Source organism: Phasianus colchicus, chromosome 4 (assembly GCF_987193195.1).
Source record: "Phasianus colchicus chromosome 4, bPhaCol1.hap1.1, whole genome shotgun sequence".
NCBI classification, from domain to species: Eukaryota; Metazoa; Chordata; class Aves; order Galliformes; family Phasianidae; genus Phasianus; species Phasianus colchicus.
Window position 1 is genome coordinate 950,186 of NC_143439.1, and position 72,089 is coordinate 1,022,274.

Genomic DNA, 72,089 nt, shown 5'->3' on the forward strand with positions numbered 1-72,089 from the left:
TTCTCCCAGAAGTGCCGCTACTCTGTGAAACACCTCCATTTCCTCCCAAATCTACTCCATGACACGCCTCAGGATGACACTTACTCCCCGATTTGGGGCATTTTCTCCCAGAAATACCACTTCTCTCCCAAAGGGATGGCCTTTTCCCTCTCTAGCATCTGTTTCCTCACCAATACCTGGCATTTTCTCCCAGAAACACCAGCTTTCTCACAGATACATCACCTTCCCCCCCCCACATCAGACCTCTTCTCCCAGAAATACCAGGACTCTGCTGAATATTTCCCATTTCCTCCGGAACATACAGCATTACACTCCGCAAGAGGACAGTTTCTTTCAGAAACGTGGCATTTTATCACAGATACACCATTTTTATGCCCAGTAGAGCTCCTTTTCTCCCAGAAATAGCACTGCTCTTAGGAAGAGCTCCCATTTTCTAACCAAAATGCTGCTTTACACTCCTCAAGATCACACTTACCCCCATCAAGATGGCAGTGTCACAGAAATACCAGCTTCTGCCCCCAAAATGGGACTTTGGCTCTCCAAAACAAGACATTTTCTCCCAGAAATACCAGGACTCTTAGAAATACCTCACGTTTCATCTCAAGAATACTGCTTTCCATTCCTCAAGATCACACTGACTCCCATCACAATGGCCTTTTCTCCCACATACACCAGCTTTCTCCCAAATACACGACATTTTTTCCCACATACACCCGTTTTCTCCCAAAGATGGGACATATTCTCCCAGAAATGCCAGCTTATTCTTTAAAAAACGGCCTTTTTTCCCCAAAATACCAGCTTTCTCACAAACACCTGTCATTTTCCAACCAAGTCTGCTACTATCTCCCAGAAACAGCCGGTTTCCGAGAAATACCTGACGTTTGCTCTCCCAAATACTACTTGACACTCCTCCAGAGGACATTGTCTCCCCTATTTACCACGTTGTCTCCCCAAGAGACCACTTGGCACACCAAAAAGACCACCGTTGCTCTCCAGTACAAGATCTTCTTTCCCACCGGTTCCCACTTTTCTCCCCCAGCTATGTCATTTCCTCCCAGAAATGCCACTTTTCCCTTGGAAATTTCACCTTCTCTTCCAAAAAGAGGAGATTTGCTCCCAGAAATACCCCTTCTCTTACAACTGCCACACGCTTTCTCCCCAAAAAGCCTCCATGACAATGCCAAATGGGACACTTGCAGCCAAGAAGAGGACACCTTCTCTCAGAAAGACCACTTTTCTCCCCAAGAGAGGAGATTTTCTCCCAATTGGATGACATTTGCTGTAAGAAAGACCTGTTTTCTTCCCTCAAGAGGACATTGTCTTTCCCACTGAGGACATTTTCTCCCAGAAGTGCCGCTACTCTGTGAAACACCTCCATTTCCTCCCAAATCTACTCCATGACACGCCTCAGGATGACACTTACTCCCCGATTTGGGGCATTTTCTCCCAGAAATACCACTTCTCTCCCAAAGGGATGGCCTTTTCCCTCTCTAGCATCTGTTTCCTCACCAATACCTGGCATTTTCTCCCAGAAACACCAGCTTTCTCACAGATACATCACCTTCCCCCCCCCACATCAGACCTCTTCTCCCAGAAATACCAGGACTCTGCTGAGTATTTCCCATTTCCTCCGGAACATACAGCATTACACTCCGCAAGAGGACAGTTTCTTTCAGAAATGTGGCATTTTATCACAGATACACCATTTTTATGCCCAGTAGAGCTCCTTTTCTCCCAGAAATAGCACTGCTCTTAGGAAGAGCTCCCATTTTCTAACCAAAATGCTGCTTTACACTCCTCAAGATCACACTTACCCCCATCAAGATGGCAGTGTCACAGAAATACCAGCTTCTGCCCCCAAAATGGGACTTTGGCTCTCCAAAACAAGACATTTTCTCCCAGAAATACCAGGACTCTTAGAAATACCTCACGTTTCATCTCAAGAATACTGCTTTCCACTCCTCAAGATCACACTGACTCCCATCACAATGGCCTTTTCTCCCACATACACCAGCTTTCTCCCAAATACACGACATTTTCTCCCACATACACCCGTTTTCTCCCAAAGATGGGACATATTCTCCCAGAAATGCCAGCTTATTCTTTAAAAAACGGCCTTTTTTCCCCAAAATACCAGCTTTCTCACAAGCACCTGTCATTTTCCAACCAAGTCTGCTACTATCTCCCAGAAACAGCCGGTTTCCGAGAAATACCTGACGTTTGCTCTCCCAAATACTACTTGACACTCCTCCAGAGGACATTGTCTCCCCTATTTACCACGTTGTCTCCCCAAGAGACCACTTGGCACACCAAAAAGACCACCGTTGCTCTCCAGTACAAGATCTTCTTTCCCACCGGTTCCCACTTTTCTCCCCCAGCTATGTCATTTCCTCCCAGAAATGCCACTTTTCCCTTGGAAATTTCACCTTCTCTTCCAAAAAGAGGAGATTTGCTCCCAGAAATACCCCTTCTCTTACAACTGCCACACGCTTTCTCCCCAAAAAGCCTCCATGACAATGCCAAATGGGACACTTGCAGCCAAGAAGAGGACACCTTCTCTCAGAAAGACCACTTTTCTCCCCAAGAGAGGAGATTTTCTCCCAATTGGATGACATTTGCTGTAAGAAAGACCCGTTTTCTTCCCTCAAGAGGACATTGTCTTTCCCACTGAGGACATTTTCTCCCAGAAGTGCCGCTACTCTGTGAAACACCTCCATTTCCTCCCAAATCTACTCCATGACACGCCTCAGGATGACACTTACTCCCCGATTTGGGGCATTTTCTCCCAGAAATACCACTTCTCTCCCAAAGGGATGGCCTTTTCCCTCTCTAGCATCTGTTTCCTCACCAATACCTGGCATTTTCTCCCAGAAACACCAGCTTTCTCACAGATACATCACCTTCCCCCCCCCACATCAGACCTCTTCTCCCAGAAATACCAGGACTCTGCTGAATATTTCCCATTTCCTCCGGAACATACAGCATTACACTCCGCAAGAGGACAGTTTCTTTCAGAAATGTGGCATTTTATCACAGATACACCATTTTTATGCCCAGTAGAGCTCCTTTTCTCCCAGAAATAGCACTGCTCTTAGGAAGAGCTCTCATTTTCTAACCAAAATGCTGCTTTACACTCCTCAAGATCACACTTACCCCCATCAAGATGGCAGTGTCACAGAAATACCAGCTTCTGCCCCCAAAATGGGACTTTGGCTCTCCAAAACAAGACATTTTCTCCCAGAAATACCAGGACTCTTAGAAATACCTCACGTTTCATCTCAAGAATACTGCTTTCCACTCCTCAAGATCACACTGACTCCCATCACAATGGCCTTTTCTCCCACATACACCAGCTTTCTCCCAAATACACGACATTTTCTCCCACATACACCCGTTTTCTCCCAAAGATGGGACATATTCTCCCAGAAATGCCAGCTTATTCTTTAAAAAACGGCCTTTTTTCCCCAAAATACCAGCTTTCTCACAAACACCTGTCATTTTCCAACCAAGTCTGCTACTATCTCCCAGAAACAGCCGGTTTCCGAGAAATACCTGACGTTTGCTCTCCCAAATACTACTTGACACTCCTCCAGAGGACATTGTCTCCCCTATTTACCACGTTGTCTCCCCAAGAGACCACTTGGCACACCAAAAAGACCACCGTTGCTCTCCAGTACAAGTTCTTCTTTCCCACCGGTTCCCACTTTTCTCCCCCAGCTATGTCATTTCCTCCCAGAAATGCCACTTTTCCGTTGGAAATTTCTCCTTCTCTTCCAAAAAGAGGAGATTTGCTCCCAGAAATACCCCTTCTCTTACAACTGCCACACGCTTTCTCCCCAAAAAGCCTCCATGACAATGCCAAATGGGACACTTGCAGCCAAGAAGAGGACACCTTCTCTCAGAAAGACCACTTTTCTCCCCAAGAGAGGAGATTTTCTCCCAATTGGATGACATTTGCTGTAAGAAAGACCTGTTTTCTTCCCTCAAGAGGACATTGTCTTTCCCACTGAGGACATTTTCTCCCAGAAGTGCCGCTACTCTGTGAAACACCTCCATTTCCTCCCAAATCTACTCCATGACACGCCTCAGGATGACACTTACTCCCCGATTTGGGGCATTTTCTCCCAGAAATACCACTTCTCTCCCAAAGGGATGGCCTTTTCCCTCTCTAGCATCTGTTTCCTCACCAATACCTGGCATTTTCTCCCAGAAACACCAGCTTTCTCACAGATACATCACCTTCCCCCCCCCACATCAGACCTCTTCTCCCAGAAATACCAGGACTCTGCTGAGTATTTCCCATTTCCTCCGGAACATACAGCATTACACTCCGCAAGAGGACAGTTTCTTTCAGAAATGTGGCATTTTATCACAGATACACCATTTTTATGCCCAGTAGAGCTCCTTTTCTCCCAGAAATAGCACTGCTCTTAGGAAGAGCTCCCATTTTCTAACCAAAATGCTGCTTTACACTCCTCAAGATCACACTTACCCCCATCAAGATGGCAGTGTCACAGAAATACCAGCTTCTGCCCCCAAAATGGGACTTTGGCTCTCCAAAACAAGACATTTTCTCCCAGAAATACCAGGACTCTTAGAAATACCTCACGTTTCATCTCAAGAATACTGCTTTCCACTCCTCAAGATCACACTGACTCCCATCACAATGGCCTTTTCTCCCACATACACCAGCTTTCTCCCAAATACACGACATTTTCTCCCACATACACCCGTTTTCTCCCAAAGATGGGACATATTCTCCCAGAAATGCCAGCTTATTCTTTAAAAAACGGCCTTTTTTCCCCAAAATACCAGCTTTCTCACAAACACCTGTCATTTTCCAACCAAGTCTGCTACTATCTCCCAGAAACAGCCGGTTTCCGAGAAATACCTGACGTTTGCTCTCCCAAATACTACTTGACACTCCTCCAGAGGACATTGTCTCCCCTATTTACCACGTTGTCTCCCCAAGAGACCACTTGGCACACCAAAAAGACCACCGTTGCTCTCCAGTACAAGATCTTCTTTCCCACCGGTTCCCACTTTTCTCCCCCAGCTATGTCATTTCCTCCCAGAAATGCCACTTTTCCCTTGGAAATTTCACCTTCTCTTCCAAAAAGAGGAGATTTGCTCCCAGAAATACCCCTTCTCTTACAACTGCCACACGCTTTCTCCCCAAAAAGCCTCCATGACAATGCCAAATGGGACACTTGCAGCCAAGAAGAGGACACCTTCTCTCAGAAAGACCACTTTTCTCCCCAAGAGAGGAGATTTTCTCCCAATTGGATGACATTTGCTGTAAGAAAGACCCGTTTTCTTCCCTCAAGAGGACATTGTCTTTCCCACTGAGGACATTTTCTCCCAGAAGTGCCGCTACTCTGTGAAACACCTCCATTTCCTCCCAAATCTACTCCATGACACGCCTCAGGATGACACTTACTCCCCGATTTGGGGCATTTTCTCCCAGAAATACCACTTCTCTCCCAAAGGGATGGCCTTTTCCCTCTCTAGCATCTGTTTCCTCACCAATACCTGGCATTTTCTCCCAGAAACACCAGCTTTCTCACAGATACATCACCTTCCCCCCCCCACATCAGACCTCTTCTCCCAGAAATACCAGGACTCTGCTGAGTATTTCCCATTTCCTCCGGAACATACAGCATTACACTCTGCAAGAGGACAGTTTCTTTCAGAAACGTGGCATTTTATCACAGATACACCATTTTTATGCCCAGTAGAGCTCCTTTTCTCCCAGAAATAGCACTGCTCTTAGGAAGAGCTCCCATTTTCTAACCAAAATGCTGCTTTACACTCCTCAAGATCACACTTACCCCCATCAAGATGGCAGTGTCACAGAAATACCAGCTTCTGCCCCCAAAATGGGACTTTGGCTCTCCAAAACAAGACATTTTCTCCCAGAAATACCAGGACTCTTAGAAATACCTCACGTTTCATCTCAAGAATACTGCTTTCCACTCCTCAAGATCACACTGACTCCCATCACAATGGCCTTTTCTCCCACATACACCAGCTTTCTCCCAAATACACGACATTTTCTCCCACATACACCCGTTTTCTCCCAAAGATGGGACATATTCTCTCAGAAATGCCAGCTTATTCTTTAAAAAACGGCCTTTTTTCCCCAAAATACCAGCTTTCTCACAAACACCTGTCATTTTCCAACCAAGTCTGCTACTATCTCCCAGAAACAGCCGGTTTCCGAGAAATACCTGACGTTTGCTCTCCCAAATACTACTTGACACTCCTCCAGAGGACATTGTCTCCCCTATTTACCACGTTGTCTCCCCAAGAGACCACTTGGCACACCAAAAAGACCACCGTTGCTCTCCAGTACAAGATCTTCTTTCCCACCGGTTCCCACTTTTCTCCCCCAGCTATGTCATTTCCTCCCAGAAATGCCACTTTTCCCTTGGAAATTTCACCTTCTCTTCCAAAAAGAGGAGATTTGCTCCCAGAAATACCCCTTCTCTTACAACTGCCACACGCTTTCTCCCCAAAAAGCCTCCATGACAATGCCAAATGGGACACTTGCAGCCAAGAAGAGGACACCTTCTCTCAGAAAGACCACTTTTCTCCCCAAGAGAGGAGATTTTCTCCCAATTGGATGACATTTGCTGTAAGAAAGACCCGTTTTCTTCCCTCAAGAGGACATTGTCTTTCCCACTGAGGACATTTTCTCCCAGAAGTGCCGCTACTCTGTGAAACACCTCCATTTCCTCCCAAATCTACTCCATGACACGCCTCAGGATGACACTTACTCCCCGATTTGGGGCATTTTCTCCCAGAAATACCACTTCTCTCCCAAAGGGATGGCCTTTTCCCTCTCTAGCATCTGTTTCCTCACCAATACCTGGCATTTTCTCCCAGAAACACCAGCTTTCTCACAGATACATCACCTTCCCCCCCACACATCAGACCTCTTCTCCCAGAAATACCAGGACTCTGCTGAATATTTCCCATTTCCTCCGGAACATACAGCATTACACTCCGCAAGAGGACAGTTTCTTTCAGAAATGTGGCATTTTATCACAGATACACCATTTTTATGCCCAGTAGAGCTCCTTTTCTCCCAGAAATAGCACTGCTCTTAGGAAGAGCTCCCATTTTCTAACCAAAATGCTGCTTTACACTCCTCAAGATCACACTTACCCCCATCAAGATGGCAGTGTCACAGAAATACCAGCTTCTGCCCCCAAAATGGGACTTTGGCTCTCCAAAACAAGACATTTTCTCCCAGAAATACCAGGACTCTTAGAAATACCTCACGTTTCATCTCAAGAATACTGCTTTCCACTCCTCAAGATCACACTGACTCCCATCACAATGGCCTTTTCTCCCACATACACCAGCTTTCTCCCAAATACACGACATTTTCTCCCACATACACCCGTTTTCTCCCAAAGATGGGACATATTCTCCCAGAAATGCCAGCTTATTCTTTAAAAAACGGCCTTTTTTCCCCAAAATACCAGCTTTCTCACAAACACCTGTCATTTTCCAACCAAGTCTGCTACTATCTCCCAGAAACAGCCGGTTTCCGAGAAATACCTGACGTTTGCTCTCCCAAATACTACTTGACACTCCTCCAGAGGACATTGTCTCCCCTATTTACCACGTTGTCTCCCCAAGAGACCACTTGGCACACCAAAAAGACCACCGTTGCTCTCCAGTACAAGATCTTCTTTCCCACCGGTTCCCACTTTTCTCCCCCAGCTATGTCATTTCCTCCCAGAAATGCCACTTTTCCCTTGGAAATTTCACCTTCTCTTCCAAAAAGAGGAGATTTGCTCCCAGAAATACCCCTTCTCTTACAACTGCCACACGCTTTCTCCCCAAAAAGCCTCCATGACAATGCCAAATGGGACACTTGCAGCCAAGAAGAGGACACCTTCTCTCAGAAAGACCACTTTTCTCCCCAAGAGAGGAGATTTTCTCCCAATTGGATGACATTTGCTGTAAGAAAGACCTGTTTTCTTCCCTCAAGAGGACATTGTCTTTCCCACTGAGGACATTTTCTCCCAGAAGTGCCGCTACTCTGTGAAACACCTCCATTTCCTCCCAAATCTACTCCATGACACGCCTCAGGATGACACTTACTCCCCGATTTGGGGCATTTTCTCCCAGAAATACCACTTCTCTCCCAAAGGGATGGCCTTTTCCCTCTCTAGCATCTGTTTCCTCACCAATACCTGGCATTTTCTCCCAGAAACACCAGCTTTCTCACAGATACATCACCTTCCCCCCCCCACATCAGACCTCTTCTCCCAGAAATACCAGGACTCTGCTGAGTATTTCCCATTTCCTCCGGAACATACAGCATTACACTCCGCAAGAGGACAGTTTCTTTCAGAAACGTGGCATTTTATCACAGATACACCATTTTTATGCCCAGTAGAGCTCCTTTTCTCCCAGAAATAGCACTGCTCTTAGGAAGAGCTCCCACTTTCTAACCAAAATGCTGCTTTACACTCCTCAAGATCACACTTACCCCCATCAAGATGGCAGTGTCACAGAAATACCAGCTTCTGCCCCCAAAATGGGACTTTGGCTCTCCAAAACAAGACATTTTCTCCCAGAAATACCAGGACTCTTAGAAATACCTCACGTTTCATCTCAAGAATACTGCTTTCCACTCCTCAAGATCACACTGACTCCCATCACAATGGCCTTTTCTCCCACATACACCAGCTTTCTCCCAAATACACGACATTTTCTCCCACATACACCCGTTTTCTCCCAAAGATGGGACATATTCTCCCAGAAATGCCAGCTTATTCTTTAAAAAACGGCCTTTTTTCCCCAAAATACCAGCTTTCTCACAAACACCTGTCATTTTCCAACCAAGTCTGCTACTATCTCCCAGAAACAGCCGGTTTCCGAGAAATACCTGACGTTTGCTCTCCCAAATACTACTTGACACTCCTCCAGAGGACATTGTCTCCCCTATTTACCACGTTGTCTCCCCAAGAGACCACTTGGCACACCAAAAAGACCACCGTTGCTCTCCAGTACAAGATCTTCTTTCCCACCGGTTCCCACTTTTCTCCCCCAGCTATGTCATTTCCTCCCAGAAATGCCACTTTTCCCTTGGAAATTTCACCTTCTCTTCCAAAAAGAGGAGATTTGCTCCCAGAAATACCCCTTCTCTTACAACTGCCACACGCTTTCTCCCCAAAAAGCCTCCATGACAATGCCAAATGGGACACTTGCAGCCAAGAAGAGGACACCTTCTCTCAGAAAGACCACTTTTCTCCCCAAGAGAGGAGATTTTCTCCCAATTGGATGACATTTGCTGTAAGAAAGACCCGTTTTCTTCCCTCAAGAGGACATTGTCTTTCCCACTGAGGACATTTTCTCCCAGAAGTGCCGCTACTCTGTGAAACACCTCCATTTCCTCCCAAATCTACTCCATGACACGCCTCAGGATGACACTTACTCCCCGATTTGGGGCATTTTCTCCCAGAAATACCACTTCTCTCCCAAAGGGATGGCCTTTTCCCTCTCTAGCATCTGTTTCCTCACCAATACCTGGCATTTTCTCCCAGAAACACCAGCTTTCTCACAGATACATCACCTTCCCCCCCCCACATCAGACCTCTTCTCCCAGAAATACCAGGACTCTGCTGAGTATTTCCCATTTCCTCCGGAACATACAGCATTACACTCCGCAAGAGGACAGTTTCTTTCAGAAACGTGGCATTTTATCACAGATACACCATTTTTATGCCCAGTAGAGCTCCTTTTCTCCCAGAAATAGCACTGCTCTTAGGAAGAGCTCCCATTTTCTAACCAAAATGCTGCTTTACACTCCTCAAGATCACACTTACCCCCATCAAGATGGCAGTGTCACAGAAATACCAGCTTCTGCCCCCAAAATGGGACTTTGGCTCTCCAAAACAAGACATTTTCTCCCAGAAATACCAGGACTCTTAGAAATACCTCACGTTTCATCTCAAGAATACTGCTTTCCACTCCTCAAGATCACACTGACTCCCATCACAATGGCCTTTTCTCCCACATACACCAGCTTTCTCCCAAATACACGACATTTTCTCCCACATACACCCGTTTTCTCCCAAAGATGGGACATATTCTCCCAGAAATGCCAGCTTATTCTTTAAAAAACGGCCTTTTTTCCCCAAAATACCAGCTTTCTCACAAACACCTGTCATTTTCCAACCAAGTCTGCTACTATCTCCCAGAAACAGCCGGTTTCCGAGAAATACCTGACGTTTGCTCTCCCAAATACTACTTGACACTCCTCCAGAGGACATTGTCTCCCCTATTTACCACGTTGTCTCCCCAAGAGACCACTTGGCACACCAAAAAGACCACCGTTGCTCTCCAGTACAAGATCTTCTTTCCCACCGGTTCCCACTTTTCTCCCCCAGCTATGTCATTTCCTCCCAGAAATGCCACTTTTCCCTTGGAAATTTCACCTTCTCTTCCAAAAAGAGGAGATTTGCTCCCAGAAATACCCCTTCTCTTACAACTGCCACACGCTTTCTCCCCAAAAAGCCTCCATGACAATGCCAAATGGGACACTTGCAGCCAAGAAGAGGACACCTTCTCTCAGAAAGACCACTTTTCTCCCCAAGAGAGGAGATTTTCTCCCAATTGGATGACATTTGCTGTAAGAAAGACCCGTTTTCTTCCCTCAAGAGGACATTGTCTTTCCCACTGAGGACATTTTCTCCCAGAAGTGCCGCTACTCTGTGAAACACCTCCATTTCCTCCCAAATCTACTCCATGACACGCCTCAGGATGACACTTACTCCCCGATTTGGGGCATTTTCTCCCAGAAATACCACTTCTCTCCCAAAGGGATGGCCTTTTCCCTCTCTAGCATCTGTTTCCTCACCAATACCTGGCATTTTCTCCCAGAAACACCAGCTTTCTCACAGATACATCACCTTCCCCCCCACACATCAGACCTCTTCTCCCAGAAATACCAGGACTCTGCTGAATATTTCCCATTTCCTCCGGAACATACAGCATTACACTCCGCAAGAGGACAGTTTCTTTCAGAAATGTGGCATTTTATCACAGATACACCATTTTTATGCCCAGTAGAGCTCCTTTTCTCCCAGAAATAGCACTGCTCTTAGGAAGAGCTCCCATTTTCTAACCAAAATGCTGCTTTACACTCCTCAAGATCACACTTACCCCCATCAAGATGGCAGTGTCACAGAAATACCAGCTTCTGCCCCCAAAATGGGACTTTGGCTCTCCAAAACAAGACATTTTCTCCCAGAAATACCAGGACTCTTAGAAATACCTCACGTTTCATCTCAAGAATACTGCTTTCCACTCCTCAAGATCACACTGACTCCCATCACAATGGCCTTTTCTCCCACATACACCAGCTTTCTCCCAAATACACGACATTTTCTCCCACATACACCCGTTTTCTCCCAAAGATGGGACATATTCTCCCAGAAATGCCAGCTTATTCTTTAAAAAACGGCCTTTTTTCCCCAAAATACCAGCTTTCTCACAAACACCTGTCATTTTCCAACCAAGTCTGCTACTATCTCCCAGAAACAGCCGGTTTCCGAGAAATACCTGACGTTTGCTCTCCCAAATACTACTTGACACTCCTCCAGAGGACATTGTCTCCCCTATTTACCACGTTGTCTCCCCAAGAGACCACTTGGCACACCAAAAAGACCACCGTTGCTCTCCAGTACAAGATCTTCTTTCCCACCGGTTCCCACTTTTCTCCCCCAGCTATGTCATTTCCTCCCAGAAATGCCACTTTTCCCTTGGAAATTTCACCTTCTCTTCCAAAAAGAGGAGATTTGCTCCCAGAAATACCCCTTCTCTTACAACTGCCACACGCTTTCTCCCCAAAAAGCCTCCATGACAATGCCAAATGGGACACTTGCAGCCAAGAAGAGGACACCTTCTCTCAGAAAGACCACTTTTCTCCCCAAGAGAGGAGATTTTCTCCCAATTGGATGACATTTGCTGTAAGAAAGACCCGTTTTCTTCCCTCAAGAGGACATTGTCTTTCCCACTGAGGACATTTTCTCCCAGAAGTGCCGCTACTCTGTGAAACACCTCCATTTCCTCCCAAATCTACTCCATGACACGCCTCAGGATGACACTTACTCCCCGATTTGGGGCATTTTCTCCCAGAAATACCACTTCTCTCCCAAAGGGATGGCCTTTTCCCTCTCTAGCATCTGTTTCCTCACCAATACCTGGCATTTTCTCCCAGAAACACCAGCTTTCTCACAGATACATCACCTTCCCCCCCCCACATCAGACCTCTTCTCCCAGAAATACCAGGACTCTGCTGAATATTTCCCATTTCCTCCGGAACATACAGCATTACACTCCGCAAGAGGACAGTTTCTTTCAGAAATGTGGCATTTTATCACAGATACACCATTTTTATGCCCAGTAGAGCTCCTTTTCTCCCAGAAATAGCACTGCTCTTAGGAAGAGCTCCCATTTTCTAACCAAAATGCTGCTTTACACTCCTCAAGATCACACTTACCCCCATCAAGATGGCAGTGTCACAGAAATACCAGCTTCTGCCCCCAAAATGGGACTTTGGCTCTCCAAAACAAGACATTTTCTCCCAGAAATACCAGGACTCTTAGAAATACCTCACGTTTCATCTCAAGAATACTGCTTTCCACTCCTCAAGATCACACTGACTCCCATCACAATGGCCTTTTCTCCCACATACACCAGCTTTCTCCCAAATACACGACATTTTCTCCCACATACACCCGTTTTCTCCCAAAGATGGGACATATTCTCCCAGAAATGCCAGCTTATTCTTTAAAAAACGGCCTTTTTTTCCCAAAATACCAGCTTTCTCACAAACACCTGTCATTTTCCAACCAAGTCTGCTACTATCTCCCAGAAACAGCCGGTTTCCGAGAAATACCTGACGTTTGCTCTCCCAAATACTACTTGACACTCCTCCAGAGGACATTGTCTCCCCTATTTACCACGTTGTCTCCCCAAGAGACCACTTGGCACACCAAAAAGACCACCGTTGCTCTCCAGTACAAGATCTTCTTTCCCACCGGTTCCCACTTTTCTCCCCCAGCTATGTCATTTCCTCCCAGAAATGCCACTTTTCCCTTGGAAATTTCACCTTCTCTTCCAAAAAGAGGAGATTTGCTCCCAGAAATACCCCTTCTCTTACAACTGCCACACGCTTTCTCCCCAAAAAGCCTCCATGACAATGCCAAATGGGACACTTGCAGCCAAGAAGAGGACACCTTCTCTCAGAAAGACCACTTTTCTCCCCAAGAGAGGAGATTTTCTCCCAATTGGATGACATTTGCTGTAAGAAAGACCCGTTTTCTTCCCTCAAGAGGACATTGTCTTTCCCACTGAGGACATTTTCTCCCAGAAGTGCCGCTACTCTGTGAAACACCTCCATTTCCTCCCAAATCTACTCCATGACACGCCTCAGGATGACACTTACTCCCCGATTTGGGGCATTTTCTCCCAGAAATACCACTTCTCTCCCAAAGGGATGGCCTTTTCCCTCTCTAGCATCTGTTTCCTCACCAATACCTGGCATTTTCTCCCAGAAACACCAGCTTTCTCACAGATACATCACCTTCCCCCCCCCACATCAGACCTCTTCTCCCAGAAATACCAGGACTCTGCTGAGTATTTCCCATTTCCTCCGGAACATACAGCATTACACTCCGCAAGAGGACAGTTTCTTTCAGAAATGTGGCATTTTATCACAGATACACCATTTTTATGCCCAGTAGAGCTCCTTTTCTCCCAGAAATAGCACTGCTCTTAGGAAGAGCTCCCATTTTCTAACCAAAATGCTGCTTTACACTCCTCAAGATCACACTTACCCCCATCAAGATGGCAGTGTCACAGAAATACCAGCTTCTGCCCCCAAAATGGGACTTTGGCTCTCCAAAACAAGACATTTTCTCCCAGAAATACCAGGACTCTTAGAAATACCTCACGTTTCATCTCAAGAATACTGCTTTCCACTCCTCAAGATCACACTGACTCCCATCACAATGGCCTTTTCTCCCACATACACCAGCTTTCTCCCAAATACACGACATTTTCTCCCACATACACCCGTTTTCTCCCAAAGATGGGACATATTCTCCCAGAAATGCCAGCTTATTCTTTAAAAAACGGCCTTTTTTCCCCAAAATACCAGCTTTCTCACAAACACCTGTCATTTTCCAACCAAGTCTGCTACTATCTCCCAGAAACAGCCGGTTTCCGAGAAATACCTGACGTTTGCTCTCCCAAATACTACTTGACACTCCTCCAGAGGACATTGTCTCCCCTATTTACCACGTTGTCTCCCCAAGAGACCACTTGGCACACCAAAAAGACCACCGTTGCTCTCCAGTACAAGATCTTCTTTCCCACCGGTTCCCACTTTTCTCCCCCAGCTATGTCATTTCCTCCCAGAAATGCCACTTTTCCCTTGGAAATTTCACCTTCTCTTCCAAAAAGAGGAGATTTGCTCCCAGAAATACCCCTTCTCTTACAACTGCCACACGCTTTCTCCCCAAAAAGCATCCATGACAATGCCAAATGGGACACTTGCAGCCAAGAAGAGGACACCTTCTCTCAGAAAGACCACTTTTCTCCCCAAGAGAGGAGATTTTCTCCCAATTGGATGACATTTGCTGTAAGAAAGACCCGTTTTCTTCCCTCAAGAGGACATTGTCTTTCCCACTGAGGACATTTTCTCCCAGAAGTGCCGCTACTCTGTGAAACACCTCCATTTCCTCCCAAATCTACTCCATGACACGCCTCAGGATGACACTTACTCCCCGATTTGGGGCATTTTCTCCCAGAAATACCACTTCTCTCCCAAAGGGATGGCCTTTTCCCTCTCTAGCATCTGTTTCCTCACCAATACCTGGCATTTTCTCCCAGAAACACCAGCTTTCTCACAGATACATCACCTTCCCCCCCCCACATCAGACCTCTTCTCCCAGAAATACCAGGACTCTGCTGAATATTTCCCATTTCCTCCGGAACATACAGCATTACACTCCGCAAGAGGACAGTTTCTTTCAGAAATGTGGCATTTTATCACAGATACACCATTTTTATGCCCAGTAGAGCTCCTTTTCTCCCAGAAATAGCACTGCTCTTAGGAAGAGCTCCCATTTTCTAACCAAAATGCTGCTTTACACTCCTCAAGATCACACTTACCCCCATCAAGATGGCAGTGTCACAGAAATACCAGCTTCTGCCCCCAAAATGGGACTTTGGCTCTCCAAAACAAGACATTTTCTCCCAGAAATACCAGGACTCTTAGAAATACCTCACGTTTCATCTCAAGAATACTGCTTTCCACTCCTCAAGATCACACTGACTCCCATCACAATGGCCTTTTCTCCCACATACACCAGCTTTCTCCCAAATACACGACATTTTCTCCCACATACACCCGTTTTCTCCCAAAGATGGGACATATTCTCCCAGAAATGCCAGCTTATTCTTTAAAAAACGGCCTTTTTTCCCCAAAATACCAGCTTTCGCACAAACACCTGTCATTTTCCAACCAAGTCTGCTACTATCTCCCAGAAACAGCCGGTTTCCGAGAAATACCTGACGTTTGCTCTCCCAAATACTACTTGACACTCCTCCAGAGGACATTGTCTCCCCTATTTACCACGTTGTCTCCCCAAGAGACCACTTGGCACACCAAAAAGACCACCGTTGCTCTCCAGTACAAGTTCTTCTTTCCCACCGGTTCCCACTTTTCTCCCCCAGCTATGTCATTTCCTCCCAGAAATGCCACTTTTCCCTTGGAAATTTCACCTTCTCTTCCAAAAAGAGGAGATTTGCTCCCAGAAATACCCCTTCTCTTACAACTGCCACACGCTTTCTCCCCAAAAAGCCTCCATGACAATGCCAAATGGGACACTTGCAGCCAAGAAGAGGACACCTTCTCTCAGAAAGACCACTTTTCTCCCCAAGAGAGGAGATTTTCTCCCAATTGGATGACATTTGCTGTAAGAAAGACCCGTTTTCTTCCCTCAAGAGGACATTGTCTTTCCCACTGAGGACATTTTCTCCCAGAAGTGCCGCTACTCTGTGAAACACCTCCATTTCCTCCCAAATCTACTCCATGACACGCCTCAGGATGACACTTACTCCCCGATTTGGGGCATTTTCTCCCAGAAATACCACTTCTCTCCCAAAGGGATGGCCTTTTCCCTCTCTAGCATCTGTTTCCTCACCAATACCTGGCATTTTCTCCCAGAAACACCAGCTTTCTCACAGATACATCACCTTCCCCCCCACACATCAGACCTCTTCTCCCAGAAATACCAGGACTCTGCTGAATATTTCCCATTTCCTCCGGAACATACAGCATTACACTCCGCAAGAGGACAGTTTCTTTCAGAAATGTGGCATTTTATCACAGATACACCATTTTTATGCCCAGTAGAGCTCCTTTTCTCCCAGAAATAGCACTGCTCTTAGGAAGAGCTCCCATTTTCTAACCAAAATGCTGCTTTACACTCCTCAAGATCACACTTACCCCCATCAAGATGGCAGTGTCACAGAAATACCAGCTTCTGCCCCCAAAATGGGACTTTGGCTCTCCAAAACAAGACATTTTCTCCCAGAAATACCAGGACTCTTAGAAATACCTCACGTTTCATCTCAAGAATACTGCTTTCCACTCCTCAAGATCACACTGACTCCCATCACAATGGCCTTTTCTCCCACATACACCAGCTTTCTCCCAAATACACGACATTTTCTCCCACATACACCCGTTTTCTCCCAAAGATGGGACATATTCTCCCAGAAATGCCAGCTTATTCTTTAAAAAACGGCTTTTTTCCCCAAAATACCAGCTTTCGCACAAACACCTGTCATTTTCCAACCAAGTCTGCTACTATCTCCCAGAAACAGCCGGTTTCCGAGAAATACCTGACGTTTGCTCTCCCAAATACTACTTGACACTCCTCCAGAGGACATTGTCTCCCCTATTTACCACGTTGTCTCCCCAAGAGACCACTTGGCACACCAAAAAGACCACCGTTGCTCTCCAGTACAAGTTCTTCTTTCCCACCGGTTCCCACTTTTCTCCCCCAGCTATGTCATTTCCTCCCAGAAATGCCACTTTTCCCTTGGAAATTTCACCTTCTCTTCCAAAAAGAGGAGATTTGCTCCCAGAAATACCCCTTCTCTTACAACTGCCACACGCTTTCTCCCCAAAAAGCCTCCATGACAATGCCAAATGGGACACTTGCAGCCAAGAAGAGGACACCTTCTCTCAGAAAGACCACTTTTCTCCCCAAGAGAGGAGATTTTCTCCCAATTGGATGACATTTGCTGTAAGAAAGACCTGTTTTCTTCCCTCAAGAGGACATTGTCTTTCCCACTGAGGACATTTTCTCCCAGAAGTGCCGCTACTCTGTGAAACACCTCCATTTCCTCCCAAATCTACTCCATGACACGCCTCAGGATGACACTTACTCCCCGATTTGGGGCATTTTCTCCCAGAAATACCACTTCTCTCCCAAAGGGATGGCCTTTTCCCTCTCTAGCATCTGTTTCCTCACCAATACCTGGCATTTTCTCCCAGAAACACCAGCTTTCTCACAGATACATCACCTTCCCCCCCACACATCAGACCTCTTCTCCCAGAAATACCAGGACTCTGCTGAATATTTCCCATTTCCTCCGGAACATACAGCATTACACTCCGCAAGAGGACAGTTTCTTTCAGAAATGTGGCATTTTATCACAGATACACCATTTTTATGCCCAGTAGAGCTCCTTTTCTCCCAGAAATAGCACTGCTCTTAGGAAGAGCTCCCATTTTCTAACCAAAATGCTGCTTTACACTCCTCAAGATCACACTTACCCCCATCAAGATGGCAGTGTCACAGAAATACCAGCTTCTGCCCCCAAAATGGGACTTTGGCTCTCCAAAACAAGACATTTTCTCCCAGAAATACCAGGACTCTTAGAAATACCTCACGTTTCATCTCAAGAATACTGCTTTCCACTCCTCAAGATCACACTGACTCCCATCACAATGGCCTTTTCTCCCACATACACCAGCTTTCTCCCAAATACACGACATTTTCTCCCACATACACCCGTTTTCTCCCAAAGATGGGACATATTCTCCCAGAAATGCCAGCTTATTCTTTAAAAAACGGCCTTTTTTTCCCAAAATACCAGCTTTCTCACAAACACCTGTCATTTTCCAACCAAGTCTGCTACTATCTCCCAGAAACAGCCGGTTTCCGAGAAATACCTGACGTTTGCTCTCCCAAATACTACTTGACACTCCTCCAGAGGACATTGTCTCCCCTATTTACCACGTTGTCTCCCCAAGAGACCACTTGGCACACCAAAAAGACCACCGTTGCTCTCCAGTACAAGATCTTCTTTCCCACCGGTTCCCACTTTTCTCCCCCAGCTATGTCATTTCCTCCCAGAAATGCCACTTTTCCCTTGGAAATTTCACCTTCTCTTCCAAAAAGAGGAGATTTGCTCCCAGAAATACCCCTTCTCTTACAACTGCCACACGCTTTCTCCCCAAAAAGCCTCCATGACAATGCCAAATGGGACACTTGCAGCCAAGAAGAGGACACCTTCTCTCAGAAAGACCACTTTTCTCCCCAAGAGAGGAGATTTTCTCCCAATTGGATGACATTTGCTGTAAGAAAGACCCGTTTTCTTCCCTCAAGAGGACATTGTCTTTCCCACTGAGGACATTTTCTCCCAGAAGTGCCGCTACTCTGTGAAACACCTCCATTTCCTCCCAAATCTACTCCATGACACGCCTCAGGATGACACTTACTCCCCGATTTGGGGCATTTTCTCCCAGAAATACCACTTCTCTCCCAAAGGGATGGCCTTTTCCCTCTCTAGCATCTGTTTCCTCACCAATACCTGGCATTTTCTCCCAGAAACACCAGCTTTCTCACAGATACATCACCTTCCCCCCCACACATCAGACCTCTTCTCCCAGAAATACCAGGACTCTGCTGAGTATTTCCCATTTCCTCCGGAACATACAGCATTACACTCCGCAAGAGGACAGTTTCTTTCAGAAATGTGGCATTTTATCACAGATACACCATTTTTATGCCCAGTAGAGCTCCTTTTCTCCCAGAAATAGCACTGCTCTTAGGAAGAGCTCCCATTTTCTAACCAAAATGCTGCTTTACACTCCTCAAGATCACACTTACCCCCATCAAGATGGCAGTGTCACAGAAATACCAGCTTCTGCCCCCAAAATGGGACTTTGGCTCTCCAAAACAAGACATTTTCTCCCAGAAATACCAGGACTCTTAGAAATACCTCACGTTTCATCTCAAGAATACTGCTTTCCACTCCTCAAGATCACACTGACTCCCATCACAATGGCCTTTTCTCCCACATACACCAGCTTTCTCCCAAATACACGACATTTTCTCCCACATACACCCGTTTTCTCCCAAAGATGGGACATATTCTCCCAGAAATGCCAGCTTATTCTTTAAAAAACGGCCTTTTTTTCCCAAAATACCAGCTTTCTCACAAACACCTGTCATTTTCCAACCAAGTCTGCTACTATCTCCCAGAAACAGCCGGTTTCCGAGAAATACCTGACGTTTGCTCTCCCAAATACTACTTGACACTCCTCCAGAGGACATTGTCTCCCCTATTTACCACGTTGTCTCCCCAAGAGACCACTTGGCACACCAAAAAGACCACCGTTGCTCTCCAGTACAAGATCTTCTTTCCCACCGGTTCCCACTTTTCTCCCCCAGCTATGTCATTTCCTCCCAGAAATGCCACTTTTCCCTTGGAAATTTCACCTTCTCTTCCAAAAAGAGGAGATTTGCTCCCAGAAATACCCCTTCTCTTACAACTGCCACACGCTTTCTCCCCAAAAAGCCTCCATGACAATGCCAAATGGGACACTTGCAGCCAAGAAGAGGACACCTTCTCTCAGAAAGACCACTTTTCTCCCCAAGAGAGGAGATTTTCTCCCAATTGGATGACATTTGCTGTAAGAAAGACCCGTTTTCTTCCCTCAAGAGGACATTGTCTTTCCCACTGAGGACATTTTCTCCCAGAAGTGCCGCTACTCTGTGAAACACCTCCATTTCCTCCCAAATCTACTCCATGACACGCCTCAGGATGACACTTACTCCCCGATTTGGGGCATTTTCTCCCAGAAATACCACTTCTCTCCCAAAGGGATGGCCTTTTCCCTCTCTAGCATCTGTTTCCTCACCAATACCTGGCATTTTCTCCCAGAAACACCAGCTTTCTCACAGATACATCACCTTCCCCCCCCCACATCAGACCTCTTCTCCCAGAAATACCAGGACTCTGCTGAGTATTTCCCATTTCCTCCGGAACATACAGCATTACACTCCGCAAGAGGACAGTTTCTTTCAGAAATGTGGCATTTTATCACAGATACACCATTTTTATGCCCAGTAGAGCTCCTTTTCTCCCAGAAATAGCACTGCTCTTAGGAAGAGCTCCCATTTTCTAACCAAAATGCTGCTTTACACTCCTCAAGATCACACTTACCCCCATCAAGATGGCAGTGTCACAGAAATACCAGCTTCTGCCCCCAAAATGGGACTTTGGCTCTCCAAAACAAGACATTTTCTCCCAGAAATACCAGGACTCTTAGAAATACCTCACGTTTCATCTCAAGAATACTGCTTTCCACTCCTCAAGATCACACTGACTCCCATCACAATGGCCTTTTCTCCCACATACACCAGCTTTCTCCCAAATACACGACATTTTCTCCCACATACACCCGTTTTCTCCCAAAGATGGGACATATTCTCCCAGAAATGCCAGCTTATTCTTTAAAAAACGGCCTTTTTTCCCCAAAATACCAGCTTTCGCACAAACACCTGTCATTTTCCAACCAAGTCTGCTACTATCTCCCAGAAACAGCCGGTTTCCGAGAAATACCTGACGTTTGCTCTCCCAAATACTACTTGACACTCCTCCAGAGGACATTGTCTCCCCTATTTACCACGTTGTCTCCCCAAGAGACCACTTGGCACACCAAAAAGACCACCGTTGCTCTCCAGTACAAGTTCTTCTTTCCCACCGGTTCCCACTTTTCTCCCCCAGCTATGTCATTTCCTCCCAGAAATGCCACTTTTCCCTTGGAAATTTCACCTTCTCTTCCAAAAAGAGGAGATTTGCTCCCAGAAATACCCCTTCTCTTACAACTGCCACACGCTTTCTCCCCAAAAAGCCTCCATGACAATGCCAAATGGGACACTTGCAGCCAAGAAGAGGACACCTTCTCTCAGAAAGACCACTTTTCTCCCCAAGAGAGGAGATTTTCTCCCAATTGGATGACATTTGCTGTAAGAAAGACCCGTTTTCTTCCCTCAAGAGGACATTGTCTTTCCCACTGAGGACATTTTCTCCCAGAAGTGCCGCTACTCTGTGAAACACCTCCATTTCCTCCCAAATCTACTCCATGACACGCCTCAGGATGACACTTACTCCCCGATTTGGGGCATTTTCTCCCAGAAATACCACTTCTCTCCCAAAGGGATGGCCTTTTCCCTCTCTAGCATCTGTTTCCTCACCAATACCTGGCATTTTCTCCCAGAAACACCAGCTTTCTCACAGATACATCACCTTCCCCCCCCCACATCAGACCTCTTCTCCCAGAAATACCAGGACTCTGCTGAGTATTTCCCATTTCCTCCGGAACATACAGCATTACACTCCGCAAGAGGACAGTTTCTTTCAGAAATGTGGCATTTTATCACAGATACACCATTTTTATGCCCAGTAGAGCTCCTTTTCTCCCAGAAATAGCACTGCTCTTAGGAAGAGCTCCCATTTTCTAACCAAAATGCTGCTTTACACTCCTCAAGATCACACTTACCCCCATCAAGATGGCAGTGTCACAGAAATACCAGCTTCTGCCCCCAAAATGGGACTTTGGCTCTCCAAAACAAGACATTTTCTCCCAGAAATACCAGGACTCTTAGAAATACCTCACGTTTCATCTCAAGAATACTGCTTTCCACTCCTCAAGATCACACTGACTCCCATCACAATGGCCTTTTCTCCCACATACACCAGCTTTCTCCCAAATACACGACATTTTCTCCCACATACACCCGTTTTCTCCCAAAGATGGGACATATTCTCCCAGAAATGCCAGCTTATTCTTTAAAAAACGGCCTTTTTTCCCCAAAATACCAGCTTTCGCACAAACACCTGTCATTTTCCAACCAAGTCTGCTACTATCTCCCAGAAACAGCCGGTTTCCGAGAAATACCTGACGTTTGCTCTCCCAAATACTACTTGACACTCCTCCAGAGGACATTGTCTCCCCTATTTACCACGTTGTCTCCCCAAGAGACCACTTGGCACACCAAAAAGACCACCGTTGCTCTCCAGTACAAGTTCTTCTTTCCCACCGGTTCCCACTTTTCTCCCCCAGCTATGTCATTTCCTCCCAGAAATGCCACTTTTCCCTTGGAAATTTCACCTTCTCTTCCAAAAAGAGGAGATTTGCTCCCAGAAATACCCCTTCTCTTACAACTGCCACACGCTTTCTCCCCAAAAAGCCTCCATGACAATGCCAAATGGGACACTTGCAGCCAAGAAGAGGACACCTTCTCTCAGAAAGACCACTTTTCTCCCCAAGAGAGGAGATTTTCTCCCAATTGGATGACATTTGCTGTAAGAAAGACCCGTTTTCTTCCCTCAAGAGGACATTGTCTTTCCCACTGAGGACATTTTCTCCCAGAAGTGCCGCTACTCTGTGAAACACCTCCATTTCCTCCCAAATCTACTCCATGACACGCCTCAGGATGACACTTACTCCCCGATTTGGGGCATTTTCTCCCAGAAATACCACTTCTCTCCCAAAGGGATGGCCTTTTCCCTCTCTAGCATCTGTTTCCTCACCAATACCTGGCATTTTCTCCCAGAAACACCAGCTTTCTCACAGATACATCACCTTCCCCCCCCCACATCAGACCTCTTCTCCCAGAAATACCAGGACTCTGCTGAATATTTCCCATTTCCTCCGGAACATACAGCATTACACTCCGCAAGAGGACAGTTTCTTTCAGAAATGTGGCATTTTATCACAGATACACCATTTTTATGCCCAGTAGAGCTCCTTTTCTCCCAGAAATAGCACTGCTCTTAGGAAGAGCTCCCATTTTCTAACCAAAATGCTGCTTTACACTCCTCAAGATCACACTTACCCCCATCAAGATGGCAGTGTCACAGAAATACCAGCTTCTGCCCCCAAAATGGGACTTTGGCTCTCCAAAACAAGACATTTTCTCCCAGAAATACCAGGACTCTTAGAAATACCTCACGTTTCATCTCAAGAATACTGCTTTCCACTCCTCAAGATCACACTGACTCCCATCACAATGGCCTTTTCTCCCACATACACCAGCTTTCTCCCAAATACACGACATTTTCTCCCACATACACCCGTTTTCTCCCAAAGATGGGACATATTCTCCCAGAAATGCCAGCTTATTCTTTAAAAAACGGCCTTTTTTCCCCAAAATACCAGCTTTCTCACAAACACCTGTCATTTTCCAACCAAGTCTGCTACTATCTCCCAGAAACAGCCGGTTTCCGAGAAATACCTGACGTTTGCTCTCCCAAATACTACTTGACACTCCTCCAGAGGACATTGTCTCCCCTATTTACCACGTTGTCTCCCCAAGAGACCACTTGGCACACCAAAAAGACCACCGTTGCTCTCCAGTACAAGATCTTCTTTCCCACCGGTTCCCACTTTTCTCCCCCAGCTATGTCATTTCCTCCCAGAAATGCCACTTTTCCCTTGGAAATTTCACCTTCTCTTCCAAAAAGAGGAGATTTGCTCCCAGAAATACCCCTTCTCTTACAACTGCCACACGCTTTCTCCCCAAAAAGCCTCCATGAAAATGCCAAATGGGACACTTGCAGCCAAGAAGAGGACACCTTCTCTCAGAAAGACCACTTTTCTCCCCAAGAGAGGAGATTTTCTCCCAATTGGATGACATTTGCTGTAAGAAAGACCTGTTTTCTTCCCTCAAGAGGACATTGTCTTTCCCACTGAGGACATTTTCTCCCAGAAGTGCCGCTACTCTGTGAAACACCTCCATTTCCTCCCAAATCTACTCCATGACACGCCTCAGGATGACACTTACTCCCCGATTTGGGGCATTTTCTCCCAGAAATACCACTTCTCTCCCAAAGGGATGGCCTTTTCCCTCTCTAGCATCTGTTTCCTCACCAATACCTGGCATTTTCTCCCAGAAACACCAGCTTTCTCACAGATACATCACCTTCCCCCCCCCCACATCAGACCTCTTCTCCCAGAAATACCAGGACTCTGCTGAATATTTCCCATTTCCTCCGGAACATACAGCATTACACTCCGCAAGAGGACAGTTTCTTTCAGAAATGTGGCATTTTATCACAGATACACCATTTTTATGCCCAGTAGAGCTCCTTTTCTCCCAGAAATAGCACTGCTCTTAGGAAGAGCTCCCATTTTCTAACCAAAATGCTGCTTTACACTCCTCAAGATCACACTTACCCCCATCAAGATGGCAGTGTCACAGAAATACCAGCTTCTGCCCCCAAAATGGGACTTTGGCTCTCCAAAACAAGACATTTTCTCCCAGAAATACCAGGACTCTTAGAAATACCTCACGTTTCATCTCAAGAATACTGCTTTCCACTCCTCAAGATCACACTGACTCCCATCACAATGGCCTTTTCTCCCACATACACCAGCTTTCTCCCAAATACACGACATTTTCTCCCACATACACCCGTTTTCTCCCAAAGATGGGACATATTCTCCCAGAAATGCCAGCTTATTCTTTAAAAAACGGCCTTTTTTCCCCAAAATACCAGCTTTCTCACAAACACCTGTCATTTTCCAACCAAGTCTGCTACTATCTCCCAGAAACAGCCGGTTTCCGAGAAATACCTGACGTTTGCTCTCCCAAATACTACTTGACACTCCTCCAGAGGACATTGTCTCCCCTATTTACCACGTTGTCTCCCCAAGAGACCACTTGGCACACCAAAAAGACCACCGTTGCTCTCCAGTACAAGATCTTCTTTCCCACCGGTTCCCACTTTTCTCCCCCAGCTATGTCATTTCCTCCCAGAAATGCCACTTTTCCCTTGGAAATTTCACCTTCTCTTCCAAAAAGAGGAGATTTGCTCCCAGAAATACCCCTTCTCTTACAACTGCCACACGCTTTCTCCCCAAAAAGCCTCCATGACAATGCCAAATGGGACACTTGCAGCCAAGAAGAGGACACCTTCTCTCAGAAAGACCACTTTTCTCCCCAAGAGAGGAGATTTTCTCCCAATTGGATGACATTTGCTGTAAGAAAGACCTGTTTTCTTCCCTCAAGAGGACATTGTCTTTCCCACTGAGGACATTTTCTCCCAGAAGTGCCGCTACTCTGTGAAACACCTCCATTTCCTCCCAAATCTACTCCATGACACGCCTCAGGATGACACTTACTCCCCGATTTGGGGCATTTTCTCCCAGAAATACCACTTCTCTCCCAAAGGGATGGCCTTTTCCCTCTCTAGCATCTGTTTCCTCACCAATACCTGGCATTTTCTCCCAGAAACACCAGCTTTCTCACAGATACATCACCTTCCCCCCCCCACATCAGACCTCTTCTCCCAGAAATACCAGGACTCTGCTGAATATTTCCCATTTCCTCCGGAACATACAGCATTACACTCCGCAAGAGGACAGTTTCTTTCAGAAATGTGGCATTTTATCACAGATACACCATTTTTATGCCCAGTAGAGCTCCTTTTCTCCCAGAAATAGCACTGCTCTTAGGAAGAGCTCCCATTTTCTAACCAAAATGCTGCTTTACACTCCTCAAGATCACACTTACCCCCATCAAGATGGCAGTGTCACAGAAATACCAGCTTCTGCCCCCAAAATGGGAATTTGGCTCTCCAAAACAAGACATTTTCTCCCAGAAATACCAGGACTCTTAGAAATACCTCACGTTTCATCTCAAGAATACTGCTTTCCACTCCTCAAGATCACACTGACTCCCATCACAATGGCCTTTTCTCCCACATACACCAGCTTTCTCCCAAATACACGACATTTTCTCCCACATACACCCGTTTTCTCCCAAAGATGGGACATATTCTCCCAGAAATGCCAGCTTATTCTTTAAAAAACGGCCTTTTTTCCCCAAAATACCAGCTTTCTCACAAACACCTGTCATTTTCCAACCAAGTCTGCTACTATCTCCCAGAAACAGCCGGTTTCCGAGAAATACCTGACGTTTGCTCTCCCAAATACTACTTGACACTCCTCCAGAGGACATTGTCTCCCCTATTTACCACGTTGTCTCCCCAAGAGACCACTTGGCACACCAAAAAGACCACCGTTGCTCTCCAGTACAAGATCTTCTTTCCCACCGGTTCCCACTTTTCTCCCCCAGCTATGTCATTTCCTCCCAGAAATGCCACTTTTCCCTTGGAAATTTCACCTTCTCTTCCAAAAAGAGGAGATTTGCTCCCAGAAATACCCCTTCTCTTACAACTGCCACACGCTTTCTCCCCAAAAAGCCTCCATGACAATGCCAAATGGGACACTTGCAGCCAAGAAGAGGACACCTTCTCTCAGAAAGACCACTTTTCTCCCCAAGAGAGGAGATTTTCTCCCAATTGGATGACATTTGCTGTAAGAAAGACCTGTTTTCTTCCCTCAAGAGGACATTGTCTTTCCCACTGAGGACATTTTCTCCCAGAAGTGCCGCTACTCTGTGAAACACCTCCATTTCCTCCCAAATCTACTCCATGACACGCCTCAGGATGACACTTACTCCCCGATTTGGGGCATTTTCTCCCAGAAATACCACTTCTCTCCCAAAGGGATGGCCTTTTCCCTCTCTAGCATCTGTTTCCTCACCAATACCTGGCATTTTCTCCCAGAAACACCAGCTTTCTCACAGATACATCACCTTCCCCCCCCCACATCAGACCTCTTCTCCCAGAAATACCAGGACTCTGCTGAATATTTCCCATTTCCTCCGGAACATACAGCATTACACTCCGCAAGAGGACAGTTTCTTTCAGAAATGTGGCATTTTATCACAGATACACCATTTTTATGCCCAGTAGAGCTCCTTTTCTCCCAGAAATAGCACTGCTCTTAGGAAGAGCTCCCATTTTCTAACCAAAATGCTGCTTTACACTCCTCAAGATCACACTTACCCCCATCAAGATGGCAGTGTCACAGAAATACCAGCTTCTGCCCCCAAAATGGGACTTTGGCTCTCCAAAACAAGACATTTTCTCCCAGAAATACCAGGACTCTTAGAAATACCTCACGTTTCATCTCAAGAATACTGCTTTCCACTCCTCAAGATCACACTGACTCCCATCACAATGGCCTTTTCTCCCACATACACCAGCTTTCTCCCAAATACACGACATTTTCTCCCACATACACCCGTTTTCTCCCAAAGATGGGACATATTCTCCCAGAAATGCCAGCTTATTCTTTAAAAAACGGCCTTTTTTTCCCAAAATACCAGCTTTCTCACAAACACCTGTCATTTTCCAACCAAGTCTGCTACTATCTCCCAGAAACAGCCGGTTTCCGAGAAATACCTGACGTTTGCTCTCCCAAATACTACTTGACACTCCTCCAGAGGACATTGTCTCCCCTATTTACCACGTTGTCTCCCCAAGAGACCACTTGGCACACCAAAAAGACCACCGTTGCTCTCCAGTACAAGATCTTCTTTCCCACCGGTTCCCACTTTTCTCCCCCAGCTATGTCATTTCCTCCCAGAAATGCCACTTTTCCCTTGGAAATTTCACCTTCTCTTCCAAAAAGAGGAGATTTGCTCCCAGAAATACCCCTTCTCTTACAACTGCCACACGCTTTCTCCCCAAAAAGCCTCCATGACAATGCCAAATGGGACACTTGCAGCCAAGAAGAGGACACCTTCTCTCAGAAAGACCACTTTTCTCCCCAAGAGAGGAGATTTTCTCCCAATTGGATGACATTTGCTGTAAGAAAGACCTGTTTTCTTCCCTCAAGAGGACATTGTCTTTCCCACTGAGGACATTTTCTCCCAGAAGTGCCGCTACTCTGTGAAACACCTCCATTTCCTCCCAAATCTACTCCATGACACGCCTCAGGATGACACTTACTCCCCGATTTGGGGCATTTTCTCCCAGAAACACCAGCTTTCTCACAGATACATCACCTTCCCCCCCCCACATCAGACCTCTTCTCCCAGAAATACCAGGACTCTGCTGAATATTTCCCATTTCCTCCGGAACATACAGCATTACACTCCGCAAGAGGACAGTTTCTTTCAGAAATGTGGCATTTTATCACAGATACACCATTTTTATGCCCAGTAGAGCTCCTTTTCTCCCAGAAATAGCACTGCTCTTAGGAAGAGCTCCCATTTTCTAACCAAAATGCTGCTTTACACTCCTCAAGATCACACTTACCCCCATCAAGATGGCAGTGTCACAGAAATACCAGCTTCTGCCCCCAAAATGGGACTTTGGCTCTCCAAAACAAGACATTTTCTCCCAGAAATACCAGGACTCTTAGAAATACCTCACGTTTCATCTCAAGAATACTGCTTTCCACTCCTCAAGATCACACTGACTCCCATCACAATGGCCTTTTCTCCCACATACACCAGCTTTCTCCCAAATACACGACATTTTCTCCCACATACACCCGTTTTCTCCCAAAGATGGGACATATTCTCCCAGAAATGCCAGCTTATTCTTTAAAAAACGGCCTTTTTTCCCCAAAATACCAGCTTTCTCACAAACACCTGTCATTTTCCAACCAAGTCTGCTACTATCTCCCAGAAACAGCCGGTTTCCGAGAAATACCTGACGTTTGCTCTCCCAAATACTACTTGACACTCCTCCAGAGGACATTGTCTCCCCTATTTACCACGTTGTCTCCCCAAGAGACCACTTGGCACACCAAAAAGACCACCGTTGCTCTCCAGTACAAGTTCTTCTTTCCCACCGGTTCCCACTTTTCTCCCCCAGCTATGTCATTTCCTCCCAGAAATGCCACTTTTCCCTTGGAAATTTCACCTTCTCTTCCAAAAAGAGGAGATTTGCTCCCAGAAATACCCCTTCTCTTACAACTGCCACACGCTTTCTCCCCAAAAAGCCTCCATGACAATGCCAAATGGGACACTTGCAGCCAAGAAGAGGACACCTTCTCTCAGAAAGACCACTTTTCTCCCCAAGAGAGGAGATTTTCTCCCAATTGGATGACATTTGCTGTAAGAAAGACCTGTTTTCTTCCCTCAAGAGGACATTGTCTTTCCCACTGAGGACATTTTCTCCCAGAAGTGCCGCTACTCTGTGAAACACCTCCATTTCCTCCCAAATCTACTCCATGACACGCCTCAGGATGACACTTACTCCCCGATTTGGGGCATTTTCTCCCAGAAATACCACTTCTCTCCCAAAGGGATGGCCTTTTCCCTCTCTAGCATCTGTTTCCTCACCAATACCTGGCATTTTCTCCCAGAAACACCAGCTTTCTCACAGATACATCACCTTCCCCCCCCCACATCAGACCTCTTCTCCCAGAAATACCAGGACTCTGCTGAATATTTCCCATTTCCTCCGGAACATACAGCATTACACTCCACAAGAGGACAGTTTCTTTCAGAAATGTGGCATTTTATCACAGATACACCATTTTTATGCCCAGTAGAGCTCCTTTTCTCCCAGAAATAGCACTGCTCTTAGGAAGAGCTCCCACTTTCTAACCAAAATGCTGCTTTACACTCCTCAAGATCACACTTACCCCCATCAAGATGGCAGTGTCACAGAAATACCAGCTTCTGCCCCCAAAATGGGACTTTGGCTCTCCAAAACAAGACATTTTCTCCCAGAAATACCAGGACTCTTAGAAATACCTCACGTTTCATCTCAAGAATACTGCTTTCCACTCCTCAAGATCACACTGACTCCCATCACAATGGCCTTTTCTCCCACATACACCAGCTTTCTCCCAAATACACGACATTTTCTCCCACATACACCCGTTTTCTCCCAAAGATGGGACATATTCTCCCAGAAATGCCAGCTTATTCTTTAAAAAACGGCCTTTTTTCCCCAAAATACCAGCTTTCTCACAAACACCTGTCATTTTCCAACCAAGTCTGCTACTATCTCCCAGAAACAGCCGGTTTCCGAGAAATACCTGACGTTTGCTCTCCCAAATACTACTTGACACTCCTCCAGAGGACATTGTCTCCCCTATTTACCACGTTGTCTCCCCAAGAGACCACTTGGCACACCAAAAAGACCACCGTTGCTCTCCAGTACAAGATCTTCTTTCCCACCGGTTCCCACTTTTCTCCCCCAGCTATGTCATTTCCTCCCAGAAATGCCACTTTTCCCTTGGAAATTTCACCTTCTCTTCCAAAAAGAGGAGATTTGCTCCCAGAAATACCCCTTCTCTTACAACTGCCACACGCTTTCTCCCCAAAAAGCCTCCATGACAATGCCAAATGGGACACTTGCAGCCAAGAAGAGGACACCTTCTCTCAGAAAGACCACTTTTCTCCCCAAGAGAGGAGATTTTCTCCCAATTGGATGACATTTGCTGTAAGAAAGACCCGTTTTCTTCCCTCAAGAGGACATTGTCTTTCCCACTGAGGACATTTTCTCCCAGAAGTGCCGCTACTCTGTGAAACACCTCCATTTCCTCCCAAATCTACTCCATGACACGCCTCAGGATGACACTTACTCCCCGATTTGGGGCATTTTCTCCCAGAAATACCACTTCTCTCCCAAAGGGATGGCCTTTTCCCTCTCTAGCATCTGTTTCCTCACCAATACCTGGCATTTTCTCCCAGAAACACCAGCTTTCTCACAGATACATCACCTTCCCCCCCCCACATCAGACCTCTTCTCCCAGAAATACCAGGACTCTGCTGAATATTTCCCATTTCCTCCGGAACATACAGCATTACACTCCGCAAGAGGACAGTTTCTTTCAGAAATGTGGCATTTTATCACAGATACACCATTTTTATGCCCAGTAGAGCTCCTTTTCTCCCAGAAATAGCACTGCTCTTAGGAAGAGCTCCCACTTTCTAACCAAAATGCTGCTTTACACTCCTCAAGATCACACTTACCCCCATCAAGATGGCAGTGTCACAGAAATACCAGCTTCTGCCCCCAAAATGGGACTTTGGCTCTCCAAAACAAGACATTTTCTCCCAGAAATACCAGGACTCTTAGAAATACCTCACGTTTCATCTCAAGAATACTGCTTTCCATTCCTCAAGATCACACTGACTCCCATCACAATGGCCTTTTCTCCCACATACACCAGCTTTCTCCCAAATACACGACATTTTCTCCCACATACACCCGTTTTCTCCCAAAGATGGGACATATTCTCTCAGAAATGCCAGCTTATTCTTTAAAAAACGGCCTTTTTTCCCCAAAATACCAGCTTTCTCACAAACACCTGTCATTTTCCAACCAAGTCTGCTACTATCTCCCAGAAACAGCCGGTTTCCGAGAAATACCTGACGTTTGCTCTCCCAAATACTACTTGACACTCCTCCAGAGGACATTGTCTCCCCTATTTACCACGTTGTCTCCCCAAGAGACCACTTGGCACACCAAAAAGACCACCGTTGCTCTCCAGTACAAGATCTTCTTTCCCACCGGTTCCCACTTTTCTCCCCCAGCTATGTCATTTCCTCCCAGAAATGCCACTTTTCCCTTGGAAATTTCACCTTCTCTTCCAAAAAGAGGAGATTTGCTCCCAGAAATACCCCTTCTCTTACAACTGCCACACGCTTTCTCCCCAAAAAGCCTCCATGACAATGCCAAATGGGACACTTGCAGCCAAGAAGAGGACACCTTCTCTCAGAAAGACCACTTTTCTCCCCAAGAGAGGAGATTTTCTCCCAATTGGATGACATTTGCTGTAAGAAAGACCCGTTTTCTTCCCTCAAGAGGACATTGTCTTTCCCACTGAGGACATTTTCTCCCAGAAGTGCCGCTACTCTGTGAAACACCTCCATTTCCTCCCAAATCTACTCCATGACACGCCTCAGGATGACACTTACTCCCCGATTTGGGGCATTTTCTCCCAGAAATACCACTTCTCTCCCAAAGGGATGGCCTTTTCCCTCTCTAGCATCTGTTTCCTCACCAATACCTGGCATTTTCTCCCAGAAACACCAGCTTTCTCACAGATACATCACCTTCCCCCCCCCACATCAGACCTCTTCTCCCAGAAATACCAGGACTCTGCTGAATATTTCCCATTTCCTCCGGAACATACAGCATTACACTCCGCAAGAGGACAGTTTCTTTCAGAAATGTGGCATTTTATCACAGATACACCATTTTTATGCCCAGTAGAGCTCCTTTTCTCCCAGAAATAGCACTGCTCTTAGGAAGAGCTCCCACTTTCTAACCAAAATGCTGCTTTACACTCCTCAAGATCACACTTACCCCCATCAAGATGGCAGTGTCACAGAAATACCAGCTTCTGCCCCCAAAATGGGACTTTGGCTCTCCAAAACAAGACATTTTCTCCCAGAAATACCAGGACTCTTAGAAATACCTCACGTTTCATCTCAAGAATACTGCTTTCCACTCCTCAAGATCACACTGACTCCCATCACAATGGCCTTTTCTCCCACATACACCAGCTTTCTCCCAAATACACGACATTTTCTCCCACATACACCCGTTTTCTCCCAAAGATGGGACATATTCTCCCAGAAATGCCAGCTTATTCTTTAAAAAACGGCCTTTTTTCCCCAAAATACCAGCTTTCTCACAAACACCTGTCATTTTCCAACCAAGTCTGCTACTATCTCCCAGAAACAGCCGGTTTCCGAGAAATACCTGACGTTTGCTCTCCCAAATACTACTTGACACTCCTCCAGAGGACATTGTCTCCCCTATTTACCACGTTGTCTCCCCAAGAGACCACTTGGCACACCAAAAAGACCACCGTTGCTCTCCAGTACAAGATCTTCTTTCCCACCGGTTCCCACTTTTCTCCCCCAGCTATGTCATTTCCTCCCAGAAATGCCACTTTTCCCTTGGAAATTTCACCTTCTCTTCCAAAAAGAGGAGATTTGCTCCCAGAAATACCCCTTCTCTTACAACTGCCACACGCTTTCTCCCCAAAAAGCCTCCATGACAATGCCAAATGGGACACTTGCAGCCAAGAAGAGGACACCTTCTCTCAGAAAGACCACTTTTCTCCCCAAGAGAGGAGATTTTCTCCCAATTGGATGACATTTGCTGTAAGAAAGACCCGTTTTCTTCCCTCAAGAGGACATTGTCTTTCCCACTGAGGACATTTTCTCCCAGAAGTGCCGCTACTCTGTGAAACACCTCCATTTCCTCCCAAATCTACTCCATGACACGCCTCAGGATGACACTTACTCCCCGATTTGGGGCATTTTCTCCCAGAAATACCACTTCTCTCCCAAAGGGATGGCCTTTTCCCTCTCTAGCATCTGTTTCCTCACCAATACCTGGCATTTTCTCCCAGAAACACCAGCTTTCTCACAGATACATCACCTTCCCCCCCCCACATCAGACCTCTTCTCCCAGAAATACCAGGACTCTGCTGAATATTTCCCATTTCCTCCGGAACATACAGCATTACACTCCGCAAGAGGACAGTTTCTTTCAGAAATGTGGCATTTTATCACAGATACACCATTTTTATGCCCAGTAGAGCTCCTTTTCTCCCAGAAATAGCACTGCTCTTAGGAAGAGCTCCCACTTTCTAACCAAAATGCTGCTTTACACTCCTCAAGATCACACTTACCCCCATCAAGATGGCAGTGTCACAGAAATACCAGCTTCTGCCCCCAAAATGGGACTTTGGCTCTCCAAAACAAGACATTTTCTCCCAGAAATACCAGGACTCTTAGAAATACCTCACGTTTCATCTCAAGAATACTGCTTTCCACTCCTCAAGATCACACTGACTCCCATCACAATGGCCTTTTCTCCCACATACACCAGCTTTCTCCCAAATACACGACATTTTCTCCCACATACACCCGTTTTCTCCCAAAGATGGGACATATTCTCCCAGAAATGCCAGCTTATTCTTTAAAAAACGGCCTTTTTTTCCCAAAATACCAGCTTTCTCACAAACACCTGTCATTTTCCAACCAAGTCTGCTACTATCTCCCAGAAACAGCCGGTTTCCGAGAAATACCTGACGTTTGCTCTCCCAAATACTACTTGACACTCCTCCAGAGGACATTGTCTCCCCTATTTACCACGTTGTCTCCCCAAGAGACCACTTGGCACACCAAAAAGACCACCGTTGCTCTCCAGTACAAGATCTTCTTTCCCACCGGTTCCCACTTTTCTCCCCCAGCTATGTCATTTCCTCCCAGAAATGCCACTTTTCCCTTGGAAATTTCACCTTCTCTTCCAAAAAGAGGAGATTTGCTCCCAGAAATACCCCTTCTCTTACAACTGCCACACGCTTTCTCCCCAAAAAGCCTCCATGACAATGCCAAATGGGACACTTGCAGCCAAGAAGAGGACACCTTCTCTCAGAAAGACCACTTTTCTCCCCAAGAGAGGAGATTTTCTCCCAATTGGATGACATTTGCTGTAAGAAAGACCTGTTTTCTTCCCTCAAGAGGACATTGTCTTTCCCACTGAGGACATTTTCTCCCACAAGTGCCGCTACTCTGTGAAACACCTCCATTTCCTCCCAAATCTACTCCATGACACGCCTCAGGATGACACTTACTCCCCGATTTGGGGCATTTTCTCCCAGAAATACCACTTCTCTCCCAAAGGGATGGCCTTTTCCCTCTCTAGCATCTGTTTCCTCACCAATACCTGGCATTTTCTCCCAGAAACACCAGCTTTCTCACAGATACATCACCTTCCCCCCCCCACATCAGACCTCTTCTCCCAGAAATACCAGGACTCTGCTGAGTATTTCCCATTTCCTCCGGAACATACAGCATTACACTCCGCAAGAGGACAGTTTCTTTCAGAAACGTGGCATTTTATCACAGATACACCATTTTTATGCCCAGTAGAGCTCCTTTTCTCCCAGAAATAGCACTGCTCTTAGGAAGAGCTCCCATTTTCTAACCAAAATGCTGCTTTACACTCCTCAAGATCACACTTACCCCCATCAAGATGGCAGTGTCACAGAAATACCAGCTTCTGCCCCCAAAATGGGACTTTGGCTCTCCAAAACAAGACATTTTCTCCCAGAAATACCAGGACTCTTAGAAATACCTCACGTTTCATCTCAAGAATACTGCTTTCCACTCCTCAAGATCACACTGACTCCCATCACAATGGCCTTTTCTCCCACATACACCAGCTTTCTCCCAAATACACGACATTTTCTCCCACATACACCCGTTTTCTCCCAAAGATGGGACATATTCTCTCAGAAATGCCAGCTTATTCTTTAAAAAACGGCCTTTTTTCCCCAAAATACCAGCTTTCTCACAAACACCTGTCATTTTCCAACCAAGTCTGCTACTATCTCCCAGAAACAGCCGGTTTCCGAGAAATACCTGACGTTTGCTCTCCCAAATACTACTTGACACTCCTCCAGAGGACATTGTCTCCCCTATTTACCACGTTGTCTCCCCAAGAGACCACTTGGCACACCAAAAAGACCACCGTTGCTCTCCAGTACAAGATCTTCTTTCCCACCGGTTCCCACTTTTCTCCCCCAGCTATGTCATTTCCTCCCAGAAATGCCACTTTTCCCTTGGAAATTTCACCTTCTCTTCCAAAAAGAGGAGATTTGCTCCCAGAAATACCCCTTCTCTTACAACTGCCACACGCTTTCTCCCCAAAAAGCCTCCATGACAATGCCAAATGGGACACTTGCAGCCAAGAAGAGGACACCTTCTCTCAGAAAGACCACTTTTCTCCCCAAGAGAGGAGATTTTCTCCCAATTGGATGACATTTGCTGTAAGAAAGACCCGTTTTCTTCCCTCAAGAGGACATTGTCTTTCCCACTGAGGACATTTTCTCCCAGAAGTGCCGCTACTCTGTGAAACACCTCCATTTCCTCCCAAATCTACTCCATGACACGCCTCAGGATGACACTTACTCCCCGATTTGGGGCATTTTCTCCCAGAAATACCACTTCTCTCCCAAAGGGATGGCCTTTTCCCTCTCTAGCATCTGTTTCCTCACCAATACCTGGCATTTTCTCCCAGAAACACCAGCTTTCTCACAGATACATCACCTTCCCCCCCACACATCAGACCTCTTCTCCCAGAAATACCAGGACTCTGCTGAATATTTCCCATTTCCTCCGGAACATACAGCATTACACTCCGCAAGAGGACAGTTTCTTTCAGAAATGTGGCATTTTATCACAGATACACCATTTTTATGCCCAGTAGAGCTCCTTTTCTCCCAGAAATAGCACTGCTCTTAGGAAGAGCTCCCATTTTCTAACCAAAATGCTGCTTTACACTCCTCAAGATCACACTTACCCCCATCAAGATGGCAGTGTCACAGAAATACCAGCTTCTGCCCCCAAAATGGGACTTTGGCTCTCCAAAACAAGACATTTTCTCCCAGAAATACCAGGACTCTTAGAAATACCTCACGTTTCATCTCAAGAATACTGCTTTCCACTCCTCAAGATCACACTGACTCCCATCACAATGGCCTTTTCTCCCACATACACCAGCTTTCTCCCAAATACACGACATTTTCTCCCACATACACCCGTTTTCTCCCAAAGATGGGACATATTCTCCCAGAAATGCCAGCTTATTCTTTAAAAAACGGCCTTTTCTTCCCAAAATACCAGCTTTCTCACAAACACCTGTCATTTTCCAACCAAGTCTGCTACTATCTCCCAGAAACAGCCGGTTTCCGAGAAATACCTGACGTTTGCTCTCCCAAATACTACTTGACACTCCTCCAGAGGACATTGTCTCCCCTATTTCCCACGTTGTCTCCCCAAGAGACCACTTGGCACACCAAAAAGACCACCGTTGCTCTCCAGTACAAGATCTTCTTTCCCACCGGTTCCCACTTTTCTCCCCCAGCTATGTCATTTCCTCCCAGAAATGCCACTTTTCCCTTGGAAATTTCACCTTCTCTTCCAAAAAGAGGAGATTTGCTCCCAGAAATACCCCTTCTCTTACAACTGCCACACGCTTTCTCCCCAAAAAGCCTCCATGACAATGCCAAATGGGACACTTGCAGCCAAGAAGAGGACACCTTCTCTCAGAAAGACCACTTTTCTCCCCAAGAGAGGAGATTTTCTCCCAATTGGATGACATTTGCTGTAAGAAAGACCTGTTTTCTTCCCTCAAGAGGACATTGTCTTTCCCACTGAGGACATTTTCTCCCAGAAGTGCCGCTACTCTGTGAAACACCTCCATTTCCTCCCAAATCTACTCCATGACACGCCTCAGGATGACACTTACTCCCCGATTTGGGGCATTTTCTCCCAGAAATACCACTTCTCTCCCAAAGGGATGGCCTTTTCCCTCTCTAGCATCTGTTTCCTCACCAATACCTGGCATTTTCTCCCAGAAACACCAGCTTTCTCACAGATACATCACCTTCCCCCCCCCACATCAGACCTCTTCTCCCAGAAATACCAGGACTCTGCTGAGTATTTCCCATTTCCTCCGGAACATACAGCATTACACTCCGCAAGAGGACAGTTTCTTTCAGAAATGTGGCATTTTATCACAGATACACCATTTTTATGCCCAGTAGAGCTCCTTTTCTCCCAGAAATAGCACTGCTCTTAGGAAGAGCTCCCATTTTCTAACCAAAATGCTGCTTTACACTCCTCAAGATCACACTTACCCCCATCAAGATGGCAGTGTCACAGAAATACCAGCTTCTGCCCCCAAAATGGGACTTTGGCTCTCCAAAACAAGACATTTTCTCCCAGAAATACCAGGACTCTTAGAAATACCTCACGTTTCATCTCAAGAATACTGCTTTCCACTCCTCAAGATCACACTGACTCCCATCACAATGGCCTTTTCTCCCACATACACCAGCTTTCTCCCAAATACACGACATTTTCTCCCACATACACCCGTTTTCTCCCAAAGATGGGACATATTCTCCCAGAAATGCCAGCTTATTCTTTAAAAAACGGCCTTTTCTTCCCAAAATACCAGCTTTCTCACAAACACCTGTCATTTTCCAACCAAGTCTGCTACTATCTCCCAGAAACAGCCGGTTTCCGAGAAATACCTGACATTTGCTCTCCCAAATACTACTTGACACTCCTCCAGAGGACATTGTCTCCCCTATTTACCACGTTGTCTCCCCAAGAGACCACTTGGCACACCAAAAAGACCACCGTTGCTCTCCAGTACAAGATCTTCTTTCCCACCGGTTCCCACTTTTCTCCCCCAGCTATGTCATTTCCTCCCAGAAATGCCACTTTTCCCTTGGAAATTTCACCTTCTCTTCCAAAAAGAGGAGATTTGCTCCCAGAAATACCCCTTCTCTTACAACTGCCACACGCTTTCTCCCCAAAAAGCCTCCATGACAATGCCAAATGGGACACTTGCAGCCAAGAAGAGGACACCTTCTCTCAGAAAGACCACTTTTCTCCCCAAGAGAGGAGATTTTCTCCCAATTGGATGACATTTGCTGTAAGAAAGACCTGTTTTCTTCCCTCAAGAGGACATTGTCTTTCCCACTGAGGACATTTTCTCCCAGAAGTGCCGCTACTCTGTGAAACACCTCCATTTCCTCCCAAATCTACTCCATGACACGCCTCAGGATGACACTTACTCCCCGATTTGGGGCATTTTCTCCCAGAAATACCACTTCTCTCCCAAAGGGATGGCCTTTTCCCTCTCTAGCATCTGTTTCCTCACCAATACCTGGCATTTTCTCCCAGAAACACCAGCTTTCTCACAGATACATCACCTTCCCCCCCCCACATCAGACCTCTTCTCCCAGAAATACCAGGACTCTGCTGAATATTTCCCATTTCCTCCGGAACATACAGCATTACACTCCGCAAGAGGACAGTTTCTTTCAGAAACGTGGCATTTTATCACAGATACACCATTTTTATGCCCAGTAGAGCTCCTTTTCTCCCAGAAATAGCACTGCTCTTAGGAAGAGCTCCCATTTTCTAACCAAAATGCTGCTTTACACTCCTCAAGATCACACTTACCCCCATCAAGATGGCAGTGTCACAGAAATACCAGCTTCTGCCCCCAAAATGGGACTTTGGCTCTCCAAAACAAGACATTTTCTCCCAGAAATACCAGGACTCTTAGAAATACCTCACGTTTCATCTCAAGAATACTGCTTTCCACTCCTCAAGATCACACTGACTCCCATCACAATGGCCTTTTCTCCCACATACACCAGCTTTCTCCCAAATACACGACATTTTCTCCCACATACACCCGTTTTCTCCCAAAGATGGGACATATTCTCCCAGAAATGCCAGCTTATTCTTTAAAAAACGGCCTTTTCTTCCCAAAATACCAGCTTTCTCACAAACACCTGTCATTTTCCAACCAAGTCTGCTACTATCTCCCAGAAACAGCCGGTTTCCGAGAAATACCTGACGTTTGCTCTCCCAAATACTACTTGACACTCCTCCAGAGGACATTGTCTCCCCTATTTACCACGTTGTCTCCCCAAGAGACCACTTGGCACACCAAAAAGACCACCGTTGCTCTCCAGTACAAGATCTTCTTTCCCACCGGTTCCCACTTTTCTCCCCCAGCTATGTCATTTCCTCCCAGAAATGCCACTTTTCCCTTGGAAATTTCACCTTCTCTTCCAAAAAGAGGAGATTTGCTCCCAGAAATACCCCTTCTCTTACAACTGCCACACGCTTTCTCCCCAAAAAGCCTCCATGACAATGCCAAATGGGACACTTGCAGCCAAGAAGAGGACACCTTCTCTCAGAAAGACCACTTTTCTCCCCAAGAGAGGAGATTTTCTCCCAATTGGATGACATTTGCTGTAAGAAAGACCCGTTTTCTTCCCTCAAGAGGACATTGTCTTTCCCACTGAGGACATTTTCTCCCAGAAGTGCCGCTACTCTGTGAAACACCTCCATTTCCTCCCAAATCTACTCCATGACACGCCTCAGGATGACACTTACTCCCCGATTTGGGGCATTTTCTCCCAGAAATACCACTTCTCTCCCAAAGGGATGGCCTTTTCCCTCTCTAGCATCTGTTTCCTCACCAATACCTGGCATTTTCTCCCAGAAACACCAGCTTTCTCACAGATACATCACCTTCCCCCCCCCACATCAGACCTCTTCTCCCAGAAATACCAGGACTCTGCTGAATATTTCCCATTTCCTCCGGAACATACAGCATTACACTCCGCAAGAGGACAGTTTCTTTCAGAAACGTGGCATTTTATCACAGATACACCATTTTTATGCCCAGTAGAGCTCCTTTTCTCCCAGAAATAGCACTGCTCTTAGGAAGAGCTCCCATTTTCTAACCAAAATGCTGCTTTACACTCCTCAAGATCACACTTACCCCCATCAAGATGGCAGTGTCACAGAAATACCAGCTTCTGCCCCCAAAATGGGACTTTGGCTCTCCAAAACAAGACATTTTCTCCCAGAAATACCAGGACTCTTAGAAATACCTCACGTTTCATCTCAAGAATACTGCTTTCCACTCCTCAAGATCACACTGACTCCCATCACAATGGCCTTTTCTCCCACATACACCAGCTTTCTCCCAAATACACGACATTTTCTCCCACATACACCCGTTTTCTCCCAAAGATGGGACATATTCTCCCAGAAATGCCAGCTTATTCTTTAAAAAACGGCCTTTTCTTCCCAAAATACCAGCTTTCTCACAAACACCTGTCATTTTCCAACCAAGTCTGCTACTATCTCCCAGAAACAGCCGGTTTCCGAGAAATACCTGACGTTTGCTCTCCCAAATACTACTTGACACTCCTCCAGAGGACATTGTCTCCCCTATTTACCACGTTGTCTCCCCAAGAGACCACTTGGCACACCAAAAAGACCACCGTTGCTCTCCAGTACAAGATCTTCTTTCCCACCGGTTCCCACTTTTCTCCCCCAGCTATGTCATTTCCTCCCAGAAATGCCACTTTTCCCTTGGAAATTTCACCTTCTCTTCCAAAAAGAGGAGATTTGCTCCCAGAAATACCCCTTCTCTTACAACTGCCACACGCTTTCTCCCCAAAAAGCCTCCATGACAATGCCAAATGGGACACTTGCAGCCAAGAAGAGGACACCTTCTCTCAGAAAGACCACTTTTCTCCCCAAGAGAGGAGATTTTCTCCCAATTGGATGACATTTGCTGTAAGAAAGACCTGTTTTCTTCCCTCAAGAGGACATTGTCTTTCCCACTGAGGACATTTTCTCCCAGAAGTGCCGCTACTCTGTGAAACACCTCCATTTCCTCCCAAATCTACTCCATGACACGCCTCAGGATGACACTTACTCCCCGATTTGGGGCATTTTCTCCCAGAAATACCACTTCTCTCCCAAAGGGATGGCCTTTTCCCTCTCTAGCATCTGTTTCCTCACCAATACCTGGCATTTTCTCCCAGAAACACCAGCTCTCTCACAGATACATCACCTTCCCCCCCCCACATCAGACCTCTTCTCCCAGAAATACCAGGACTCTGCTGAATATTTCCCATTTCCTCCGGAACATACAGCATTACACTCCGCAAGAGGACAGTTTCTTTCAGAAATGTGGCATTTTATCACAGATACACCATTTTTATGCCCAGTAGAGCTCCTTTTCTCCCAGAAATAGCACTGCTCTTAGGAAGAGCTCCCATTTTCTAACCAAAATGCTGCTTTACACTCCTCAAGATCACACTTATCCCCATCAAGATGGCAGTGTCACAGAAATACCAGCTTCTGCCCCCAAAATGGGACTTTGGCTCTCCAAAACAAGACATTTTCTCCCAGAAATACCAGGACTCTTAGAAATACCTCACGTTTCATCTCAAGAATACTGCTTTCCACTCCTCAAGATCACACTGACTCCCATCACAATGGCCTTTTCTCCCACATACACCAGCTTTCTCCCAAATACACGACATTTTCTCCCACATACACCCGTTTTCTCCCAAAGATGGGACATATTCTCCCAGAAATGCCAGCTTATTCTTTAAAAAACGGCCTTTTTTTCCCAAAATACCAGCTTTCTCACAAACACCTGTCATTTTCCAACCAAGTCTGCTACTATCTCCCAGAAACAGCCGGTTTCCGAGAAATACCTGACGTTTGCTCTCCCAAATACTACTTGACACTCCTCCAGAGGACATTGTCTCCCCTATTTACCACGTTGTCTCCCCAAGAGACCACTTGGCACACCAAAAAGACCACCGTTGCTCTCCAGTACAAGATCTTCTTTCCCACCGGTTCCCACTTTTCTCCCCCAGCTATGTCATTTCCTCCCAGAAATGCCACTTTTCCCTTGGAAATTTCACCTTCTCTTCCAAAAAGAGGAGATTTGCTCCCAGAAATACCCCTTCTCTTACAACTGCCACACGCTTTCTCCCCAAAAAGCCTCCATGACAATGCCAAATGGGACACTTGCAGCCAAGAAGAGGACACCTTCTCTCAGAAAGACCACTTTTCTCCCCAAGAGAGGAGATTTTCTCCCAATTGGATGACATTTGCTGTAAGAAAGACCTGTTTTCTTCCCTCAAGAGGACATTGTCTTTCCCACTGAGGACATTTTCTCCCAGAAGTGCCGCTACTCTGTGAAACACCTCCATTTCCTCCCAAATCTACTCCATGACACGCCTCAGGATGACACTTACTCCCCGATTTGGGGCATTTTCTCCCAGAAATACCACTTCTCTCCCAAAGGGATGGCCTTTTCCCTCTCTAGCATCTGTTTCCTCACCAATACCTGGCATTTTCTCCCAGAAACACCAGCTTTCTCACAGATACATCACCTTCCCCCCCCCACATCAGACCTCTTCTCCCAGAAATACCAGGACTCTGCTGAATATTTCCCATTTCCTCCGGAACATACAGCATTACACTCCGCAAGAGGACAGTTTCTTTCAGAAACGTGGCATTTTATCACAGATACACCATTTTTATGCCCAGTAGAGCTCCTTTTCTCCCAGAAATAGCACTGCTCTTAGGAAGAGCTCCCATTTTCTAACCAAAATGCTGCTTTACACTCCTCAAGATCACACTTACCCCCATCAAGATGGCAGTGTCACAGAAATACCAGCTTCTGCCCCCAAAATGGGACTTTGGCTCTCCAAAACAAGACATTTTCTCCCAGAAATACCAGGACTCTTAGAAATACCTCACGTTTCATCTCAAGAATACTGCTTTCCACTCCTCAAGATCACACTGACTCCCATCACAATGGCCTTTTCTCCCACATACACCAGCTTTCTCCCAAATACACGACATTTTCTCCCACATACACCCGTTTTCTCCCAAAGATGGGACATATTCTCCCAGAAATGCCAGCTTATTCTTTAAAAAACGGCCTTTTTTTCCCAAAATACCAGCTTTCTCACAAACACCTGTCATTTTCCAACCAAGTCTGCTACTATCTCCCAGAAACAGCCGGTTTCCGAGAAATACCTGACGTTTGCTCTCCCAAATACTACTTGACACTCCTCCAGAGGACATTGTCTCCCCTATTTACCACGTTGTCTCCCCAAGAGACCACTTGGCACACCAAAAAGACCACCGTTGCTCTCCAGTACAAGATCTTCTTTCCCACCGGTTCCCACTTTTCTCCCCCAGCTATGTCATTTCCTCCCAGAAATGCCACTTTTCCCTTGGAAATTTCACCTTCTCTTCCAAAAAGAGGAGATTTGCTCCCAGAAATACCCCTTCTCTTACAACTGCCACACGCTTTCTCCCCAAAAAGCCTCCATGACAATGCCAAATGGGACACTTGCAGCCAAGAAGAGGACACCTTCTCTCAGAAAGACCACTTTTCTCCCCAAGAGAGGAGATTTTCTCCCAATTGGATGACATTTGCTGTAAGAAAGACCTGTTTTCTTCCCTCAAGAGGACATTGTCTTTCCCACTGAGGACATTTTCTCCCAGAAGTGCCGCTACTCTGTGAAACACCTCCATTTCCTCCCAAATCTACTCCATGACACGCCTCAGGATGACACTTACTCCCCGATTTGGGGCATTTTCTCCCAGAAATACCACTTCTCTCCCAAAGGGATGGCCTTTTCCCTCTCTAGCATCTGTTTCCTCACCAATACCTGGCATTTTCTCCCAGAAACACCAGCTCTCTCACAGATACATCACCTTCCCCCCCCCACATCAGACCTCTTCTCCCAGAAATACCAGGACTCTGCTGAATATTTCCCATTTCCTCCGGAACATACAGCATTACACTCCGCAAGAGGACAGTTTCTTTCAGAAACGTGGCATTTTATCACAGATACACCATTTTTATGCCCAGTAGAGCTCCTTTTCTCCCAGAAATAGCACTGCTCTTAGGAAGAGCTCCCATTTTCTAACCAAAATGCTGCTTTACACTCCTCAAGATCACACTTACCCCCATCAAGATGGCAGTGTCACAGAAATACCAGCTTCTGCCCCCAAAATGGGACTTTGGCTCTCCAAAACAAGACATTTTCTCCCAGAAATACCAGGACTCTTAGAAATACCTCACGTTTCATCTCAAGAATACTGCTTTCCACTCCTCAAGATCACACTGACTCCCATCACAATGGCCTTTTCTCCCACATACACCAGCTTTCTCCCAAATACACGACATTTTCTCCCACATACACCCGTTTTCTCCCAAAGATGGGACATATTCTCCCAGAAATGCCAGCTTATTCTTTAAAAAACGGCCTTTTCTTCCCAAAATACCAGCTTTCTCACAAACACCTGTCATTTTCCAACCAAGTCTGCTACTATCTCCCAGAAACAGCCGGTTTCCGAGAAATACCTGACGTTTGCTCTCCCAAATACTACTTGACACTCCTCCAGAGGACATTGTCTCCCCTATTTACCACGTTGTCTCCCCAAGAGACCACTTGGCACACCAAAAAGACCACCGTTGCTCTCCAGTACAAGATCTTCTTTCCCACCGGTTCCCACTTTTCTCCCCCAGCTATGTCATTTCCTCCCAGAAATGCCACTTTTCCCTTGGAAATTTCACCTTCTCTTCCAAAAAGAGGAGATTTGCTCCCAGAAATACCCCTTCTCTTACAACTGCCACACGCTTTCTCCCCAAAAAGCCTCCATGACAATGCCAAATGGGACACTTGCAGCCAAGAAGAGGACACCTTCTCTCAGAAAGACCACTTTTCTCCCCAAGAGAGGAGATTTTCTCCCAATTGGATGACATTTGCTGTAAGAAAGACCCGTTTTCTTCCCTCAAGAGGACATTGTCTTTCCCACTGAGGACATTTTCTCCCAGAAGTGCCGCTACTCTGTGAAACACCTCCATTTCCTCCCAAATCTACTCCATGACACGCCTCAGGATGACACTTACTCCCCGATTTGGGGCATTTTCTCCCAGAAATACCACTTCTCTCCCAAAGGGATGGCCTTTTCCCTCTCTAGCATCTGTTTCCTCACCAATACCTGGCATTTTCTCCCAGAAACACCAGCTCTCTCACAGATACATCACCTTCCCCCCCCCACATCAGACCTCTTCTCCCAGAAATACCAGGACTCTGCTGAATATTTCCCATTTCCTCCGGAACATACAGCATTACACTCCGCAAGAGGACAGTTTCTTTCAGAAACGTGGCATTTTATCACAGATACACCATTTTTATGCCCAGTAGAGCTCCTTTTCTCCCAGAAATAGCACTGCTCTTAGGAAGAGCTCCCATTTTCTAACCAAAATGCTGCTTTACACTCCTCAAGATCACACTTACCCCCATCAAGATGGCAGTGTCACAGAAATACCAGCTTCTGCCCCCAAAATGGGACTTTGGCTCTCCAAAACAAGACATTTTCTCCCAGAAATACCAGGACTCTTAGAAATACCTCACGTTTCATCTCAAGAATACTGCTTTCCACTCCTCAAGATCACACTGACTCCCATCACAATGGCCTTTTCTCCCACATACACCAGCTTTCTCCCAAATACACGACATTTTCTCCCACATACACCCGTTTTCTCCCAAAGATGGGACATATTCTCCCAGAAATGCCAGCTTATTCTTTAAAAAACGGCCTTTTCTTCCCAAAATACCAGCTTTCTCACAAACACCTGTCATTTTCCAACCAAGTCTGCTACTATCTCCCAGAAACAGCCGGTTTCCGAGAAATACCTGACGTTTGCTCTCCCAAATACTACTTGACACTCCTCCAGAGGACATTGTCTCCCCTATTTACCACGTTGTCTCCCCAAGAGACCACTTGGCACACCAAAAAGACCACCGTTGCTCTCCAGTACAAGATCTTCTTTCCCACCGGTTCCCACTTTTCTCCCCCAGCTATGTCATTTCCTCCCAGAAATGCCACTTTTCCCTTGGAAATTTCACCTTCTCTTCCAAAAAGAGGAGATTTGCTCCCAGAAATACCCCTTCTCTTACAACTGCCACACGCTTTCTCCCCAAAAAGCCTCCATGACAATGCCAAATGGGACACTTGCAGCCAAGAAGAGGACACCTTCTCTCAGAAAGACCACTTTTCTCCCCAAGAGAGGAGATTTTCTCCCAATTGGATGACATTTGCTGTAAGAAAGACCTGTTTTCTTCCCTCAAGAGGACATTGTCTTTCCCACTGAGGACATTTTCTCCCAGAAGTGCCGCTACTCTGTGAAACACCTCCATTTCCTCCCAAATCTACTCCATGACACGCCTCAGGATGACACTTACTCCCCGATTTGGGGCATTTTCTCCCAGAAATACCACTTCTCTCCCAAAGGGATGGCCTTTTCCCTCTCTAGCATCTGTTTCCTCACCAATACCTGGCATTTTCTCCCAGAAACACCAGCTCTCTCACAGATACATCACCTTCCCCCCCCCACATCAGACCTCTTCTCCCAGAAATACCAGGACTCTGCTGAATATTTCCCATTTCCTCCGGAACATACAGCATTACACTCCGCAAGAGGACAGTTTCTTTCAGAAATGTGGCATTTTATCACAGATACACCATTTTTATGCCCAGTAGAGCTCCTTTTCTCCCAGAAATAGCACTGCTCTTAGGAAGAGCTCCCACTTTCTAACCAAAATGCTGCTTTACACTCCTCAAGATCACACTTACCCCCATCAAGATGGCAGTGTCACAGAAATACCAGCTTCTGCCCCCAAAATGGGACTTTGGCTCTCCAAAACAAGACATTTTCTCCCAGAAATACCAGGACTCTTAGAAATACCTCACGTTTCATCTCAAGAATACTGCTTTCCACTCCTCAAGATCACACTGACTCCCATCACAATGGCCTTTTCTCCCACATACACCAGCTTTCTCCCAAATACACGACATTTTCTCCCACATACACCCGTTTTCTCCCAAAGATGGGACATATTCTCCCAGAAATGCCAGCTTATTCTTTAAAAAACGGCCTTTTTTTCCCAAAATACCAGCTTTCTCACAAACACCTGTCATTTTCCAACCAAGTCTGCTACTATCTCCCAGAAACAGCCGGTTTCCGAGAAATACCTGACGTTTGCTCTCCCAAATACTACTTGACACTCCTCCAGAGGACATTGTCTCCCCTATTTACCACGTTGTCTCCCCAAGAGACCACTTGGCACACCAAAAAGACCACCGTTGCTCTCCAGTACAAGATCTTCTTTCCCACCGGTTCCCACTTTTCTCCCCCAGCTATGTCATTTCCTCCCAGAAATGCCACTTTTCCCTTGGAAATTTCACCTTCTCTTCCAAAAAGAGGAGATTTGCTCCCAGAAATACCCCTTCTCTTACAACTGCCACACGCTTTCTCCCCAAAAAGCCTCCATGACAATGCCAAATGGGACACTTGCAGCCAAGAAGAGGACACCTTCTCTCAGAAAGACCACTTTTCTCCCCAAGAGAGGAGATTTTCTCCCAATTGGATGACATTTGCTGTAAGAAAGACCCGTTTTCTTCCCTCAAGAGGACATTGTCTTTCCCACTGAGGACATTTTCTCCCAGAAGTGCCGCTACTCTGTGAAACACCTCCATTTCCTCCCAAATCTACTCCATGACACGCCTCAGGATGACACTTACTCCCCGATTTGGGGCATTTTCTCCCAGAAATACCACTTCTCTCCCAAAGGGATGGCCTTTTCCCTCTCTAGCATCTGTTTCCTCACCAATACCTGGCATTTTCTCCCAGAAACACCAGCTCTCTCACAGATACATCACCTTCCCCCCCCCACATCAGACCTCTTCTCCCAGAAATACCAGGACTCTGCTGAATATTTCCCATTTCCTCCGGAACATACAGCATTACACTCCTCAAGAGGACAGTTTCTTTCAGAAATGTGGCATTTTATCACAGATACACCATTTTTATGCCCAGTAGAGCTCCTTTTCTCCCAGAAATAGCACTGCTCTTAGGAAGAGCTCCCATTTTCTAACCAAAATGCTGCTTTACACTCCTCAAGATCACACTTACCCCCATCAAGATGGCAGTGTCACAGAAATACCAGCTTCTGCCCCCAAAATGGGACTTTGGCTCTCCAAAACAAGACATTTTCTCCCAGAAATACCAGGACTCTTAGAAATACCTCACGTTTCATCTCAAGAATACTGCTTTCCACTCCTCAAGATCACACTGACTCCCATCACAATGGCCTTTTCTCCCACATACACCAGCTTTCTCCCAAATACACGACATTTTCTCCCACATACACCCGTTTTCTCCCAAAGATGGGACATATTCTCCCAGAAATGCCAGCTTATTCTTTAAAAAACGGCCTTTTTTTCCCAAAATACCAGCTTTCTCACAAACACCTGTCATTTTCCAACCAAGTCTGCTACTATCTCCCAGAAACAGCCGGTTTCCGAGAAATACCTGACGTTTGCTCTCCCAAATACTACTTGACACTCCTCCAGAGGACATTGTCTCCCCTATTTACCACGTTGTCTCCCCAAGAGACCACTTGGCACACCAAAAAGACCACCGTTGCTCTCCAGTACAAGATCTTCTTTCCCACCGGTTCCCACTTTTCTCCCCCAGCTATGTCATTTCCTCCCAGAAATGCCACTTTTCCCTTGGAAATTTCACCTTCTCTTCCAAAAAGAGGAGATTTGCTCCCAGAAATACCCCTTCTCTTACAACTGCCACACGCTTTCTCCCCAAAAAGCCTCCATGACAATGCCAAATGGGACACTTGCAGCCAAGAAGAGGACACCTTCTCTCAGAAAGACCACTTTTCTCCCCAAGAGAGGAGATTTTCTCCCAATTGGATGACATTTGCTGTAAGAAAGACCTGTTTTCTTCCCTCAAGAGGACATTGTCTTTCCCACTGAGGACATTTTCTCCCAGAAGTGCCGCTACTCTGTGAAACACCTCCATTTCCTCCCAAATCTACTCCATGACACGCCTCAGGATGACACTTACTCCCCGATTTGGGGCATTTTCTCCCAGAAATACCACTTCTCTCCCAAAGGGATGGCCTTTTCCCTCTCTAGCATCTGTTTCCTCACCAATACCTGGCATTTTCTCCCAGAAACACCAGCTCTCTCACAGATACATCACCTTCCCCCCCCCACATCAGACCTCTTCTCCCAGAAATACCAGGACTCTGCTGAATATTTCCCATTTCCTCCGGAACATACAGCATTACACTCCGCAAGAGGACAGTTTCTTTCAGAAATGTGGCATTTTATCACAGATACACCATTTTTATGCCCAGTAGAGCTCCTTTTCTCCCAGAAATAGCACTGCTCTTAGGAAGAGCTCCCATTTTCTAACCAAAATGCTGCTTTACACTCCTCAAGATCACACTTACCCCCATCAAGATGGCAGTGTCACAGAAATACCAGCTTCTGCCCCCAAAATGGGACTTTGGCTCTCCAAAACAAGACATTTTCTCCCAGAAATACCAGGACTCTTAGAAATACCTCACGTTTCATCTCAAGAATACTGCTTTCCACTCCTCAAGATCACACTGACTCCCATCACAATGGCCTTTTCTCCCACATACACCAGCTTTCTCCCAAATACACGACATTTTCTCCCACATACACCCGTTTTCTCCCAAAGATGGGACATATTCTCCCAGAAATGCCAGCTTATTCTTTAAAAAACGGCCTTTTTTCCCCAAAATACCAGCTTTCTCACAAACACCTGTCATTTTCCAACCAAGTCTGCTACTATCTCCCAGAAACAGCCGGTTTCCGAGAAATACCTGACGTTTGCTCTCCCAAATACTACTTGACACTCCTCCAGAGGACATTGTCTCCCCTATTTACCACGTTGTCTCCCCAAGAGACCACTTGGCACACCAAAAAGACCACCGTTGCTCTCCAGTACAAGATCTTCTTTCCCACCGGTTCCCACTTTTCTCCCCCAGCTATGTCATTTCCTCCCAGAAATGCCACTTTTCCCTTGGAAATTTCACCTTCTCTTCCAAAAAGAGGAGATTTGCTCCCAGAAATACCCCTTCTCTTACAACTGCCACACGCTTTCTCCCCAAAAAGCCTCCATGACAATGCCAAATGGGACACTTGCAGCCAAGAAGAGGACACCTTCTCTCAGAAAGACCACTTTTCTCCCCAAGAGAGGGGATTTTCTCCCAATTGGATGACATTTGCTGTAAGAAAGACCTGTTTTCTTCCCTCAAGAGGACATTGTCTTTCCCACTGAGGACATTTTCTCCCAGAAGTGCCGCTACTCTGTGAAACACCTCCATTTCCTCCCAAATCTACTCCATGACACGCCTCAGGATGACACTTACTCCCCGATTTGGGGCATTTTCTCCCAGAAATACCACTTCTCTCCCAAAGGGATGGCCTTTTCCCTCTCTAGCATCTGTTTCCTCACCAATACCTGGCATTTTCTCCCAGAAACACCAGCTTTCTCACAGATACATCACCTTCCCCCCCCCACATCAGACCTCTTCTCCCAGAAATACCAGGACTCTGCTGAATATTTCCCATTTCCTCCGGAACATACAGCATTACACTCCGCAAGAGGACAGTTTCTTTCAGAAATGTGGCATTTTATCACAGATACACCATTTTTATGCCCAGTAGAGCTCCTTTTCTCCCAGAAATAGCACTGCTCTTAGGAAGAGCTCCCACTTTCTAACCAAAATGCTGCTTTACACTCCTCAAGATCACACTTACCCCCATCAAGATGGCAGTGTCACAGAAATACCAGCTTCTGCCCCCAAAATGGGACTTTGGCTCTCCAAAACAAGACATTTTCTCCCAGAAATACCAGGACTCTTAGAAATACCTCACGTTTCATCTCAAGAATACTGCTTTCCACTCCTCAAGATCACACTGACTCCCATCACAATGGCCTTTTCTCCCACATACACCAGCTTTCTCCCAAATACACGACATTTTCTCCCACATACACCCGTTTTCTCCCAAAGATGGGACATATTCTCCCAGAAATGCCAGCTTATTCTTTAAAAAACGGCCTTTTTTTCCCAAAATACCAGCTTTCTCACAAACACCTGTCATTTTCCAACCAAGTCTGCTACTATCTCCCAGAAACAGCCGGTTTCCGAGAAATACCTGACGTTTGCTCTCCCAAATACTACTTGACACTCCTCCAGAGGACATTGTCTCCCCTATTTACCACGTTGTCTCCCCAAGAGACCACTTGGCACACCAAAAAGACCACCGTTGCTCTCCAGTACAAGATCTTCTTTCCCACCGGTTCCCACTTTTCTCCCCCAGCTATGTCATTTCCTCCCAGAAATGCCACTTTTCCCTTGGAAATTTCACCTTCTCTTCCAAAAAGAGGAGATTTGCTCCCAGAAATACCCCTTCTCTTACAACTGCCACACGCTTTCTCCCCAAAAAGCCTCCATGACAATGCCAAATGGGACACTTGCAGCCAAGAAGAGGACACCTTCTCTCAGAAAGACCACTTTTCTCCCCAAGAGAGGAGATTTTCTCCCAATTGGATGACATTTGCTGTAAGAAAGACCCGTTTTCTTCCCTCAAGAGGACATTGTCTTTCCCACTGAGGACATTTTCTCCCAGAAGTGCCGCTACTCTGTGAAACACCTCCATTTCCTCCCAAATCTACTCCATGACACGCCTCAGGATGACACTTACTCCCCGATTTGGGGCATTTTCTCCCAGAAATACCACTTCTCTCCCAAAGGGATGGCCTTTTCCCTCTCTAGCATCTGTTTCCTCACCAATACCTGGCATTTTCTCCCAGAAACACCAGCTCTCTCACAGATACATCACCTTCCCCCCCCCACATCAGACCTCTTCTCCCAGAAATACCAGGACTCTGCTGAATATTTCCCATTTCCTCCGGAACATACAGCATTACACTCCGCAAGAGGACAGTTTCTTTCAGAAATGTGGCATTTTATCACAGATACACCATTTTTATGCCCAGTAGAGCTCCTTTTCTCCCAGAAATAGCACTGCTCTTAGGAAGAGCTCCCACTTTCTAACCAAAATGCTGCTTTACACTCCTCAAGATCACACTTACCCCCATCAAGATGGCAGTGTCACAGAAATACCAGCTTCTGCCCCCAAAATGGGACTTTGGCTCTCCAAAACAAGACATTTTCTCCCAGAAATACCAGGACTCTTAGAAATACCTCACGTTTCATCTCAAGAATACTGCTTTCCACTCCTCAAGATCACACTGACTCCCATCACAATGGCCTTTTCTCCCACATACACCAGCTTTCTCCCAAATACACGACATTTTCTCCCACATACACCCGTTTTCTCCCAAAGATGGGACATATTCTCCCAGAAATGCCAGCTTATTCTTTAAAAAACGGCCTTTTTTTCCCAAAATACCAGCTTTCTCACAAACACCTGTCATTTTCCAACCAAGTCTGCTACTATCTCCCAGAAACAGCCGGTTTCCGAGAAATACCTGACGTTTGCTCTCCCAAATACTACTTGACACTCCTCCAGAGGACATTGTCTCCCCTATTTACCACGTTGTCTCCCCAAGAGACCACTTGGCACACCAAAAAGACCACCGTTGCTCTCCAGTACAAGATCTTCTTTCCCACCGGTTCCCACTTTTCTCCCCCAGCTATGTCATTTCCTCCCAGAAATGCCACTTTTCCCTTGGAAATTTCACCTTCTCTTCCAAAAAGAGGAGATTTGCTCCCAGAAATACCCCTTCTCTTACAACTGCCACACGCTTTCTCCCCAAAAAGCCTCCATGACAATGCCAAATGGGACACTTGCAGCCAAGAAGAGGACACCTTCTCTCAGAAAGACCACTTTTCTCCCCAAGAGAGGAGATTTTCTCCCAATTGGATGACATTTGCTGTAAGAAAGACCCGTTTTCTTCCCTCAAGAGGACATTGTCTTTCCCACTGAGGACATTTTCTCCCAGAAGTGCCGCTACTCTGTGAAACACCTCCATTTCCTCCCAAATCTACTCCATGACACGCCTCAGGATGACACTTACTCCCCGATTTGGGGCATTTTCTCCCAGAAATACCACTTCTCTCCCAAAGGGATGGCCTTTTCCCTCTCTAGCATCTGTTTCCTCACCAATACCTGGCATTTTCTCCCAGAAACACCAGCTCTCTCACAGATACATCACCTTCCCCCCCCCACATCAGACCTCTTCTCCCAGAAATACCAGGACTCTGCTGAATATTTCCCATTTCCTCCGGAACATACAGCATTACACTCCGCAAGAGGACAGTTTCTTTCAGAAATGTGGCATTTTATCACAGATACACCATTTTTATGCCCAGTAGAGCTCCTTTTCTCCCAGAAATAGCACTGCTCTTAGGAAGAGCTCCCATTTTCTAACCAAAATGCTGCTTTACACTCCTCAAGATCACACTTACCCCCATCAAGATGGCAGTGTCACAGAAATACCAGCTTCTGCCCCCAAAATGGGACTTTGGCTCTCCAAAACAAGACATTTTCTCCCAGAAATACCAGGACTCTTAGAAATACCTCACGTTTCATCTCAAGAATACTGCTTTCCACTCCTCAAGATCACACTGACTCCCATCACAATGGCCTTTTCTCCCACATACACCAGCTTTCTCCCAAATACACGACATTTTCTCCCACATACACCCGTTTTCTCCCAAAGATGGGACATATTCTCCCAGAAATGCCAGCTTATTCTTTAAAAAACGGCCTTTTTTCCCCAAAATACCAGCTTTCTCACAAACACCTGTCATTTTCCAACCAAGTCTGCTACTATCTCCCAGAAACAGCCGGTTTCCGAGAAATACCTGACGTTTGCTCTCCCAAATACTACTTGACACTCCTCCAGAGGACATTGTCTCCCCTATTTACCACGTTGTCTCCCCAAGAGACCACTTGGCACACCAAAAAGACCACCGTTGCTCTCCAGTACAAGATCTTCTTTCCCACCGGTTCCCACTTTTCTCCCCCAGCTATGTCATTTCCTCCCAGAAATGCCACTTTTCCCTTGGAAATTTCACCTTCTCTTCCAAAAAGAGGAGATTTGCTCCCAGAAATACCCCTTCTCTTACAACTGCCACACGCTTTCTCCCCAAAAAGCCTCCATGACAATGCCAAATGGGACACTTGCAGCCAAGAAGAGGACACCTTCTCTCAGAAAGACCACTTTTCTCCCCAAGAGAGGGGATTTTATCCCAATTGGATGACATTTGCTGTAAGAAAGACCTGTTTTCTTCCCTCAAGAGGACATTGTCTTTCCCACTGAGGACATTTTCTCCCAGAAGTGCCGCTACTCTGTGAAACACCTCCATTTCCTCCCAAATCTACTCCATGACACGCCTCAGGATGACACTTACTCCCCGATTTGGGGCATTTTCTCCCAGAAATACCACTTCTCTCCCAAAGGGATGGCCTTTTCCCTCTCTAGCATCTGTTTCCTCACCAATACCTGGCATTTTCTCCCAGAAACACCAGCTTTCTCACAGATACATCACCTTCCCCCCCCCACATCAGACCTCTTCTCCCAGAAATACCAGGACTCTGCTGAATATTTCCCATTTCCTCCGGAACATACAGCATTACACTCCGCAAGAGGACAGTTTCTTTCAGAAATGTGGCATTTTATCACAGATACACCATTTTTATGCCCAGTAGAGCTCCTTTTCTCCCAGAAATAGCACTGCTCTTAGGAAGAGCTCCCACTTTCTAACCAAAATGCTGCTTTACACTCCTCAAGATCACACTTACCCCCATCAAGATGGCAGTGTCACAGAAATACCAGCTTCTGCCCCCAAAATGGGACTTTGGCTCTCCAAAACAAGACATTTTCTCCCAGAAATACCAGGACTCTTAGAAATACCTCACGTTTCATCTCAAGAATACTGCTTTCCACTCCTCAAGATCACACTGACTCCCATCACAATGGCCTTTTCTCCCACATACACCAGCTTTCTCCCAAATACACGACATTTTCTCCCACATACACCCGTTTTCTCCCAAAGATGGGACATATTCTCCCAGAAATGCCAGCTTATTCTTTAAAAAACGGCCTTTTTTTCCCAAAATACCAGCTTTCTCACAAACACCTGTCATTTTCCAACCAAGTCTGCTACTATCTCCCAGAAACAGCCGGTTTCCGAGAAATACCTGACGTTTGCTCTCCCAATTGCTACTTGACACTCCTCCAGAGGACATTGTCTCCCCTATTTACCACGTTGTCTCCCCAAGAGACCACTTGGCACACCAAAAAGACCACCGTTGCTCTCCAGTACAAGATCTTCTTTCCCACCGGTTCCCACTTTTCTCCCCCAGCTATGTCATTTCCTCCCAGAAATGCCACTTTTCCCTTGGAAATTTCACCTTCTCTTCCAAAAAGAGGAGATTTGCTCCCAGAAATACCCCTTCTCTTACAACTGCCACACGCTTTCTCCCCAAAAAGCCTCCATGACAATGCCAAATGGGACACTTGCAGCCAAGAAGAGGACACCTTCTCTCAGAAAGACCACTTTTCTCCCCAAGAGAGGAGATTTTCTCCCAATTGGATGACATTTGCTGTAAGAAAGACCCGTTTTCTTCCCTCAAGAGGACATTGTCTTTCCCACTGAGGACATTTTCTCCCAGAAGTGCCGCTACTCTGTGAAACACCTCCATTTCCTCCCAAATCTACTCCATGACACGCCTCAGGATGACACTTACTCCCCGATTTGGGGCATTTTCTCCCAGAAATACCACTTCTCTCCCAAAGGGATGGCCTTTTCCCTCTCTAGCATCTGTTTCCTCACCAATACCTGGCATTTTCTCCCAGAAACACCAGCTCTCTCACAGATACATCACCTTCCCCCCCCCACATCAGACCTCTTCTCCCAGAAATACCAGGACTCTGCTGAATATTTCCCATTTCCTCCGGAACATACAGCATTACACTCCGCAAGAGGACAGTTTCTTTCAGAAATGTGGCATTTTATCACAGATACACCATTTTTATGCCCAGTAGAGCTCCTTTTCTCCCAGAAATAGCACTGCTCTTAGGAAGAGCTCCCACTTTCTAACCAAAATGCTGCTTTACACTCCTCAAGATCACACTTACCCCCATCAAGATGGCAGTGTCACAGAAATACCAGCTTCTGCCCCCAAAATGGGACTTTGGCTCTCCAAAACAAGACATTTTCTCCCAGAAATACCAGGACTCTTAGAAATACCTCACGTTTCATCTCAAGAATACTGCTTTCCACTCCTCAAGATCACACTGACTCCCATCACAATGGCCTTTTCTCCCACATACACCAGCTTTCTCCCAAATACACGACATTTTCTCCCACATACACCCGTTTTCTCCCAAAGATGGGACATATTCTCCCAGAAATGCCAGCTTATTCTTTAAAAAACGGCCTTTTTTTCCCAAAATACCAGCTTTCTCACAAACACCTGTCATTTTCCAACCAAGTCTGCTACTATCTCCCAGAAACAGCCGGTTTCCGAGAAATACCTGACGTTTGCTCTCCCAAATACTACTTGAAACTCCTCCAGAGGACATTGTCTCCCCTATTTACCACGTTGTCTCCCCAAGAGACCACTTGGCACACCAAAAAGACCACCGTTGCTCTCCAGTACAAGATCTTCTTTCCCACCGGTTCCCACTTTTCTCCCCCAGCTATGTCATTTCCTCCCAGAAATGCCACTTTTCCCTTGGAAATTTCACCTTCTCTTCCAAAAAGAGGAGATTTGCTCCCAGAAATACCCCTTCTCTTACAACTGCCACACGCTTTCTCCCCAAAAAGCCTCCATGACAATGCCAAATGGGACACTTGCAGCCAAGAAGAGGACACCTTCTCTCAGAAAGACCACTTTTCTCCCCAAGAGAGGAGATTTTCTCCCAATTGGATGACATTTGCTGTAAGAAAGACCTGTTTTCTTCCCTCAAGAGGACATTGTCTTTCCCACTGAGGACATTTTCTCCCAGAAGTGCCGCTACTCTGTGAAACACCTCCATTTCCTCCCAAATCTACTCCATGACACGCCTCAGGATGACACTTACTCCCCGATTTGGGGCATTTTCTCCCAGAAATACCACTTCTCTCCCAAAGGGATGGCCTTTTCCCTCTCTAGCATCTGTTTCCTCACCAATACCTGGCATTTTCTCCCAGAAACACCAGCTCTCTCACAGATACATCACCTTCCCCCCCCCACATCAGACCTCTTCTCCCAGAAATACCAGGACTCTGCTGAATATTTCCCATTTCCTCCGGAACATACAGCATTACACTCCGCAAGAGGACAGTTTCTTTCAGAAATGTGGCATTTTATCACAGATACACCATTTTTATGCCCAGTAGAGCTCCTTTTCTCCCAGAAATAGCACTGCTCTTAGGAAGAGCTCCCACTTTCTAACCAAAATGCTGCTTTACACTCCTCAAGATCACACTTACCCCCATCAAGATGGCAGTGTCACAGAAATACCAGCTTCTGCCCCCAAAATGGGACTTTGGCTCTCCAAAACAAGACATTTTCTCCCAGAAATACCAGGACTCTTAGAAATACCTCACGTTTCATCTCAAGAATACTGCTTTCCACTCCTCAAGATCACACTGACTCCCATCACAATGGCCTTTTCTCCCACATACACCAGCTTTCTCCCAAATACACGACATTTTCTCCCACATACACCCGTTTTCTCCCAAAGATGGGACATATTCTCCCAGAAATGCCAGCTTATTCTTTAAAAAACGGCCTTTTTTTCCCAAAATACCAGCTTTCTCACAAACACCTGTCATTTTCCAACCAAGTCTGCTACTATCTCCCAGAAACAGCCGGTTTCCGAGAAATACCTGACGTTTGCTCTCCCAAATACTACTTGAAACTCCTCCAGAGGACATTGTCTCCCCTATTTACCACGTTGTCTCCCCAAGAGACCACTTGGCACACCAAAAAGACCACCGTTGCTCTCCAGTACAAGATCTTCTTTCCCACCGGTTCCCACTTTTCTCCCCCAGCTATGTCATTTCCTCCCAGAAATGCCACTTTTCCCTTGGAAATTTCACCTTCTCTTCCAAAAAGAGGAGATTTGCTCCCAGAAATACCCCTTCTCTTACAACTGCCACACGCTTTCTCCCCAAAAAGCCTCCATGACAATGCCAAATGGGACACTTGCAGCCAAGAAGAGGACACCTTCTCTCAGAAAGACCACTTTTCTCCCCAAGAGAGGAGATTTTCTCCCAATTGGATGACATTTGCTGTAAGAAAGACCCGTTTTCTTCCCTCAAGAGGACATTGTCTTTCCCACTGAGGACATTTTCTCCCAGAAGTGCCGCTACTCTGTGAAACACCTCCATTTCCTCCCAAATCTACTCCATGACACGCCTCAGGATGACACTTACTCCCCGATTTGGGGCATTTTCTCCCAGAAATACCACTTCTCTCCCAAAGGGATGGCCTTTTCCCTCTCTAGCATCTGTTTCCTCACCAATACCTGGCATTTTCTCCCAGAAACACCAGCTCTCTCACAGATACATCACCTTCCCCCCCCCACATCAGACCTCTTCTCCCAGAAATACCAGGACTCTGCTGAATATTTCCCATTTCCTCCGGAACATACAGCATTACACTCCGCAAGAGGACAGTTTCTTTCAGAAATGTGGCATTTTATCACAGATACACCATTTTTATGCCCAGTAGAGCTCCTTTTCTCCCAGAAATAGCACTGCTCTTAGGAAGAGCTCCCACTTTCTAACCAAAATGCTGCTTTACACTCCTCAAGATCACACTTACCCCCATCAAGATGGCAGTGTCACAGAAATACCAGCTTCTGCCCCCAAAATGGGACTTTGGCTCTCCAAAACAAGACATTTTCTCCCAGAAATACCAGGACTCTTAGAAATACCTCACGTTTCATCTCAAGAATACTGCTTTCCACTCCTCAAGATCACACTGACTCCCATCACAATGGCCTTTTCTCCCACATACACCAGCTTTCTCCCAAATACACGACATTTTCTCCCACATACACCCGTTTTCTCCCAAAGATGGGACATATTCTCCCAGAAATGCCAGCTTATTCTTTAAAAAACGGCCTTTTTTTCCCAAAATACCAGCTTTCTCACAAACACCTGTCATTTTCCAACCAAGTCTGCTACTATCTCCCAGAAACAGCCGGTTTCCGAGAAATACCTGACGTTTGCTCTCCCAAATACTACTTGAAACTCCTCCAGAGGACATTGTCTCCCCTATTTACCACGTTGTCTCCCCAAGAGACCACTTGGCACACCAAAAAGACCACCGTTGCTCTCCAGTACAAGATCTTCTTTCCCACCGGTTCCCACTTTTCTCCCCCAGCTATGTCATTTCCTCCCAGAAATGCCACTTTTCCCTTGGAAATTTCACCTTCTCTTCCAAAAAGAGGAGATTTGCTCCCAGAAATACCCCTTCTCTTACAACTGCCACACGCTTTCTCCCCAAAAAGCCTCCATGACAATGCCAAATGGGACACTTGCAGCCAAGAAGAGGACACCTTCTCTCAGAAAGACCACTTTTCTCCCCAAGAGAGGAGATTTTCTCCCAATTGGATGACATTTGCTGTAAGAAAGACCCGTTTTCTTCCCTCAAGAGGACATTGTCTTTCCCACTGAGGACATTTTCTCCCAGAAGTGCCGCTACTCTGTGAAACACCTCCATTTCCTCCCAAATCTACTCCATGACACGCCTCAGGATGACACTTACTCCCCGATTTGGGGCATTTTCTCCCAGAAATACCACTTCTCTCCCAAAGGGATGGCCTTTTCCCTCTCTAGCATCTGTTTCCTCACCAATACCTGGCATTTTCTCCCAGAAACACCAGCTCTCTCACAGATACATCACCTTCCCCCCCCCACATCAGACCTCTTCTCCCAGAAATACCAGGACTCTGCTGAATATTTCCCATTTCCTCCGGAACATACAGCATTACACTCCGCAAGAGGACAGTTTCTTTCAGAAATGTGGCATTTTATCACAGATACACCATTTTTATGCCCAGTAGAGCTCCTTTTCTCCCAGAAATAGCACTGCTCTTAGGAAGAGCTCCCACTTTCTAACCAAAATGCTGCTTTACACTCCTCAAGATCACACTTACCCCCATCAAGATGGCAGTGTCACAGAAATACCAGCTTCTGCCCCCAAAATGGGACTTTGGCTCTCCAAAACAAGACATTTTCTCCCAGAAATACCAGGACTCTTAGAAATACCTCACGTTTCATCTCAAGAATACTGCTTTCCACTCCTCAAGATCACACTGACTCCCATCACAATGGCCTTTTCTCCCACATACACCAGCTTTCTCCCAAATACACGACATTTTCTCCCACATACACCCGTTTTCTCCCAAAGATGGGACATATTCTCCCAGAAATGCCAGCTTATTCTTTAAAAAACGGCCTTTTTTTCCCAAAATACCAGCTTTCTCACAAACACCTGTCATTTTCCAACCAAGTCTGCTACTATCTCCCAGAAACAGCCGGTTTCCGAGAAATACCTGACGTTTGCTCTCCCAATTGCTACTTGACACTCCTCCAGAGGACATTGTCTCCCCTATTTACCACGTTGTCTCCCCAAGAGACCACTTGGCACACCAAAAAGACCACCGTTGCTCTCCAGTACAAGATCTTCTTTCCCACCGGTTCCCACTTTTCTCCCCCAGCTATGTCATTTCCTCCCAGAAATGCCACTTTTCCCTTGGAAATTTCACCTTCTCTTCCAAAAAGAGGAGATTTGCTCCCAGAAATACCCCTTCTCTTACAACTGCCACACGCTTTCTCCCCAAAAAGCCTCCATGACAATGCCAAATGGGACACTTGCAGCCAAGAAGAGGACACCTTCTCTCAGAAAGACCACTTTTCTCCCCAAGAGAGGAGATTTTCTCCCAATTGGATGACATTTGCTGTAAGAAAGACCCGTTTTCTTCCCTCAAGAGGACATTGTCTTTCCCACTGAGGACATTTTCTCCCAGAAGTGCCGCTACTCTGTGAAACACCTCCATTTCCTCCCAAATCTACTCCATGACACGCCTCAGGATGACACTTACTCCCCGATTTGGGGCATTTTCTCCCAGAAATACCACTTCTCTCCCAAAGGGATGGCCTTTTCCCTCTCTAGCATCTGTTTCCTCACCAATACCTGGCATTTTCTCCCAGAAACACCAGCTCTCTCACAGATACATCACCTTCCCCCCCCCACATCAGACCTCTTCTCCCAGAAATACCAGGACTCTGCTGAATATTTCCCATTTCCTCCGGAACATACAGCATTACACTCCGCAAGAGGACAGTTTCTTTCAGAAATGTGGCATTTTATCACAGATACACCATTTTTATGCCCAGTAGAGCTCCTTTTCTCCCAGAAATAGCACTGCTCTTAGGAAGAGCTCCCACTTTCTAACCAAAATGCTGCTTTACACTCCTCAAGATCACACTTACCCCCATCAAGATGGCAGTGTCACAGAAATACCAGCTTCTGCCCCCAAAATGGGACTTTGGCTCTCCAAAACAAGACATTTTCTCCCAGAAATACCAGGACTCTTAGAAATACCTCACGTTTCATCTCAAGAATACTGCTTTCCACTCCTCAAGATCACACTGACTCCCATCACAATGGCCTTTTCTCCCACATACACCAGCTTTCTCCCAAATACACGACATTTTCTCCCACATACACCCGTTTTCTCCCAAAGATGGGACATATTCTCCCAGAAATGCCAGCTTATTCTTTAAAAAACGGCCTTTTTTTCCCAAAATACCAGCTTTCTCACAAACACCTGTCATTTTCCAACCAAGTCTGCTACTATCTCCCAGAAACAGCCGGTTTCCGAGAAATACCTGACGTTTGCTCTCCCAAATACTACTTGAAACTCCTCCAGAGGACATTGTCTCCCCTATTTACCACGTTGTCTCCCCAAGAGACCACTTGGCACACCAAAAAGACCACCGTTGCTCTCCAGTACAAGATCTTCTTTCCCACCGGTTCCCACTTTTCTCCCCCAGCTATGTCATTTCCTCCCAGAAATGCCACTTTTCCCTTGGAAATTTCACCTTCTCTTCCAAAAAGAGGAGATTTGCTCCCAGAAATACCCCTTCTCTTACAACTGCCACACGCTTTCTCCCCAAAAAGCCTCCATGACAATGCCAAATGGGACACTTGCAGCCAAGAAGAGGACACCTTCTCTCAGAAAGACCACTTTTCTCCCCAAGAGAGGAGATTTTCTCCCAATTGGATGACATTTGCTGTAAGAAAGACCTGTTTTCTTCCCTCAAGAGGACATTGTCTTTCCCACTGAGGACATTTTCTCCCAGAAGTGCCGCTACTCTGTGAAACACCTCCATTTCCTCCCAAATCTACTCCATGACACGCCTCAGGATGACACTTACTCCCCGATTTGGGGCATTTTCTCCCAGAAATACCACTTCTCTCCCAAAGGGATGGCCTTTTCCCTCTCTAGCATCTGTTTCCTCACCAATACCTGGCATTTTCTCCCAGAAACACCAGCTCTCTCACAGATACATCACCTTCCCCCCCCCACATCAGACCTCTTCTCCCAGAAATACCAGGACTCTGCTGAATATTTCCCATTTCCTCCGGAACATACAGCATTACACTCCGCAAGAGGACAGTTTCTTTCAGAAATGTGGCATTTTATCACAGATACACCATTTTTATGCCCAGTAGAGCTCCTTTTCTCCCAGAAATAGCACTGCTCTTAGGAAGAGCTCCCACTTTCTAACCAAAATGCTGCTTTACACTCCTCAAGATCACACTTACCCCCATCAAGATGGCAGTGTCACAGAAATACCAGCTTCTGCCCCCAAAATGGGACTTTGGCTCTCCAAAACAAGACATTTTCTCCCAGAAATACCAGGACTCTTAGAAATACCTCACGTTTCATCTCAAGAATACTGCTTTCCACTCCTCAAGATCACACTGACTCCCATCACAATGGCCTTTTCTCCCACATACACCAGCTTTCTCCCAAATACACGACATTTTCTCCCACATACACCCGTTTTCTCCCAAAGATGGGACATATTCTCCCAGAAATGCCAGCTTATTCTTTAAAAAACGGCCTTTTTTTCCCAAAATACCAGCTTTCTCACAAACACCTGTCATTTTCCAACCAAGTCTGCTACTATCTCCCAGAAACAGCCGGTTTCCGAGAAATACCTGACGTTTGCTCTCCCAAATACTACTTGAAACTCCTCCAGAGGACATTGTCTCCCCTATTTACCACGTTGTCTCCCCAAGAGACCACTTGGCACACCAAAAAGACCACCGTTGCTCTCCAGTACAAGATCTTCTTTCCCACCGGTTCCCACTTTTCTCCCCCAGCTATGTCATTTCCTCCCAGAAATGCCACTTTTCCCTTGGAAATTTCACCTTCTCTTCCAAAAAGAGGAGATTTGCTCCCAGAAATACCCCTTCTCTTACAACTGCCACACGCTTTCTCCCCAAAAAGCCTCCATGACAATGCCAAATGGGACACTTGCAGCCAAGAAGAGGACACCTTCTCTCAGAAAGACCACTTTTCTCCCCAAGAGAGGAGATTTTCTCCCAATTGGATGACATTTGCTGTAAGAAAGACCCGTTTTCTTCCCTCAAGAGGACATTGTCTTTCCCACTGAGGACATTTTCTCCCAGAAGTGCCGCTACTCTGTGAAACACCTCCATTTCCTCCCAAATCTACTCCATGACACGCCTCAGGATGACACTTACTCCCCGATTTGGGGCATTTTCTCCCAGAAATACCACTTCTCTCCCAAAGGGATGGCCTTTTCCCTCTCTAGCATCTGTTTCCTCACCAATACCTGGCATTTTCTCCCAGAAACACCAGCTCTCTCACAGATACATCACCTTCCCCCCCCCACATCAGACCTCTTCTCCCAGAAATACCAGGACTCTGCTGAATATTTCCCATTTCCTCCGGAACATACAGCATTACACTCCGCAAGAGGACAGTTTCTTTCAGAAATGTGGCATTTTATCACAGATACACCATTTTTATGCCCAGTAGAGCTCCTTTTCTCCCAGAAATAGCACTGCTCTTAGGAAGAGCTCCCACTTTCTAACCAAAATGCTGCTTTACACTCCTCAAGATCACACTTACCCCCATCAAGATGGCAGTGTCACAGAAATACCAGCTTCTGCCCCCAAAATGGGACTTTGGCTCTCCAAAACAAGACATTTTCTCCCAGAAATACCAGGACTCTTAGAAATACCTCACGTTTCATCTCAAGAATACTGCTTTCCACTCCTCAAGATCACACTGACTCCCATCACAATGGCCTTTTCTCCCACATACACCAGCTTTCTCCCAAATACACGACATTTTCTCCCACATACACCCGTTTTCTCCCAAAGATGGGACATATTCTCCCAGAAATGCCAGCTTATTCTTTAAAAAACGGCCTTTTTTTCCCAAAATACCAGCTTTCTCACAAACACCTGTCATTTTCCAACCAAGTCTGCTACTATCTCCCAGAAACAGCCGGTTTCCGAGAAATACCTGACGTTTGCTCTCCCAAATACTACTTGAAACTCCTCCAGAGGACATTGTCTCCCCTATTTACCACGTTGTCTCCCCAAGAGACCACTTGGCACACCAAAAAGACCACCGTTGCTCTCCAGTACAAGATCTTCTTTCCCACCGGTTCCCACTTTTCTCCCCCAGCTATGTCATTTCCTCCCAGAAATGCCACTTTTCCCTTGGAAATTTCACCTTCTCTTCCAAAAAGAGGAGATTTGCTCCCAGAAATACCCCTTCTCTTACAACTGCCACACGCTTTCTCCCCAAAAAGCCTCCATGACAATGCCAAATGGGACACTTGCAGCCAAGAAGAGGACACCTTCTCTCAGAAAGACCACTTTTCTCCCCAAGAGAGGAGATTTTCTCCCAATTGGATGACATTTGCTGTAAGAAAGACCCGTTTTCTTCCCTCAAGAGGACATTGTCTTTCCCACTGAGGACATTTTCTCCCAGAAGTGCCGCTACTCTGTGAAACACCTCCATTTCCTCCCAAATCTACTCCATGACACGCCTCAGGATGACACTTACTCCCCGATTTGGGGCATTTTCTCCCAGAAATACCACTTCTCTCCCAAAGGGATGGCCTTTTCCCTCTCTAGCATCTGTTTCCTCACCAATACCTGGCATTTTCTCCCAGAAACACCAGCTCTCTCACAGATACATCACCTTCCCCCCCCCACATCAGACCTCTTCTCCCAGAAATACCAGGACTCTGCTGAATATTTCCCATTTCCTCCGGAACATACAGCATTACACTCCGCAAGAGGACAGTTTCTTTCAGAAATGTGGCATTTTATCACAGATACACCATTTTTATGCCCAGTAGAGCTCCTTTTCTCCCAGAAATAGCACTGCTCTTAGGAAGAGCTCCCACTTTCTAACCAAAATGCTGCTTTACACTCCTCAAGATCACACTTACCCCCATCAAGATGGCAGTGTCACAGAAATACCAGCTTCTGCCCCCAAAATGGGACTTTGGCTCTCCAAAACAAGACATTTTCTTCCAGAAATACCAGGACTCTTAGAAATACCTCACGTTTCATCTCAAGAATACTGCTTTCCACTCCTCAAGATCACACTGACTCCCATCACAATGGCCTTTTCTCCCACATACACCAGCTTTCTCCCAAATACACGACATTTTCTCCCACATACACCCGTTTTCTCCCAAAGATGGGACATATTCTCCCAGAAATGCCAGCTTATTCTTTAAAAAACGGCCTTTTTTTCCCAAAATACCAGCTTTCTCACAAACACCTGTCATTTTCCAACCAAGTCTGCTACTATCTCCCAGAAACAGCCGGTTTCCGAGAAATACCTGACGTTTGCTCTCCCAAATACTACTTGAAACTCCTCCAGAGGACATTGTCTCCCCTATTTACCACGTTGTCTCCCCAAGAGACCACTTGGCACACCAAAAAGACCACCGTTGCTCTCCAGTACAAGATCTTCTTTCCCACCGGTTCCCACTTTTCTCCCCCAGCTATGTCATTTCCTCCCAGAAATGCCACTTTTCCCTTGGAAATTTCACCTTCTCTTCCAAAAAGAGGAGATTTGCTCCCAGAAATACCCCTTCTCTTACAACTGCCACACGCTTTCTCCCCAAAAAGCCTCCATGACAATGCCAAATGGGACACTTGCAGCCAAGAAGAGGACACCTTCTCTCAGAAAGACCACTTTTCTCCCCAAGAGAGGAGATTTTCTCCCAATTGGATGACATTTGCTGTAAGAAAGACCCGTTTTCTTCCCTCAAGAGGACATTGTCTTTCCCACTGAGGACATTTTCTCCCAGAAGTGCCGCTACTCTGTGAAACACCTCCATTTCCTCCCAAATCTACTCCATGACACGCCTCAGGATGACACTTACTCCCCGATTTGGGGCATTTTCTCCCAGAAATACCACTTCTCTCCCAAAGGGATGGCCTTTTCCCTCTCTAGCATCTGTTTCCTCACCAATACCTGGCATTTTCTCCCAGAAACACCAGCTCTCTCACAGATACATCACCTTCCCCCCCCCACATCAGACCTCTTCTCCCAGAAATACCAGGACTCTGCTGAATATTTCCCATTTCCTCCGGAACATACAGCATTACACTCCGCAAGAGGACAGTTTCTTTCAGAAATGTGGCATTTTATCACAGATACACCATTTTTATGCCCAGTAGAGCTCCTTTTCTCCCAGAAATAGCACTGCTCTTAGGAAGAGCTCCCACTTTCTAACCAAAATGCTGCTTTACACTCCTCAAGATCACACTTACCCCCATCAAGATGGCAGTGTCACAGAAATACCAGCTTCTGCCCCCAAAATGGGACTTTGGCTCTCCAAAACAAGACATTTTCTCCCAGAAATACCAGGACTCTTAGAAATACCTCACGTTTCATCTCAAGAATACTGCTTTCCACTCCTCAAGATCACACTGACTCCCATCACAATGGCCTTTTCTCCCACATACACCAGCTTTCTCCCAAATACACGACATTTTCTCCCACATACACCCGTTTTCTCCCAAAGATGGGACATATTCTCCCAGAAATGCCAGCTTATTCTTTAAAAAACGGCCTTTTTTCCCCAAAATACCAGCTTTCTCACAAACACCTGTCATTTTCCAACCAAGTCTGCTACTATCTCCCAGAAACAGCCGGTTTCCGAGAAATACCTGACGTTTGCTCTCCCAAATACTACTTGACACTCCTCCAGAGGACATTGTCTCCCCTATTTACCACGTTGTCTCCCCAAGAGACCACTTGGCACACCAAAAAGACCACCGTTGCTCTCCAGTACAAGATCTTCTTTCCCACCGGTTCCCACTTTTCTCCCCCAGCTATGTCATTTCCTCCCAGAAATGCCACTTTTCCCTTGGAAATTTCACCTTCTCTTCCAAAAAGAGGAGATTTGCTCCCAGAAATACCCCTTCTCTTACAACTGCCACACGCTTTCTCCCCAAAAAGCCTCCATGACAATGCCAAATGGGACACTTGCAGCCAAGAAGAGGACACCTTCTCTCAGAAAGACCACTTTTCTCCCCAAGAGAGGAGATTTTCTCCCAATTGGATGACATTTGCTGTAAGAAAGACCCGTTTTCTTCCCTCAAGAGGACATTGTCTTTCCCACTGAGGACATTTTCTCCCAGAAGTGCCGCTACTCTGTGAAACACCTCCATTTCCTCCCAAATCTACTCCATGACACGCCTCAGGATGACACTTACTCCCCGATTTGGGGCATTTTCTCCCAGAAATACCACTTCTCTCCCAAAGGGATGGCCTTTTCCCTCTCTAGCATCTGTTTCCTCACCAATACCTGGCATTTTCTCCCAGAAACACCAGCTCTCTCACAGATACATCACCTTCCCCCCCCCACATCAGACCTCTTCTCCCAGAAATACCAGGACTCTGCTGAGTATTTCCCATTTCCTCCGGAACATACAGCATTACACTCCGCAAGAGGACAGTTTCTTTCAGAAATGTGGCATTTTATCACAGATACACCATTTTTATGCCCAGTAGAGCTCCTTTTCTCCCAGAAATAGCACTGCTCTTAGGAAGAGCTCCCATTTTCTAACCAAAATGCTGCTTTACACTCCTCAAGATCACACTTACCCCCATCAAGATGGCAGTGTCACAGAAATACCAGCTTCTGCCCCCAAAATGGGACTTTGGCTCTCCAAAACAAGACATTTTCTCCCAGAAATACCAGGACTCTTAGAAATACCTCACGTTTCATCTCAAGAATACTGCTTTCCACTCCTCAAGATCACACTGACTCCCATCACAATGGCCTTTTCTCCCACATACACCAGCTTTCTCCCAAATACACGACATTTTCTCCCACATACACCCGTTTTCTCCCAAAGATGGGACATATTCTCCCAGAAATGCCAGCTTATTCTTTAAAAAACGGCCTTTTTTCCCCAAAATACCAGCTTTCTCACAAACACCTGTCATTTTCCAACCAAGTCTGCTACTATCTCCCAGAAACAGCCGGTTTCCGAGAAATACCTGACGTTTGCTCTCCCAAATACTACTTGACACTCCTCCAGAGGACATTGTCTCCCCTATTTACCACGTTGTCTCCCCAAGAGACCACTTGGCACACCAAAAAGACCACCGTTGCTCTCCAGTACAAGATCTTCTTTCCCACCGGTTCCCACTTTTCTCCCCCAGCTATGTCATTTCCTCCCAGAAATGCCACTTTTCCCTTGGAAATTTCACCTTCTCTTCCAAAAAGAGGAGATTTGCTCCCAGAAATACCCCTTCTCTTACAACTGCCACACGCTTTCTCCCCAAAAAGCCTCCATGACAATGCCAAATGGGACACTTGCAGCCAAGAAGAGGACACCTTCTCTCAGAAAGACCACTTTTCTCCCCAAGAGAGGAGATTTTCTCCCAATTGGATGACATTTGCTGTAAGAAAGACCCGTTTTCTTCCCTCAAGAGGACATTGTCTTTCCCACTGAGGACATTTTCTCCCAGAAGTGCCGCTACTCTGTGAAACACCTCCATTTCCTCCCAAATCTACTCCATGACACGCCTCAGGATGACACTCCCCGATTTGGGGCATTTTCTCCCAGAAATACCACTTCTCTCCCAAAGGGATGGCCTTTTCCCTCTCTAGCATCTGTTTCCTCACCAATACCTGGCATTTTCTCCCAGAAACACCAGCTCTCTCACAGATACATCACCTTCCCCCCCACATCAGACCTCTTCTCCCAGAAATACCAGGACTCTGCTGAATATTTCCCATTTCCTCCGGAACATACAGCATTACACTCCGCAAGAGGACAGTTTCTTTCAGAAATGTGGCATTTTATCACAGATACACCATTTTTATGCCCAGTAGAGCTCCTTTTCTCCCAGAAATAGCACTGCTCTTAGGAAGAGCTCCCACTTTCTAACCAAAATGCTGCTTTACACTCCTCAAGATCACACTTACCCCCATCAAGATGGCAGTGTCACAGAAATACCAGCTTCTGCCCCCAAAATGGGACTTTGGCTCTCCAAAACAAGACATTTTCTCCCAGAAATACCAGGACTCTTAGAAATACCTCACGTTTCATCTCAAGAATACTGCTTTCCACTCCTCAAGATCACACTGACTCCCATCACAATGGCCTTTTCTCCCACATACACCAGCTTTCTCCCAAATACACGACATTTTCTCCCACATACACCCGTTTTCTCCCAAAGATGGGACATATTCTCCCAGAAATGCCAGCTTATTCTTTAAAAAACGGCCTTTTTTCCCCAAAATACCAGCTTTCTCACAAACACCTGTCATTTTCCAACCAAGTCTGCTACTATCTCCCAGAAACAGCCGGTTTCCGAGAAATACCTGACGTTTGCTCTCCCAAATACTACTTGACACTCCTCCAGAGGACATTGTCTCCCCTATTTACCACGTTGTCTCCCCAAGAGACCACTTGGCACACCAAAAAGACCACCGTTGCTCTCCAGTACAAGATCTTCTTTCCCACCGGTTCCCACTTTTCTCCCCCAGCTATGTCATTTCCTCCCAGAAATGCCACTTTTCCCTTGGAAATTTCACCTTCTCTTCCAAAAAGAGGAGATTTGCTCCCAGAAATACCCCTTCTCTTACAACTGCCACACGCTTTCTCCCCAAAAAGCCTCCATGACAATGCCAAATGGGACACTTGCAGCCAAGAAGAGGACACCTTCTCTCAGAAAGACCACTTTTCTCCCCAAGAGAGGAGATTTTCTCCCAATTGGATGACATTTGCTGTAAGAAAGACCCGTTTTCTTCCCTCAAGAGGACATTGTCTTTCCCACTGAGGACATTTTCTCCCAGAAGTGCCGCTACTCTGTGAAACACCTCCATTTCCTCCCAAATCTACTCCATGACACGCCTCAGGATGACACTTACTCCCCGATTTGGGGCATTTTCTCCCAGAAATACCACTTCTCTCCCAAAGGGATGGCCTTTTCCCTCTCTAGCATCTGTTTCCTCACCAATACCTGGCATTTTCTCCCAGAAACACCAGCTTTCTCACAGATACATCACCTTCCCCCCCCCACATCAGACCTCTTCTCCCAGAAATACCAGGACTCTGCTGAATATTTCCCATTTCCTCCGGAACATACAGCATTACACTCCGCAAGAGGACAGTTTCTTTCAGAAACGTGGCATTTTATCACAGATACACCATTTTTATGCCCAGTAGAGCTCCTTTTCTCCCAGAAATAGCACTGCTCTTAGGAAGAGCTCCCATTTTCTAACCAAAATGCTGCTTTACACTCCTCAAGATCACACTTACCCCCATCAAGATGGCAGTGTCACAGAAATACCAGCTTCTGCCCCCAAAATGGGACTTTGGCTCTCCAAAACAAGACATTTTCTCCCAGAAATACCAGGACTCTTAGAAATACCTCACGTTTCATCTCAAGAATACTGCTTTCCACTCCTCAAGATCACACTGACTCCCATCACAATGGCCTTTTCTCCCACATACACCAGCTTTCTCCCAAATACACGACATTTTCTCCCACATACACCCGTTTTCTCCCAAAGATGGGACATATTCTCCCAGAAATGCCAGCTTATTCTTTAAAAAACGGCCTTTTTTCCCCAAAATACCAGCTTTCTCACAAACACCTGTCATTTTCCAACCAAGTCTGCTACTATCTCCCAGAAACAGCCGGTTTCCGAGAAATACCTGACGTTTGCTCTCCCAAATACTACTTGACACTCCTCCAGAGGACATTGTCTCCCCTATTTACCACGTTGTCTCCCCAAGAGACCACTTGGCACACCAAAAAGACCACCGTTGCTCTCCAGTACAAGATCTTCTTTCCCACCGGTTCCCACTTTTCTCCCCCAGCTATGTCATTTCCTCCCAGAAATGCCACTTTTCCCTTGGAAATTTCACCTTCTCTTCCAAAAAGAGGAGATTTGCTCCCAGAAATACCCCTTCTCTTACAACTGCCACACGCTTTCTCCCCAAAAAGCCTCCATGACAATGCCAAATGGGACACTTGCAGCCAAGAAGAGG